Consider the following 61,175-nt stretch of genomic DNA (forward strand, 5'->3'; position numbering starts at 1 on the left):
AATCAAAAATCAAATAATACAACTTTTCAAATCCAATCTTTTTCTAAATAACATTTTAAACAAAGTCTTAAATTTTATAACAAAATTTCGACAGCATCTCCCCTAAAACTCGGACATTGCCACCCTTCTCGGGTCCCATCCAAACTATTTCTCAAATTCTTTCAAATCATTTCCAATAAATCAAAATCATTTCTAATATCCAAAAAATTTATAAAATTAAACCATTTCCATATCTCAAAGCATGTCATCAATTTATTTCTTATTAAATCTCAATGTCATAATCAAATCTCAACAATTCCACTTGATTACCAACAACATTCCAGTCCCAAATTTATCAAAATAATTCGGTTCTTAGCTGCACTTAAACTGACCGAATCCTAAACTAATCACAAATATCAATATATCACAAAAGTTCAACATAAATTCAGTTAAATTCAATCAATAATCAATCAAATGAACCTTCACTTATCTAATTCACATTCAATTGTTATAAAATTACTAAACCCTACCTCTGTATAGAAATCACAACAACGGAAACTCCAGAGAAACTTTCTGACCGAGTTATTAAAGAAGAAAACGTAAGAAATCATTTGTGCCTCCTAGAAATCCAATTGGCCGAACTCAAGGGAAAGGGGAGCTATATCACCGTCAACTTCTACTGAACAAAAGTAATATCAACATGAAGAGGAAGAAGATACGAACACTTTTATCTGATTATATTTTTTATTGGAGTTACGATTTTTAAGAAACCGAACGCCGAAGGTTTGTGGCTTCCATGGAGTTTCCCGTGCTCTCTCTCTTTTCCTTTCTTGGCTTCAGTCAAAATGAAGAGAATGATGAGATTAATGTGATTATATGTGTTATAGGGGCATCTGTCACATTAGGAGACACGTGTCATGTTCTTAAACTGCTAAGTCAGCGATTCAAATTATAAATATCTTAAACGGATAACTATGAAAACTGGATATATTAAAGCACAAGTAATAATATATATGAGTTACTAATATAAATGACGTTAATAACATAATAATAAAAGATATATGATAAAGTATTAGCAAAGCTAAGTTCACCGAAAAGTACCGATATTTACTCATATCGGTGGATATCTAGCTCGATAATAAAATATTAACTAAACTTTATTTTTAAATTAAAAATATCAATTACTCAAATTAAAAAATATATATAATTTTTATTATTTATAAATTACTAAAATTATAATTTTAATTTTGTAAAATATTTCATCATAACAAAAATATATATAAGAATATAAATTTGATTGAATTCAAACAGTTATAAAATTAATTTAATTACTTATAATAAAATAATTTCTAAAAATAAAAAACTCCAATTTATAAAATAAATTATAACTTATTTATATTTATATTTTCAAAAATGTGGGTCGTTACAAATGTAGCCTACATCTAATCTTCATCACAATAATGATGGAATTTCACTATCTCTTTTTCAAGATTACAAACACCAATACTTCCCTAGGATCTATCCAATCTTATCTGGGACAAATCCAGATTCTAAACTCAATCTGAATTTGACTAGGACTTAAAACCTAGCTTTTTAACTACAAAGTGCTAACCCAACTTGTAAGGGAATCCCCATATAATCATGTTACACAACAGAAAGATGTACAAAGAAAACTCTAAGACATCTATGGCTTTTTCTCTAATATTGCTCACTGCCTTTTACCTCTCATTGGCTTTTTCTTACAAACCTCACCATATTTGCCTTTTACCATGAGACTCAGATAGACAATACTAAGAAAAAGAAACTAAAAGAACATCATTAAAAGAGAAGAACTCAGACAGCTTTTGGGTAGCTATGAGAACTCTATGTTTTTTCATTTACTCTCCTTAGTCGTTTACCCTTAATATAGAAGGGTGAAGTTTCCAAGGTTGATATAAGTTCAACCCTCACATTATCTTTCTTTTCCAACATCAGAGTAGTAGCGGCTTCATCAGAGAGGATTGAGAGGACCGAGGCTGTTGCATGCAAGCTCACCTCTTCTCTCTCATCCTTTTTCTTCAAACTTCTTTAATCTTGACCCTTGAGCTTGACTTTAGCCCCAAGTTTTGATTCTGATCGTTGATGAGTATTTGACCCAAGATGACTTCACGTTTTCTATTTTTGCTTCTTTCTTGCTTGAGGCTTTGAAGCTTTCCTTTTCTCTGTAGCACAAAAAAGGAAATAAACTTTTGTTGTGCCTTTACCAAGATAGATTTACTTCTTGATCGAAGCCTTTCTTTTCCTTCCTTGGCAAAAATCTTTTATCCCTTCTTCAAAAATCTTCCTTCTGTAGCAAAAATCTTTTAGCTTTTCTTCATAGACCTTCCTTCTGTGCCTTCCATTTTTCTTCTTTCTTCTTTTTTGAATGAGTGATGTGACCGAAGCAAGAGAGAGGAAAGAGAAAAGAGGAAAAGCTTTCGGTGGAAGCTTTCAATGAAATTAAATCAAATTAAATTCCAAGTTCCAGAAGAGATGTAGTAACCAAAGCATGTTTTGTAAACCTTGGGTTCCTTTCTTTGATTTATCAATTTTGGTTCATGGACTTGTGATTTTGGGCCTCTTTGAATTTCTTCCTTTTAATTCATTAAGTTTGCTTCATGGACTTATAAATGGGCTTGTCTTTTTTCTTAGTTTCAAGGTTCAGCCATTTATTTTTGGATCAATTTGTTATGGTGCTGAATTTTGTTTTTCTGCACACTAACCAAATACATCAAATCAACAATTTAAAATATTTTTAATAATGTTTGTTCATCATATTAATTTTAATTTAGTTTTCCAAACTCAATAGAGATTATTTAGTAAAATTTTAGAAAAAAATATTGAAATATTAGAAGAAGCTTTCTCTAAAATTCGTTAAAAGTATTTCAAAGAGCTAGTGGAGCAAAATACTTTTGAATCAATTGAGGCTGAAAATTTTTGTATCTTATTACTTCCTATGTATATATTTAAATTTTATATAAGATTGGTTTATTTTTCATAAGAAAAAACTTAAAAATAAAAAGGAAGAAGGGACTGCTCATCTAGAAATAACTTTGAAGTATTGACTCTCTTTGCTATTATTTTGTTCTGAGCGTGTTTGAAATTATGGTTCTTTTACTTTTTTGTTTGGTGTATTAGAAGTGATAGTAGTATCTTTTTTATATTGTTTAAACACTTTATATGAGTGTCTCTTGCTACATATATAGTCTCATTAACTTATTATTTTATAATTTTTTAAGGTAAATATCAATTTGGTAACCGAAAGATTCAAGCGCTGATAAAAAGGTACCTAATAAATGTTATCGATAATATAGTCTTTGAACAATTTTTAAATTTGACAAAAGTGACCATTCGTCATTCGATTCCGTTTTCATTAACGGAAAACGTTGAGTTGGCTAACAAATTTGATAAAATCCCTAATTTACCCTTGGTTCTACTCTCTCTCTCTCTCTCTCTCTCTTTTGTATTCTTCTTCCTCCTTCTTCTTCTTCTTCACAAATGAAAATGGAGGATCATCATCATCAACCCTGCAGCATCACTATCAATAGGCCAAACTCATTAATTTTATGGAAGAAAGATTAAGACTTTAGTAGTTAAACGATAATCAAAATTTATGAATGAATAAAAATTCCCAAAAAAGGGAAGTGAGGAAGAAGAAAAATGAAAGCAGTGACAACGTAACTAAAAAGAAAAATAAAAACAACCACAATCAAATATAATCAAAACAAAACATATTAAAGCTAAGTAACAATAAAAAAATATGAAAAATAAAAACAGCGCCGCTGAAGACGAGAAGAAGAATACCACCATTACCACAACGAAGATGAGAAGAAGAAGAAGAAGAACACAAAAATCATATCCCAACATCAGAAAACATGTTGCGATGGAAACAAAGAGAACCCTTAAGAGAAGCAGGGAGTTACAACCCTTCCCTAGCGACGAAGAATTTTCCGAAGATTCCTCCGGCTTGATCCTTCACAGCGAATTGAGGTTCGCCATCACATGGTTTGATTTGTCGGTGAAGCCTCTGGAAAACTTCATGGAGAATTGTTTAACCGAGAGCGTGAATTTGAAAAATATAGCCGAATTTAGAGCCTCTGTCTTTTCATTTCTTTTCTGTAAAAAAAAATTCATTTTTTCTTATTGTTGATGGATAACAAGATGATGATGATGATGATGAGGTTATGTGGTGAGAAGTTAGAGTGATGACAGAATCGGGATAAGGTGAGAGGATGGTGGTGGTGAGAGTTAGGGGTGGAAGAGGATGAGATTAGGATTTGTGACTAAGGGTAAATTAGAAAATTTATCAAATTTGTTGGTCAACTCATCATTTTCTATCAATGAAAACAGAGTCAAATGGCGGATAATCACTTTTGTCAAATTTGAAAATCGTTCAAGAACCATTTTGTCGATAACATCTGTTAGGTACCATTTTATTAGTGCTTAAATCTTCAGGTACCGAATTAGTATTTACCTCTTTTTTTCCACTACTTTTTGTTTTGCACGTTGTTTTACCTGCTCTTTCTAAATTCCAAAAGCAGTTGGCATGGGATTTTTTTAAATAAATAAAATAAATATTTTAATTATGAATATACGTTAATTTAAGGGTATTTATGAATTTTCATTAAGTGATTTATCTCGTTTACAGTGTAAACGAGATAAGGCATGAACATGTGGTAACGTATCACGTTTACACAATAAACATGATACATGGGATTAAAAAATATTTACACAATAAATGAGATAGAATATGACTAAAATCAACCCCTTATAAAAGGATCAGAAAACCGTTGGTATTCCTCAGAAATCTCTCAATTCTTCTTTCTCTTCCGTTTTTCTTTGAAAAATTTATCAAAAATATCTAGTGGCAATGGTTTCTTTGTTGTGATGGTGTATCCCAACTGTCAGATAAAAAATAGTGATAGCAGGGTTATATTTGAGTGTGAGAGTCCTATGTTGTTTCGAACTTGAAGAGAAAATTCGTTGTCCGAGTTAAAGAGTATGATATTGACGCACGTCGGCGGTAGGGAAAGAAAAGAGACTGGTAGAGTTAGGTATAGGATGCTAGCACCAATAGGGAATGGTGCATTTCGATTTTGTCTATTCTGACTCAATGACGATGAGCATGTGTGCCTAATGCTTGACGTGCATGGTAGAATTATGGTTGAATAAGTGATGGAGCTTTCTATGGAGGTTCGTGATGTTGGTAGTGGTGGTGGTGCTAGCGGCTTGAACTTTGTATCGAATGACTCTCCGCTCACACCACGACCATTATACTATGCTAGTCCAGTGTAGAACATGGACGTTGAGGATGAGGAATTCAACGAAGAGTACGTTGCCGATAGCCACAAAAGTGGTTCCTCTGACGATGACGACGACGATGAGTTCATACCTGAGACTCCTGTTGGTGGATCAATTCAATACCTTTTCCCTGCTCCATGTCCAATTCTAAAGTTATCATATGTACCCAGCAACTACCATACATTGGATTTGGATACACTGCACGAGGAAACTCTGTATTCGAATATGGGAGCTGACAATTACAACACCGATGGTGGTGTGGAGTTTCGGGTTGGTCACAGATTCAGGAGCAAAGAGGCAGTGCAGCAAGACGTGAAGAATTACAACATTCGGAGAAGTGTCGAGTATCGGGTAGTCGAGTCGGATCGGTTAAAGTACCATGTATGTTGCCAATAATTTACAGATGGTTGTCCTTGTAGTCTCTGTGTCGCCTTCCGACCGAATCTGGGATATTGGTGAGTGTTATTGTATTTTAATTTATTATCTTTTTCGTCATTCTTATTTTGGTTAGATTTTAATTCGACTATATTTAAAAATGGTTAGGGAGGTGCGTAAATTCGGCAGACCATACACGTGTCTGGCCCCTACCATGTCATAGGATCACTGACAGCTGGGCAGCAACCTCATATGCAGAATCATCCTGCCACTCATACATTCCACTCCATCAGTGACCATTCCTGTTCTATAGAGTATAGTGAGATAGAGCTATCACTTCAAGCCGTCGTACAGGAAGGTTTGAATGACAAAACAAAAGACAATTGCGTAGATATATGGTGATTAGAAGGAGTCATACAACAAGGTGCCACAGTTGCTCCAAGCACTGCAGAGTTGTCTCCTTGGCACGGTATGTGATATCAGTGCAGTGCCATATTATGATGGCCACTTGATGGTGCGCGACTGCGGTTAGTTCGACAAGGCGTTCTGGTCATACCCTCCCTGCATTGCAATTTTCAAGCATTATAAGCCGTTTGTCTCCATAGATGGCATGCACTTGTATGGTAAATATGGTAGAGTGTTTCTAATTGCAGTTGCACAGGATAGTAACAGTAACATCCTCCCTATGGCCTTCGCCATTATTGAGTTTGAGAGTACGAAATTATGGTCATTCTTCCTTACCAATATAAGATGCCATGTGACACTGCAAGAAGGGCTACTGATTATATCTGATAGATTCCAAGAAATCAAGGCTACACTTAGAGCTGATGACAGCCTCTAGAAGCCTCCTAGGGAACACCATGCGTATTGTGTCAGGCATATGGTTGCGAACTTCATGTCTCGGTTCAAGTCAGCCGAGGATAAGCGGTATCTCATTAATACTGCATAGAGTCCTAGCAATGCTGGGTACGAGTGGTACATGGATCTTCTGATGACGTTATCGTGTGAGATGACTGACTGAGCCGGTAGATTTAATAAGAAAATATGGTTGTAACATTGTGATGGTGGACGTCGGTTTGGGGACATGACAACTAACATATTCGAGTGCATCAACGTGCTTTTTGAAAGGTACAAGATATCTACCAATTTCAGCTATTGTTAGATGTATGTACGAGAGATTGTAGTAGTTGTTCGTTCAGAAGGGTAGGGAGGCACATGCTCAAATGGTAGCGGGTAATCGGTATTTACAGTGGCTGCATGGCACAAGGAGTGATACGTCCATGCAAGTACAGCGGACCCCTACGATAGACCGCTACACCTCCCGAAGTCAGCCAACAGTGGCAACCATCTGATATGCACCTAATTGTTGGACTTGTCAGAAATCAGGTAACCACCGATCAACAGCATGATGTAACACCTAGTGTACTGTCGGAGGGTGGATGGATCCGTGGTACTCGGAGGCATGTGGCAAATTCTGTCCCAAAACCATGTCATCTTGATGCTAAATGACTCCTTCTTCTGGGCACCCTGCTGCGGACCCTGTGGGGGTCTGGCACCCAAGAGCTCCTCCACGTACTCTGACGATCGGATTTTCTGTCGGTAAAAAATTTCACAAATAAGTTCTCGTTGCAAGTATAGCTTCTAGACCGACAAGAAATCCTTTCGTACAAAAGTTTGGTTGTCACAAGTAACAAACCCCTAATAAAATTGATAACCGAAGTATTTAAACCTCGGGTCATCTCTCAAGAAATTGCAGGGAGGTGTATTTATTATTGGTTATGGAAGATTATCTTTTTGGGGTTTTTGAATAATGAACAGGAAAAGTAAATTGCATGCATTAAAGTAATAACTAATAAAGCTCTTAGCATGGTATGAAAACTGGAAATCTCATCCTAGTTATCCTTATCAATTGTGATGAGAATTGTTCATTACTCCCACTTAGTTAACCCTTACTAAATAAAAGAAAGTCAAGTGGACTAATTAATTTGATTCCTCAAGTCCTAGTCAACTCCTAAGGAAAGACTAGTTTTAGAGGGATCCAAATCAACAAGCAAATTCCAATTATCAATCAACAAAGAGTTTGATAACTCAAGTGTCACCAATTAATCAATTCAAGCTAAGAATGTAAAAAGCTAAATTAAAATCATAAATCTGAAATACCTCAAATTGCATTAAATAGAAATTCAAATCTAACATGAAGAGTTCATAAACCAAATTGTCAACATAAAGTAATTAACAAGAAAAATAAATAAACTGGAAAGCTAGAACAAATAAAAGTAGAAGAGAAATTAAATTAAAGGAATATTGAACATGGAATTGAGAATAGGTATTCCTAAAACTAAGAGAAATCCTAAATCCTAAAACTTAAGAGAGAGGAGAGAGCATTTCTCTCTAAGAACTACATCTAAAACCTAAAATTGTGAATTGATGAATGTTGTGTGAATGAATAGATCAATTCCTCCACTTTATAGCCTCTAATATCTATTTTCTGGGCCAAAAACTGGGTCAAAAATAGCCCAAAAATTGCTGGGGGCGAATTCAAATACGTACAGGTCGCTGAAATTTCTGCAGAACCATGTGTGCGCGTGGATTCACGCGTGCGCATCACTTATCTTCAGGGAAACTATGGCAAATTATATATCATTTCGAAACCCCGGATGTTAGCTTTCCAACGCAACTGGAATTGCCTCATTTGGACATCTATAGCTCAAGTTATGGTTGATTGAGTGCGAAGAGGTCAAGCTGGACAGCTTAGCAATTTCTTCAACTTCTTGTATTCCTTCCACTTTTGCATGCTTCCTTTCCATCCTCTAAGCCATTCCTGCCTTATAAATCCTGAAATCACTCAACACACATATCAAGGCATCGAATGGTATAAAGGAGAATTAATTTTTGGTAATTTAAAGGATTGGGAAGCAAGTTTTCAATTATAGAACAAAATTAGGAAGGAAAATGTAAAACCATGCAATTTATATGAATAAGTGAGTAAAGAGTTAATAAAAACCACTCAAATTAGCATAAGATAGTGGTTTATCATACTCCCATGTCAGTCGCTGGTACCAAGTCTGGAAATCATGCAGGCACCCACCCACTGGCTCTCCATATGTGCGTAACTCGAGGTGGTATGCAACGTTCTGCAGGGTGATGGTGCATTCACCCGATGGCAAGTAGAAAGTGTGGGTCTCTGGACGCCAGCGCTCCACGATTGGAGTGATCAGGGAGTTGTCAAACACAAAGTCCCTAAACTGCATCGTGTCGCCGAACTCAGCCTCCCTCAGGTGGATGATGGCGTCTGGGGGTGCAAGTGTGTGACTAACCCGCCTAGGTAGTAGCAGGCGAGGCCTCTGTTTAAAAGAAAAACTTTTGTAAAGATTCGATTCCAAACTAAGTTCTCTAGCATGTCCAAATCTATTGTAACAAATTTAAAATGCAACTCAAATAAACATCACAACATAATAAACAGAATACAAAACCAATACTTAAAAATCCTCTCCGAATTTAAAGAAAATATTAACTAATAAAAATATTTAATTAACTAATCAAATCAAAGTAATTAGTTATCTAACTTTTACTATGAGTAAATTATACACCTAACTCATGTTACTAACTTGTCAACTAACCTAAATTGTGTTACCTCAATATCATCCAATCTACTCATCTGTTAAAACACTAACTCTATAAAAGTTTTCGAAATAAAATTACATACACTTATTAATTTAAACAATAAAAATAACACTAACTTCAAAGTTGATAGCTCCTGCAATATGCCAACTAGCGTTGAGGCAGTTGATATCAGGGTCTCGTGCGTCCATGCGTGCATCCCTGTGTGCTATAACATTCGGGGAACTAATAAATATTAACATAACGGTGCAAGAAAGAGAGAATGAGAGAAATGTGGGGTCAGAGACGCTCTAAACAACTTCTATTTAGAGTTGCTTTCTAGAGATATCTTGTTTACACTGTAAATGAAATATGTAATAAAATTGTGAAAGAATAGAAAAATAAAAGAATTATGAAAAAGAAAAGATGAAATTTTATTGATTGTTGATTGAATGAATTGTAAATTATGAAGGTAAAACTAAGTATATATAGAGTATTGGCCTATGAAAGATAAAAGTAGATAAAGATAAGATAAAGATAAAGATAAAGATAACTATAAGATAAGATAAAGACTAAATTATAATTTAATTTGTGTATTCTGTTGGGCTGAATTTGTGGGCCGTGAGACGTCTTTATTGTTGTCATGGGCTAAGGTGGAAGAGTGGTTTAATACGCCCCCCGCAAGCTGGAGGATGAAAGATGTCAAGAACACTAAGCTTATTTCAGATTAAGATGGAAGGGTTGAGGAGACAAAGGCTTGGTGAAGATGTCAGCTAGTTGCCCAGAAGAGGGAATTGGGAGAAGTTTCATCACTCCAGCTTGAGCTTTTTGTCGAACCAAGTGACAATTAACCTCTAAATGTTTGGTCCGTTCATGAAAAACCGGGTTAGCAGCAATATGAAGAGCACTCTGATTATCACAATATAAAACTGGTGGGCGGATATGAGAGATGCGTAAAAATTGTAACACATTTAGTATCCATTGAAGTTCACAAGTTGTATTGGCAAGTGCACGATATTCTGCTTCCGTGGAAGAGCGGGCAACGGTGGTTTGTTTCTTGGTCTTCCAAGTGACTAAAGAACTGCCTAAGAAGAAACAATAACCTGTTAAAGATCGCCGAGTGTCAGGACATCCGGCCCAATCAAAGTCACTGAAGTCGAGAAGCTGAATTTCTGATTCCCTTGGAAAGAAAAGTCCTTTGCTGGGACTAGTTTTCAGATATCGTAACACATGCTTGGCAGCTTGAAGATGAGATTCAGTAGGAGATGCCATGAATTGACTTAATTGTTGAGTGGCATACATGATGTCCGGTCGAGTAGTGGTGAGATAGATAAGACGACCAACCAAACGACGATATACAAAAGGGTCGAATAGCAGGGGACTTTTATCTTGATATAGTCTTGTGGTACTATCCATTGGAACAGCGGCAGGTTTAGAACCTAATAAACCAGAATCCTCCAAAAGATCAAGACAATATTTTCTCTGAGATAAGCAAATTCCCTTCTCTGATTGAGCAACTTCAATACCCAAAAAATATTTTAATGGGCCCAAGTCTTTAATTCGGAAGTGTTGGTGCAAAATAGACTTAATGGCAGCAAGTTCAGAAATGGAATTACCAGTGAGAACAATGTCGTCAACATAGACTAAAAGGATAGAAATTTGATCACCAATGAATTTGACAAATAAACTATAATCAGATGAGGTCTGCTGATATCCATGAGATAGCAAAAGATGAGAAAGTTTGTCATACCACATACGACTAGATTGTCGTAAACTATACAGTGACTTTAGTAGCTTACAGCATTGATTCGGTTGAGGAGATATAAATCCGGGTGGCAGAGTCATATAAACATCCTCAGAAAGATCCCCATGTAAGAAAGCATTATTGACATCCAACTGATGTATAGGCCAATGCTTCATAGAGGCCACTGTCAAAACTAATCTGATAGTGGCAGGCTTGACAACAGGGGAGAAAGTTTCCAAAAAATCAACACCTTTAGTTTGAGTGAACCCTTTAGCCACAAGGCGTGCTTTATATTGATCAACTGAACCATCAGGATTACATTTGATGCGATAAACCCATTTACAGCCAACCGGCTTAACCCCTGCAGGGCAATCAACAAGACGCCAAGTTTTGTTCAGCTCAAGAGCATCCAACTCATCTTTCATAGCACTACGCCAATTAGAGTGTTGATTGGCGTCCTTAAAAGACTTTGGCTCAATGTCAGAATGTAGAGATAAAAGAAACTTTTTATGTGAAGATGAAAGAGAAGAAAAAGACATGACTGACTGAAGACAAAGGATACTTGCACTTTGAGAGAGATTGATTTGTAGATATGAGAGAGGAATTACACAAGTAATCAGAGAGATATGCTGGAGGTCGGTGAGGCCGGTCGGAATGATGAGGATGGGGTTGTCCAGGTGGTAAAGAAGGTGACGGGGGATAAGAAGGTGATGGTGGACTGGTGTCTAGTGTTGAAAGTGATTCGATGGTCATGGGTTCAACTTGGTTAGGAAATGATAGTGAAGAAGAAGGAGAGGTTGTTGGAGAAAATAAAGAACTAGGTGGAGTTGGGTTAATGGGTATAGGTGAGGGTTCAACTGGAAGACTAACTGAATCTTGTTTTTGAGAAGGTGTGTTTGGCAATGTTGGGCTGAGTGTCTCGAATTGGACATTTGTTGTGACTAAGGACAAGATTTTTTCATAAAAAATCACGTTTCTAGAAATCTCAATTCTTTTATCTTCTAAAACATAAACAATATACCCTTTAAAACCATATTGAAAGCCAATAAATACAGCCTTTTTGGCTCTTGGATCAAATTTTGATCTGTTTGCCATTTGGGTAGAAACAAAACATAAGCATCCAAAAACTTTAATGTCATGATAATTTGGTGGATGATTGAATAAAATCTCAAATGGTGTTTTAAAATTAATTGCGGATGATGGAACTCTATTAAGTAAATAAACAGCATGTCTAACAGTATAAGACCAAAAAGATGATGGTAAATTAGATTGAAACATAAGAGCACGAGCTATATTCAAAATATGTTGATGCTTGCGTTCTACCCTTCTATTTTGTTGAGGAGTTTCAACACAACTACGTTGATGAATAATGCCCTTTGAAGCATAAAAATCAGGTAAAATAAATTTTGGTCCATTATCGGAACGAATAGTTTTGACTTTGGAGTTGAATTGTGTTTCAATTAAAGTAATAAATTTTTTTATTTGATTTTGTACTTCTCCTTTTGATTTTAATAAAGTAACCCATGTAAAGCTGCTAAAATCATCAACAATAGTAAAAAAATATTTATGATTATGAATAGAATTTTGTTGAAACGGACCCCAAATATCAAAGTGTAATAAATCAAAACTTTCATTGGCTTTGTTAAAACTTTGAGAAAATGAAAGTTTCTTTTGTTTAGAAAGATAACAAATGTCACAAGCCTCGTTATGATGCATAGAGATAAAAGGAAATTGTTTATGTAAATGATTAAGTCTTTGCCCAGAAAGGTGTCCTAAACGAAAATGCCATATATTGGAAGGTGTAATGGGTGGAGATTGGATAGAATTTATGGAGTGTGTAGTGGATGAATTTTTACCGAAATTGGGTTCAAAAACATATAATCCCTCTCTCATTCTGGCCAAATCAATTGTCCCCAAATTGTTGCTCTGTAGAGTGCAAGAAGAAGATGAAAAAGTGAGTTCACATATGAGTGCTGAAGTAATTTTTGAAACAGAGATAATATTAAAGTTGAAATGAGGTAAATAAAGAACATCATGAAGAACCAATGATGGTAAAAATTAAATGATGCCTTTATAAGAAACAGTAGTTCGAGAACCATTTGGTAAATGAACAATAATAGGAGAAATTTGTGTGTAAGAAATAAACCAAGACAAATTTGATGCAATGTGATCTGTGACACCAGAATCAATGATTCAAGTATTCAAGAATGAATCTCGATTTGAAGAATTGTTAACAGTAGAAAAGGTATTGAAAAAACAAAGATAATGAGTAGTTGGACTTGGCAAAAGTTCAAGTTGGTTTGAAGGACGATCTTCTTCATTGAAAGGAAGTGCCATGAAAGAAAAGTGTTAGGCTGACGAAAGGTCCAAAAGAGGCTCCGGATGAAGTTGCTGGTGTGCCTTTTCTCCTTGATCCATGGATGTCAGCAGAGCTCAAGAGGAGCTCTGATACCATAATAAAATTATGAAAGAATAGGAAAATAAAAGAATTATGAAAAAGAAAAGATGAAATTTTATTGATTGTTGATTGAATGAATTGTAAATTATGAAGGTAAAACTAAGTATATATAGAGTATTGGCCTATGAAAAATAAAAGTAGATAAAGATAAGATAAAGATAAAGATAAAGATAACTATAAGATAAGATAAAGACTAAATTATAATTTAATTTGTGTATTCTGTTGGGCTGAATTTGTGGGCCGTGAGACGTCTTTATTGTTGTCATGGGTTAAGGTGGAAGAGTGATTTAATAATATGACTAGACTTATCTTGTTTATAGTATAAACGAGATAACTCACTTAATAGAAATTCGTAAATACTCTCAAATTAGTGTATATTGGTAATTAAATTATTTATTTTATTTATTTTAAAAAAATTCAGCTGTCATGTGGACCTTTTTTCTTTTTTTTTTTTTAAATATATATAAAATATACAAAAATATTCTTACATATTTTAAAATTGCACTTGACCTTGAAAGAACACAGTACCTAATTTCTGTCCATCTACATAGGTTTTTTGGTTATATTAGTTTAAATTTATAAGAATAAGTGTATCTAGAACTCACTAAAAAAATAATGAATAGGTCTGTTAAATTTAATATTGGATCTATAGTTTAATTAGAGAAATAATATACTATAAACAAAAATATGATGTAATAATATAAACATAGATAATATAATTAAAATTCTAAATTTTTTTTATTTTAATTTTAAAAATTTCTATTTTATCCTCTCTGATTTCTATCTAATTTTTTTTATCTCTTGATATAATATTGTATGAGAGTCCCAACCTGTTAATATTTGATTCTCTTAATCATTCACGTAAAAGCGTTTTTTTTATTAACTAAAAAATTACTATATATGTGAATCATGGATTAAAGCTCATGTAAGTCGTCGTTCAATTCATATTAAATTTGTGAAGTTCAGTCACGTAATTACTTAGGCCTATAATATTAATTCAAGCACAAATTATAAGGATAATTGGGACATTCTTGTCATATGATTATTTAACATTCATTGTAGCTAAATATCGAATCCGGTTTGGTGGCTGTTAATTTAGCATGGTGATAGCTATAATATAATTATTTAACTTTATTTTTTTTACGTTTTTATATTAATTAATATCCTTATAAATAACATAATATTGCCAAAATTATGAACAATATAACTTCATATATTTTATAACTCTTTAAATTAACCAATATAATAAAAATTAACAGAAAATTAGGATATCAATTAAATTTTTTTTTTAATATTCCTAAGATTATATGTTAAAGTTAATCATGATAGCATTGATTAAATTTGATTTTCATAACAAATAATAATAATAATATAAAATAAATATCTTTCTTTTGGATAAAATTATTAGAAATAATAAAAATAAATAAAAAATATATTTTTTTTAAAGAAGACTAATAAAATTAAATATTTACAAATAATATAATAGATAAAAGATAATTGTTTAAAAATAGATGATATAGAGTATTAATTCCTTTTTTATTCGTAATTGATTCCCAAACTTAAATTCTGATATGACAGACCTTTTTTGTTTTTAGTATCTAATTAGCATTTTATTTTTATAAAAAAATTAATTGGTAGTGACTTCAAATTTTATAGCACAATCTCTTACAAAAATAACGAATATTATTTTCATCCTACGATCGTCTACAGATTATACCATCTCGGACAAAAACGTTGCAACAATATGTCAATTTTTGAATAAAATATAAAGATCACACAGTCACATAATTCTAATTTCATTTTAATCGGAGATGGAATATATGACAATCCAACACTTACTATAGTTAAAGGCCTTTCTTTCATCTATGTAATTTTTGTCGTGTATTAAACGATATTAATTGACAAATAACTTTTCGAAAAATTAAAAATTCTATAAAAATAACCAACTATTGTATATATATTCTAAAAAATATTATCGAAATTATATTTTGATACGGTTTATCATAAAATTATTAAAGAATATATAAGATAATTTTATTCTTAAATTTTAATAATATTACGTCAAGTAATCTTATTTTATTATTGTAAATTAATAAAATTCTTTTAAAAATTTAAAAAATTCAATAGATCAAATTTTGTTTCATTTTTTTGGGTGCACCTTCTAAATGATTATCCAAATATTTCTACATTTATGTCAAATAAATAAGTCATTTGCTCAATATAAAAGTGAGTTTTCACTAATAATTAAAAAAGTGATTTTTTTTTAGACATTTTTATCTTATTTTTAAATAATTTATGGACTTTAGTTGTGTTTATATCTTTTGAGATTATTTTTGTTAGCGGTCTAAATTTTCGGATATCATTTTAATACTTTATCCTTTTAAATAATAATTCTTTGAATTTTTTTAATTTTCGTGGTATTTTCTGATTTAGCAGATCAAGGATTAATTCGCACGAATTGAAGCTCTATTTAAGGGTTTATCGCTGATCAATAAATTACTGTATGTACAAAGTGAAATTCAAATTTCTGACACTTCTTTAAACAGACTAGTGAACTAACTATTAGGTTAACTCAAGTTAGTTATAATTGTTTGAATACTAATGGTTGATTTCGAAGTAAAACTAAAGATTTATTCACTTCTAAAAAGTACTAGTAGTTGTGATGCGCGGATACTGATACAGACACAGGACACGATACGATATGAAACACGCGGACACACAAATTTAAAATTTTTATAAGATACGGGGACATAATATATATAAAATATATATTATTTTTTTAAATAAATTATAATGATATTTTAGTATTTTATTAATATTAAATATAAATTAATTTTTTATTTATTTTTAATATTTTCTTAATTATATAAAATATTTAAAATATTTTTTGTTTTCATAATTAACAATATATACTATTTATAAACTCATGTCAAGAATACATGTTAAGAATAAGGTTTGGCATGATAACATGTGATGATATTTAGGTTTGTCCAAAAAAAATTTTATTTTAATTAAAATACGGTTGAATATAAAAAACACACATATTTGACAAGTATTGATAAATAACGTATCCGAAATGTGTTCGACATACGGACACAATAAATAAGGAAAGTGTCCGTGCTAGTAGTCAAGTTTAGTAATATACTAAATTAAATGTTTCACTGAATAATTCCGGAAAGTTAAAAGTGTTTTTAATTTTATTTTAAAAATTTAATGCAACATATATTTTAATTTTCAAGGATTTAAGAGGTTGACTTATTTATTCATCCAATTAAAAGTTGTTAAATAATATAAGACAGTAAACAATTATTGCTATTTCTATTTTCATCGAAAATTATGCAATGATTGCTATTTCCATATTTATAAAAAATTGTTTAGTTTGATTTATCAAATATAAGTGAAACAATTTTTGTAAAAATATCTTTTAAAAATTAATTTTAATAAATTATTTTCAAAAAATAAGAATTTTACCGAATCAAATCTATATATTTACTAATTTCATGATTTTTTTTGTTTGATTTTATTAATAATAGCATTTAATATTTCAATTTAAAAAAATAATTTACATATATTATTTTCCTTCACAAATTTATTCTATCATTTTTATTATGATGAATAAGATCTATTTTATTCGAGTTCTAACTCATCTAAAATAAAAAGACGTGTGTTCCTTTGATATGTGACAATCATTTTTTAATGCAATCACACTATATTTATCACTAAATCAAATTTGAGTTCAATTAAGAAGTTAATTTTTTAAGTTACAATTTTTTTAAATTATTTTTATTCTAAATTTTCTAAAAAACTAAAAATTAAAAAATTATTTTACAATAAAAAATTAATTAATATTAACTAAAGTTAATTTTCATATATTTATTCATCAAATTTATATTGTGTTGACTTATTTATTTGTTCTAGAATATTCTACTAGACAAATATTTATGTAAATTATATTATAAGTTTGTTTGTGTGAGTTTTAAATTTTTTTTTTATTTTTTTAAAAGATCTTTTAAAAAAATAAAAGTTATTTTATATTTGGATATCTTATAAAAAGATCTTTTTATCTATTAAGTATGTTTAGATACAATAATGTAAAAGTATTTTTAATTTATTTATTATGCAAAAATATATTTTTTTAAACAATTTTTTTTTTTAAAAAAGGTATCAATTGTAACTCCTAAAAAAGAATTTTTTTATTTTTTAGTATTTTTATTTTTACTACTAAAAATTTATGAAACACGCGAAAAAATAAAAAAAAATATGAATTTTTTTAATTAATTTAACGAGACCCAATCAAGCACTATATATAACATGTTCTCCTTCTTACTTGAATCTCATATATGTATATGAAATATCGATAATTTTCTCATAGTTTTGATTCTCTTGTGCACTAAAAAAAATGGCCAAAGACAAGAGAATAAACGTTCTAATGGTCTCACTACCCTTTCAAGGTCACATTAATCCCTTCTTAAAATTAGCCAAACGTCTTATTTCAAAGGGTGTTCATGTTACCATTGCAACCACAGAAAATGCACGCCATCGTTTGCTTAAAATGCCAAATTCTCAGAGCTCAGAGATTAATCTTGAGTTCTTTTCTGATGGCCTTAGCTTTGATTTTGATCGTAGTGATCAAAATTCACTAATAAATTCTCTTTATACTAAAGGGTCTAAAAATTTGTCTACTCTCATCACCAACCTCACCAAAGTTGAAGAATTTTCTTGCATGATTGTTAACCCTTTTGTTCCTTGGGCTATAGATGTTGCCAATGAACATGGCATACCCTGTGCAATGCTTTGGATCCAAGCTTCTGCAGTGTTCTCTATTTATTACCGATATTTCAAGAACACTGATGATGATTTTCACAATTTGGAGGATCCAAATGAGAAGGTGCAATTACCTGGGCTTCCAACATTTAAGGTTAGAGATCTTCCAACTCTTATGCTTCCTTCAAGTCCTGATCATTTTAAAAGATTACTCATGCATTTGTACCAATCACTTGATAAAGTGAAATGGGTTTTTGGCACATCGTTTTATGAAGCTGAGGAAGAGATAGTGAAATCCATGGTTTCACTTACCCCTATTTACCCCATTGGACCACTAGTATCTCCATTTTTGTTAGGAGAGACAGAAACCAATGGCTTTAGTGTGGACTTGTGGAATGCTGAATATTCTTGCATAGAGTGGCTTGATAATAAACCAAATTCCTCAGTGATTTATGTGTCGTTTGGGAGTTTGATTGTGCTGTCCAATAAGAACATTGAAAACATAGCTACTGCTTTGAAGAACAGCAACAAAGCATTCTTGTGGGTGCTGAACCCTGGGGCAGATGGTGCTGATGAATTAGCTTTTGAAATTCTGAAAGAGACAAAAGGGAGAGGTTTGGTTGTGAAATGGTGCCCACAAGAGAGGGTTCTCATGCACCCTTCTGTGGCATGCTTTGTTAGTCATTGTGGGTGGAATTCAACGTTGGAGACACTCGTGGCCGGCGTGCCGGTCATCGCTTGTCCCGAATGGACTGATCAGCCAACAAATGCAGTGCTTATATCAAATGTGTTCAAGACTGGAGTGAATGCTAAGTCTGAGGAAGATGGAGTTATCAATGCACAAGAGCTTCAAAGGTGCATTTGGGAGGTCATGGACGGGCCAAATGCTCAAGAGATTAAAAACAGAGCAATGGAGATGAAGGATTTAGCAAGAAAAGCGTTACAAAATGGAGGTTCTTCTGACAAGCACATCAACCAATTCATCCATGATATCATCATTCACAACTTACACCCTTAAAATAGTATCAATGTTTGGCCTAAATAAATAATTATTGTTTCTTTAATCAATTGATTAAGATCTTTTTAAATGCAAAACTCTTTTTTCAGCGTGGAATAAAAAAAGAAATTGACATATAGGAGAGACCCATTACATTATGTGTAATGACACATTTCTAAGTCAAATTAATGAAATTTTTAGTAGAGATATATTATTGAAATTGTATCCAAAAGTTTATGTTCGTGACAAAAATAATCTTAAATGATATCAATGACAAATACTTTTCGAAAAATTTTGAAATCCGATAAAAATAAGTAACTATTGAATATATATTCTCAAAAAATGTTATCAAAATTATATTTTGATACGGTTTATTACAAAAATTATTAGAAAATAAGATATTTTTATTGTTAAAATTTGATAATATTACATCAAATAATCTTATTTTATTATTGTGAACTAATAAAATTATGTTAAAAATAAAAAATTCTATAGATCAAATTTTGTTTCCTTTTTTTTTTTTTTTGCACCTTCCAAATGATTATCAAAATATTTCTACATTCATATCAAATAGACAAGTTGATTGCTAAATATAAAAGTGAGTTTTTACTAATAATTAAAAAAAGTGATATTTTAAAAATTTTTTGTCATGTTTTTAAATAATTTATGGACTTTATTTGTCGTTTATAACTTTTGAGATTATTTTTGTTAGTGGTATAAATTTTTGGATATCATTTTAATATTTTATCTTTTTAAGTAATAATTTTTTTAATTTTTTTATTTTTACAATATTTTTTAGTCTGACAGGTTAATGATTAATTCATACGAATTGAAACTTTATTTAAGAGTTTATCGATGACCAATAAATTATTATATATGCAAAATAAAATTCGAACTTTCAATACTTCTTTAAATAAACTAGTGAACTAACTATTGAGTCAATTTAGTTATAATTGTTTAAATACTAATGGTTGATTTCCGAGTCAAACTAGAGATTTATTCACTTCTTCTAAAACGTATTAGTAGCCAAGTTTAGTAATATACTAAATTAAATGTTTCCCTGAATAATTCCGGAAAGTCAAAAGGATTTTGAATTTGATTTTGAAAATTTAATGCAACATATATTTCAATTTCAAGGATTTAAGAGGTTGACTTATTTATTCATCCAATTAAAAATGGTTGAATATATAACACAGTAAACAATTATTGCTATTTCTATTTTTATCGAAAACTATGTTTAGTTTGATTTATCAAATATAAATAAAACAATTTTTTTAAAAATATCTTTAAAAATTAATTTTAATAAATTATTTTTAAAAATAAAAATTTTACCGAATGAAATCTATTTTGTTTGATTTTATTAATAATAACATTTAATATTTCGATTTAAAAAATAATTTACATACATTTTTTCTCTTTACAATTTTATTCTATCATTTTTTATGATGAATAAGATCTATTTTATTTTTTATGATGAATACGATCTATTTTATTCGAATTCTAACTCATCTAGAGTAAAAAGATATGTGTTTCTTTAATATATGACAATCATTTTTTGATGCAACTAGTATATATTTTCGTACACTGTACGGGATAATTAATAAAAATATATAATTTTTTTATTAAAAGAAATTAAATAAAAGATATATATAATAATTATTACTATAAATATTTTACAAAGTTATAATTAAAATTAAAATGTAATTATTTTTAATGTTAAAAATATTAAAAATAATTAGTATTTGTCTTAACTGGTTTGGATTGATTGAGTAGTCATCTCACTCATTTACCTAAGTAAGTATTAGAGTTTCGAATTTCGCCTTGCGTATGTAACAACTCATTGGTTAGCGACAGACCCTTAATAAATTGAGCTTCAATTCGTGGAGGATTAGTTCTCGACCTGCCGAGTTGGAAAATACAGTGAAAGAAAATAGTATTTGTCTTGAAAGTAGAACAATTCTCATTGATGTAGCAATACTTATGGAGATTTGCCTTTGTTAAAATTTAATTGTGACGGTTTTATTTATTGGTATCATATTCATTCAGGAAGTCAACCAATATGATCAACGTTATTACCGGTTAAAATTTTATATTTTATGATATGATTTTCAAACTTCTAAACTTATAAACTTATGTCATTAAAAAAGCTATTAGATTGATTAATATTTTTTGGTAATATTACCAAAACACCGTAGTTGAGTATATTAAATTATGTAAAAAGAAACTATAATAACTTTTGTTATTTAATATACAGGGCAATTTACGCATCTAAATTGTTTGACCCCCAATATTACGCAAATACATTGTTTCCAAATTCAATACGCAAATGCATTGTTTCACTATTTTATGTAAACCGCTACTGCCAGTAGCGGTTTACAGGTGTGCATAAACCGCTACAACCAGCCGCGGTTTATGTGTGTGAGTGTGTGAGTGTAAACCGCTGCTGCCAGCAGCGGTTTACGTGCGTGTGTGTGTGAGTGTAAGCCACTACTGGCAGTAGCGGTTTACGTGTGTGTGTGTGTGAGTGTAAACTGCTACTGCCAGTAGCGGTTTACGTGTATGTGTGTGTGTGTGTAAACCGCTACTGCCAGTAGCGGTTTACGTGTGATGGGCTGAATGGGGCTGCCTATATAAACCATAGAGGGGCCAAATGTGGAGAGGTAGAGTGTTATTCACAAATGGAAGGGGAGGATAGTTTTGTGGCTCTGGTTCACTGCTCTGGAAAAATTCAAAAGAGCAAAAGGCATGGTGTAAAATTCACAGATAGAGAACCGCTTAGTGTTTTTATCCGGTCGTTGAATATGTTGGCGGAGATTAAGCAAAGCATATTACGAAAGCTCGGTACGTGTGGGACGAAGTGAGTAAAAAAATTATTTTACAAGATTCCCATTGACGTTGTCTCAACTGGTGTGAGATATGAGACCTTCGTGATCGGGTCGGATGAAGACTTGCAGATCTTGTTTCACTGCAGGCGTAGTTTTCCGGAGGTCAGGATAACTGAGCTGTTTGCGAAGTTGGAAGATGGTGTGGATAGCTCTGGAGCATCGGCACCTAATCCTCAGTCGACCCCAGCTGGTGGTGCATCAACATCGATGCCTGTGGTAGCAGTGGCCGTTCCGAATGCGGAGCCCGAACGTGCTGGGGCTGTTCATGCATATATTGGTCATGTTGTTCCTGATTTTGAATGCGATGCCGGACCGGATCGAGTTGAGAATGCACTATTTGACGATGATTTAGATGAGGAGCCTGTCGATATTGGTGGGGATAGTGATGATGATATTCCAAGAGGTGGACGTTCAGCCCATGGAGGTTTCGGTTCTGCAACACAAGAGTACCCTCCCCACCTCTCTTCCTTGAACTTGGAAGTCGTCGGCCAACAACAGAATGTAGATGCAACATTCGATGGGTAGGGCATGCATGATGGGACACCTATGACTGAATTTCAGATTAGCCAATCTTTCCAGAGTAAAGAGGAAGCCGTGTTGAGTGTAAAAGATTACAGTATTCGGCGTGGAGTTGAGTACAAGGTTATGGAGTCCGACAATCTGAAATACCAAGGGAGATGCAAAGAGTTTGGTAACGGGTGCACGTGGTTGATTCGGATAGTCATGCGGAAAAGGAAGAGCACATGGGAAGTTAGGAGGTACAATGGTCCGCACACGTGTATGGCCACATCGATATCAAGCGACCACAAGTAGCTTGATTATCATGTCATTTGTGCGACAATCTATCCGTTGGTTCGAGCTGATGCGTCGGTGTCGATCAAGGTGTTGCAAGAGGCAACGGAGGCGACTTATGGATTCCGGCATAGTTATCGGAAGGTGTGGTTGGCGAAGCAGAAGGCAGTAGCGCAAATATATGGCGATTGGGAGGAGTCATATGCTGATCTGCCTCGGTGGATCCTTGGGGTCTCATGCACGATGGAAGGTTCCGTTGCTCTACTAAAGACGTCCCCGGTTAGGGTGGGTGACCAAGTTGATGAAGATAGAGTCTACTTTCATCGGATGTTTTGGACATTCCCTCCGTGTATTGAGGCATTCCGCCACTGTAAGCCGCTCGTAAGCATCGATGGAACACACCTCTATGGCAAGTATGGCGGGACATTGTTGTTGGCGATCGCTCAGGATGGTAATAACTAGCCAAACTAACTGTCATCCAAAGAGCATACACATAAAGTCCATAACCGGAACATAAACAACATAACGAGAGATGAAAAACAACAACACATGGTGCTAATCATCGCGATCATCCCTAGCTGCATCATGAAAGTCACCAAGGAGATGCGATCCTGTCCCACATCGGGCGGGACGCCTGACTCGAGTCGGTCGGGCCGCCTGCTGTCCAATGTCATCACCTGGATGGTCTAGACCAATCGCGGACTGGGGGGTTCCCCCCATGGTGAACCACGTATCCAACGGGCTACCTGCAGGCATGTTCAAATCTACCACATACTCGCCCTAATAATCAGCTGGCTGGGAATGCATATCCGTCATGTGTGGCTGGTAAGCTGCGGTCTCCAAATGCACCTCGGGCATCTGCGGCTGGTAAGACTGGCCACCAAACTACACGTTGGACGTGCCAGCATCATCCCTAATCAAATCAGCAAAATCTGCATAAAATCGTGGACTCACCAGCTGATCATCTAAATCCATAGTCATCGTCGGCGTCTCAGGCTGTGCATACATGTGAGAGCTGGGCTCTGGCATCGGAGAGTAAGATCTGCTGGTGAATGTCCCCCCTCCAGCCTGACTCGCTGCGGTCCCACTAACTCCAACACCAAACTGTGTAGGATCCACTGTTCTCCCGCGTTTGGCACTAGACCTACGAACACGGTGATCGACCTCAGCTCTAGCCTCTCCGCCTGCATCATCCTCCTGCATCGCATCATGTAACCATCACCACTCTCTCCCGGTGTCCCTAGTGCCAACACGACGGCGTCTCTCCACACGACGGTTATCCGGCATATCAGGTAACTGTGATCTGCGTGGGACCTGGGAGGATCCTCTCTGAAACGCCTCTGGAGGTATCTGGGTGCCTCTGGGATCCGCGAATGCAGCCCCCGGACTAAGGAACTGCTGAGCCTCGCGGAACCACCAATCTAGGTAATTAGCAGATGGGCCAGGATCTGCCACTCGATCAATGGAAATGACTGCATCAAGTCGGTTCCCCCAGTGCAAATGCCAGACCTGATAGTAATGGGGGAACCACCTGTCCCCTCCCCTCCCGTCCTTAGCATACAGCCAGTCTACGTTCAAACCGTCCTCGGGGATATGCTGTACTCCACCCAGCTGTGGAACAACCCTGTCAACCTGATGCCACTCGATGACCGCAAAGTATATCAAACTGGTCACCGCTCGCCATAGGCGACTATGCTCCTCTGTAAGTATCTCTGGATGGACAACGGCAAGTACATCAAGTGCGGAGTAGGGCTCCCATACAATCTGAAACTTCAAAACTCATCATACATTACAACAACAAGTATATATCTAGTCACGACTAGATAGCAAACCAAAAATGAAACTCTAACTGCTATAAAACTTAGATCACGAGCGGTCAATCGATCCAATGCAAGCCGATACCTTATGACTCTCTGCTCCTTTCCATCGTTAGGAGGTAAGTAGGCAGACCACCTAAATTTAAGTCATATGAGACACAAACTACCATAAAAACGCCAAAGAAATTTGTTAACAGTAAAAAAACATAACGCATACCTGGATGCCAGCGGGAAAGAGAAAGTCTCAAATCCTTCCGGCCTCAAAGACGGAAACCGCCAGAATATCCAACTCTGTAGCAACTGGAGCGGGCCCGCAAGATTAGTCACATTTCTATTCGCTACCCGACACATGCATCGGTACAGCCATGCCAGAGCGGCCGACCCTCCAGCTATACCTCCCCATGTCATCAAGGTTTGCCACAAATGGCAACCACCGTATATGTACCCGGTTCGCACTCTTGTCCCCAAATAACTGAGTCGATAACAGCATCATGATGTAGGCCCGTGCGTAGATGCAGACAGTCTCCTCGCTCGCATCTGCTGGTAGCACCGTAAACCTATCGCAAAATCATGTAAAGTGTACTGTCATCTGCTTGACCTTATTCAGTGGAGGCCGCTCACCGAATAGGTCCTCAAACCACTTCCAAGCTGGTCGGCCACCCTCCATGTATGTCTCAAACTCACCAAGGCAACCACTCACAGCCTCCCCATCCACAGGCAGCCCTAGCTGAAATGCCACGTCCTGCAATGTCACTGTGCATTCTCTGAAAGGCAGGTGGAACGTATGCGTCTCAGGACGCCACCTCTCAACGAACGCACTAACCAGTGGCTCATCCAACCAGAACCATTCGCTGTTTAGCCTGGCCAAATGGTACAATCCAGCCCTCTCTAAATACGGGATGATCCTATCATGTAAGGGCATATTCTGTTGTCGTCTCACACTGTATATACACCTAGTGGGCTGCACAGAACAAGAAAGATATACAGAGTCCAATTAAATTCTCCTATCCTTAAAAAATTTGCCATAACTAACCGGATACAAATATATTAAACATCAACAAATTCTCCTAAATAAAAAATAAAAAAATTTCCTAGTCACGATAGAAAAAATAACAACATCCATACTTTAATAAATAACAGCCAGAAATGTTAAAATACTATAAAGCTTTAAAATTTAAAACTTCATATCATACAAATACCCTAACCAAACTAAAATAATTCACTAACGTCAGCTATCCCTTTCCCTAACCAGTGAACTAACATCCTAGCATGCAAAGCCTAATTTCAAACTAGAGGGAATATTCTATAAATTCTAATTCGTCTACCTAACCTACCATTTTCTGACTAACATATGCAAAGCCTAGAAAAAAAATAAATGTTAACTAACCTCGTCCCCAATAGAACCGGCAATATGCGCAACACCGTTCAGTCGGTACAGGGTCCTGCCTGCCATGATAACTGGCCAGAAGTCACCGCTGAGATACCTCGGACCCGCTCACAACTTGTTCTAACCTCTCTCTAGAATTTCCTCTCTCTAAAAAACTCCACAAACCATCTAAATGCATAATCCGCGGCTACAATCACGGTTTATATAGACAAAGCAGCACACGTAAACCGCTACTGGCAGTAGCGGTTTACACACACACACACATACACGTAAACCGCTACTGGCAGTAGCGGTTTACACTCACACACACACACACACACACACACACACGTAAACCGCTACTGCCAGTAGCAGTTTACACTCACACACACACGCACGTAAACCGCTGCTGGCAGCAGCGGTTTACACTCACACACTCACACACATAAACCGCGGCTGGTTGTAGCGGTTTATGCACACCTGTAAACCGCTACTGCCAGTAGCGGTTTACATAAAATAGTGAAACAACGCATTTGCGTATTGAATTTGGAAACAATGTATTTGCGTAATATTGGGGATCAAACAATTTACTAACGTAAATTGCCCTAATATATAATTTATTCTATTGAAAAATAAATTATTATTCCTATATTGGAATATATTTTTTTTCCATTTTTATATCATTTTATTTGACAATAATTGCCAATAAAAAATGAATGACTATACTATTTTATAATATGATGTACAAAATAATTTTTTATTTCAAAAATTAATTCTGGTTAGTGAAAAAAATTCAAAATATTTTCTTACACAAATTTAAATTTAAATTTGAATTCAGAATTTATTAACAACTCACCTTTTTTAAAATTTTAATAACAAAAACAAAATTAGTTAACGGCAAAATATTTAGCATTTAATAATTTTAATCATTTAAATTTTAATTACCAAAAATTGAGTTAGAAATTAATTATAACCTAATAATCGATAATACATACACATATATGATGACAAGTCATCTTAACCTAGTTTCACTAACCTTTTTCTTTTATTTTCAATTGAATTATGCACTTTCTTGAGCCATAAGCAAGCCAATTGGGTAGATTTTCATGCTTCCTTTGATTTAATCAACCATAGATGAATTAATGCAATTTCATGAGGATTTATGCTATAATTGCCACATATTATGAAAGAATGACAAACTCATGATTTTGAGCATAGCTTTGATGTGTTTGGTTGATTAATGATAGGTGAAGAAAGCTTGGAGAAAGGTTGAAGCAAGAAGGAATGGCTAGGAGGAAGAGAGGACAAAAAGTTTGAGCAAAAGTTTGCCTCAAACTTTAGCTCAAACTTTTGGAATAAGTGAAAACAAACCAGGGAGCAAAAAGCTTGACCAAAAGTTTGCCTCAAACTTTTGCACAAACTTTTGGGCAAAAAGCTTGAGCAAAAGTTTGCCTCAAACTTTTTGGCAAACTTTTGGGAGAAAAGCTTGAGCCAACGTTTGCCTCAAACTTTTTGGCAAACGTTGGCATCACAAATCAACACCCTGGAGAGCAAAAGTTTGCGCCAACGTTTGCCTCAAACTTTTTGGCAAACGTTGGCGCCATGAACAACACACCCTAGAGAGCAAAAGTTTGCGCCAACGTTTGCCTCAAACTTTTTGGCAAACGTTGGCGCCATGAGTGTGCAAGGGGGAGCCAACGTTTGAGCAAAAGTTTGACCCCAAACTTTGGCTCAAACGTTGGTAGCAGCAAGGATGGGGTGGCTGATATGAAAAGTTTGACTCAAGCTTACATGATTCCAAACCCGGTTCACTTCGGTTCTTCTCCAAACTCCAAGAGCATTCAACCAAGGCCTCTATCAACCCAATTCCATCAAGAGCAAAGGCCCAATTGAAGGCTTGAAGACCATTTGAAGAAAGTGTATAAATAGCATAGGATTTAAGTTTTTCGGGAGCTTTTCTTTTAGTTTTCGTGGAGAGTTTTCGGGGAGCTTTTCTTTTCGGTTTTGATTTGGTAGTTTGTAGAGAGCTCACTTTTACATTTTGGCATTGTTGTTTTAATTCAAGAGAATTTGGGGAGGAGAATTGATCTCTCTTCTTCCTTGTTCTTGCTTGAATACTCTTTACTTTTCTTGCTTCGGATCTTGGGTGGAGAATTGAAGAAATTCTGTTTCAATCTCACCTTGGGATCTTGTATAATTTTCTGCATCATTGAATTTCAGTTTCTGTTAATTGCTTCTTCTTCTACTTTCTCTGCAATTTACATTTCCTTTGCAATTGCTCTTGTTGGATCTAGGAAGGCATTGAGATCTAGACTTGGTTATCTAGTCTCTTGAGTCCTGAGATCTGGATTTCCATTTTCAATTTCTCTGTTTACTGCTTTTCAAGCTCTTTATATTTCTGTTTTAGATCCGATTCAACCCAAGGCATCTTCCATTCTTCTGTGTGTTGAATTTTACTCTTCCTTGTTTAATTTCTGCAAATCCAATTCCCAATTCCCTTTACAATTCAAGCCATTTACAATTCTTGCACTCTAAGATTCTGCAATTTACATTTCTTGCGTTCTAAGTTTCTGCTCTTTAATTTCTTGCTCTTTAAGATTCAGCACTTTAAATTTCAGTTCTCTTTAATTTCATGCGAATTACCCATTCCCTTTACTTTCCATGTAATTTAAATTCTGCAAATCACAAATCTCTCAACCAAATCTTGATTCGCTTGACTAAATCAACCACTAAGCTAAAATTGCTCAATCCTTCAATCCCTGTGGGATCGACCTCACTCCCGTGAGTTATTATTACTTGATGCGACCCGGTGCACTTGCCGGTGAGTTTTGTGTTGGATCGTTTTCCGCACATCAATATATATATATATATATATATATATATATATATATATATATATATATATATATATATATATATTAGTACACAAATAGTAATGTCTAATATATCATTTAATTTTTTTAACAGAGCTAATATATAATTTATTGAGGATTGATTTATTGTCTAATTTTTTTTAAAAACTTTATAGTATGTGAAAATAGTGATCTTATTTTTTATTATTATTTAAAAAATTATTTATAATTTTTTATTATGTAATTAACTTAATTAATAACCTTTATTATTGTTATTCTACAAACAAAATCATGTTTATATTATTTGTATATTTTTTAATACTAATAAATATATAGGTACTTGTACTATTATATTTATTGTCTTAGATAATTGGGTTAAGTTACTTATTTCGTAAGTTAAATAATATAAATTATATTTTATATATTAAATTCACCAATTTATTCATATTAAGAAGAGAAAAATTATGCAATAAATCGTATGTTATAAAAATTAGTTAAATTACATATAAATTATCTTTAGAAAAATAAAGAAATAATTTATCACATATAATAATCCTTGATATATGTAGTGTCATGTGTATATTAGGATGATATATTTTAATTATGTGAGTGATTATTATTATTCACTTTTTCAATAAGATAGTAAATAATATTTAAAATTAAAAAAAAGATAATTAGTATTTTTTTAGTTTGATTATAATAAAATTAAAAACAAACACGCTAAACAATATAGAGCATCAATGGTAAAATATAACCTAAAAAAGTTACTTAAATTAAAAAAAAACATGCATGTGATGAATTATAATAAATTTATATATGAGGAGTAAAAATAAAATAAAAAATTAAAAATAAAATAAAAAGAATAATTAAAAGAAGTAAAAGAAGGTAAAATAAATAATATGTAAAATAAAAAAAATGTATTGTAATAGAAGATTAATATAATCAATGAATATAACAGATAAAGGAGAAAAATTAAAATACGATTTCATTAAACAAATTTTAAGAAATTTTTTTTGAAGAAAAACTTATTAATCAACTTTTATAAAAATATTATAACAAATTTAAAACGTCTTTAAAAAATAATTCTATTAATCAAAATACATAAAAAAAATAATTGATATAAAACAAAATTATTAAAATATTTAGCAAAATTAAGATAGAAAAAATAAAAATAAAGAAACTACAAACATTACATCCAAAGCACAAAATAAAAAAGAAAAAGGGATAGAAAGGACATTCTAATTATATATAATTAAAATATATTATTAAATTATTAAATTAAAAAAATTGAATTAATGTCTAAAAATAATTACTAAAAATAATAAATTCTGACGACTAAAAATAATAAATTAAACTAAAGAAAATTTGAAAATATTATCTGAAAATATAAGAATCATAGAATATATAATATAGGAATATATATACATTAATAACAAAATAAAATCGTAGCATATAGAATTGGAATCCTTCAATATTTTTAAATGAATTAAATGAATTTATTTAAGAATAATAAATATTTATTCACTACAATGATTAATATCTGTTTTATTTACTGGACCGTACTAATAAAAGAGTAATTAAAAAATATATGTGACCAATTTAAATCATTTATTTAAGTATCTATTAATTAATATAAAGTATAAATTCGTTACCTTCTTAATAATTAATACTCATTTTTTTAAGCATCAATTAATTAATACTCGTTTTATTATATATAATAATAATAATAATAATAATAATAATAATAATAATAATAATAATAATAAATTAAATTAAATAAATTTATTTATTTCATCGCCTTATATATTATTTATTAAATCATTTAATATTTATGTAGTTTAATGAATCAAACAAAATTTTAAATAATTTAATATCTATTTTAATTAAATTAAATATTTGATTAGTTATGATTGATGTAATTTAATGAATCAAATAAAATATTAAATGATAAAATATTATTTATTTTAATAAAATAAAATTAAATATAATTGTATAATTTCTTAAAATATTAAAATTCTACCCCATTAATTGAAGCACGTTCTCACGCAATCTCTTTCTACAGTGCATCATTTCTTAACGGGTCGTTGAATTCCCATGACTCGTAACTTCCCTGTTCTTCCCAGTATAGCCAACGCGGACTTCATTGCTATCTCTTGTCCTCTCACTCAATCTCCCCTTTTTTTTTTGGCCATGAATCACTCTTTACCAACATCAACATTATTAATGATTAGTTCGGTTATTAAATTTTTTCATTAAAAAAATATATATTTATTTAATTACAAGATGGAATATATATTCATATTTAAAATATAATATAATAAAATAAATCTATTTAAAATACTTAAAAGTATAATTAAAATCATGAATATATAAATATAATAATAAAATTTGTACTCTAAACAAGTAAACATATTTTTTATCATACATAAATTATTTAAAAAATAAATATATTATTAAAATTAATAATACAAATTTAAAATAATAAAATCCAATTTTTTACTGTATTTGTTATAATATTTTTATTCTTTTAATTTATAATTTATTAGTATTTTATTATTTAATTAATGATTAAACAAATTATTTTTATAAAAAATTATATTTTGTATTATCTTATAGAAGAGACCAATATATTAGTTTAAAAAATAAAGTAAAAATGAAATTTTAAATAAAAAATATTTAATATTAAAATTTTTAAATATAAAAATAATTTGTATAAATATTTAAAAAATAAATATAAAATATATGCATAAAATAAATAAAACAGATAAAATGGAAGTATTCATGAGAAATAAATAATTATTTTTGTCTCCTTTATTTATTTTAAACATGTATTTTATATTTATATCCTGAATATCTATATAATTTGCTTTTGTATTTAAAAATTTTAGTATTAACTATTTTTTATTTAAAATATCATTTTTACATTAATTTTTAAATTGGTATATTGGTCTCTTCTTTAAGATTATACAAAAAATATTTCTCATGAAAATAATTTGTTTAATCATTAATTAAATAATAAAATATTAATAAATTAAAAATTAAAAGAATAAAAATACTATAAAAATTACTTGTAAGAAAGTTGAATTTTATCATTTTAAATTTGTGTTATTAATTTTAACAATTTATATTTTTTTAAATAATTTATGTATGATAAAAGATATGTTTACTTGTTTAGAGTACAAATTTTATTATTATATTTATATATTTCTGATTTTAATTATACTTTTAAGTACTCTTAATAAATTTATTATATTATATTATATTATATTTTACATATGAATATATATTCCATATATTATTTTTAATGAAAAAAATTTAATAACCAAACTAACCATTAATTATATTGGTAAGGAATGATCCATGGTAAAAAAAAAAGAGATTGAGTGAGAGGACATGAGATAGCAATGAAGTCAGTGCTGACTATACTGGAAGTCGGTGCTGACTATACTGGGAAGAACGAAGAAGTTACAAGCCATGGAAATTCAACGACTCGTTAAGGAATGATGCACTGTAGAAAGAGATTGCATGAGAACGTGCTTCAATTAATGGGGTAGAATTTTAATATTTTAAGAAATTATACAATTACCCATCTCAAATAATAAATTACAAAATAACCCAACTATAGTTAAGTAATGACCAATTAAAATGCGACACATCATGAAGGGTAACTTACATGTTATTTTAGAGAGGGTTGGGTAGAATTCACCATAAAATAAACATCGTTAAGTAATTAAGATTTTTTTGAAATAAATAGTAAAAAAAATAAATGTTATAAACTATATTCTTTCATAAGTAACCTTTGTAAGTTGTAGGTTATGTTTGGCATGGTTTATTTATATATCATTTAAATTGGCATTGTTTTCATAACGATCATTTATTCTTAATAATTGTTAGAGTTTTTGATGCCTTACAATAATTATTTATAAAGAAGAAACATATATATTCTGAAAAAGTTATTAAATAAATTTATTCTTTTTGCCTTATTTTTATATTAAAAAATTTTTATTCTGTCTTTTTTTAACTATTATCATGTTATTATAATTGTTAAATAATATTGGAAAAAAATATTTAAAAATAGAAATAACGATGACATTTCGAATAATTAATTCAATAGAATTAAACTTAAATGAATAAGATGATTTAATTAATTATACAGATAATAGTATATTTATAAATATTAATAATAAAAATAGTCTCACTAATGTAAATGACCAATACAATAATTAAATGAAAAAATAAATAATTACAGAATTGCATAATTTTCAAGATCCTATATGATTGAATTTAATGGACAAATTAAAAATATCTATACGATAATGTCCTGATATTTTAGCATACTGTAAATCATACTATAATTTTATATATCATATTATAACTTTAAGTCACCTCCTTAAACACATAAAGTAAACATGATAAAAGAGAATATTATAAAATAAAATTATAGTAATATTATTTAAAAATACCATAAAAAAGACACATATCTTTTGTTAATCAAAAGTCAGAAGGAAAAAAATATGTGCCTAATAATAAACAACTAAAATAGACAAAATTTTTTAAAAAATATAAAAAAATAAAATGTATAAGTAGTGATAAAAGAAATAAAAATTAAAAAAATTACAAAAATTGTACCCTAAACACAAGAGAGAGAAAGAAAGAAAGAAAAGAGAAGGAATGAATAAAAAACACATTATAATTTTGTATAAATAGATGACATTGAAAAAAATAAACTAATTAAATTAATTCATGTATTTCGTTATCATATTTATTATTTACTAAAATAATTTGATATTTAATCTAATAAAATCAAATCAAATAATTAATATAATTAACTAAATAAATTAATTGGTATAATTAATTGTGAAATTTGAATGTCTAATCAAATTAATTAATTGATATCATTAATTAGTTATAATTGATTTGCTTTATAGAATTAAAAGAAATAAATCGGAAACACTCTCAGAAGCATGCCACGTCAGCTCCATTATTAAGTGTAGAAATTTGATTTTTATATAATAGAATAGATCACACCATATTTACTACTATATCAAATTTGAGTTCAATTAAGAAGTTAATTTTTTAAGTTACAATTTTTTTTATTTTATTTTTATTTTAAATTCTAAATTTTAAATTTTAAAAAAATAAAAATTAAAAAATTATTTTACAATAAAAATAAATTAATATTAATTAAAGATAATTTTCATATATTTATTCATCAAATTTATATTGTGTTGACTTATTTATTTGTTCTAGAATATTCTACTAGACAAATATTTATGTAAATCACATTATGGGCTTGATTGTGTAAACTTTTAAGAAAGTTTTTTTTTGAGTTATTTTTTTAAAAGATTTTTTAAAAAAATAAAAATGATTTTATATTTAAATATCTCATAAAAAATTTATCTATTAATTATATTTGAATATAATAATATAAAAGTTTTTTATTTATTTATTATGTGAAAAATATATTTCTTTTAAAAAAAATTTTTCAAAAAGATGTAAATTATAATTTATTAAAAAAAATTTTAAATTTTTAATATTTTTATTTTTATTATTAAAAATTTGTTAAACATATTAAAAAATAAAAAAAATATAATTTTTTTTATAAATTTAACGATACCCAATCAAGTACTGTATATGAGACATTGTCCTTCTTATTACTTGAATCTCATAAATGCATATCAAATATCGATAATTTTCTCGTAGTTTTGATTCTCTTGTGCTCTAAAAAAATGGCCAAATACAAGGGAATAAACGTTCTAATGGTCTCACTACCCTTAAAATAGTAGGTGAATTTTAGTATGAATGTTTGACCTAAATAAATAATTATTGTTTCTTTAACCAATTGATTAAGAGCCTATTTGGGAAGTAGTAGAAGCTACTTTTTTTTTATTTTTGAATTATAAAAAGTCACCATTTATGTGTTTAGCACTATTTTAAAAAAAGCTTTTAACTTCCTGAAAAGTTAATTTGCAGCTTTTTGAAGAAGTAGAAATATATGACTTCTTGTTTCTCGAGAAGTCATTCTACCACTTACTTAAAAAAAAATTAATTTTAAAACAAAAAAAAATCTACTTTTCTTCTTGATTCTATGAAAAATACTGACTCTTCATCACTATTTTCATACAAGGTCTGCTAGAAGCACTAGGCTTTCCACCATCATTCTCACGCAATGTTCCAAGTCTCACCATTTTTACGTAATGAAACATCTGATGGAAGTATTGATCCTCCACCACATTTTCAGACAATATTACATCTGAACAACTTACTGCATATATTCCTTCTAAGTATTTTTTTTATCATTTTGTCACTATTTTTTATTATTAAATTTGTATTCAAGTGTGGTATGAAATTTCAGTTTTAATTTTATTTTTTCATATGTAATTTTATAGCTTATTATTATTTTCATAGTTAATTATAACAAGTTCTTGACCTCAATAAAGGAGAAGAGAGTTCTAATAGGAGTAAAAATAAAAAATAAAAATCAGCAATAAAATATACATTGACACACATTTTATATTTATTTTTTATTTTCACCTACCATATCATACACAATATTAGTGATTAGGTTATGTAAAATCAACATTCAATATTGGAAAATATTTGTTATTATGGTTATTTTAATATTCATTCTCTTTTATAAAAAAAAAATTATCTTTTGCGTTATTTATCCAAACGCTACAACTTTAAAATAAGTACTTTTATAACTAAAAAACCAAACACAAAATAACTTATTTATAAGCTCTTTTTAATAAAAGTCCTTATGTTTTAAGCTCCTTTTCCAAAAGAACTTATTTAAGTTATTTATCCAAACTGGCCTAAATCTTTTAAAATGCAAAATGCAGCATTGATATCGTGGAATAAAAAAAAGGGGCTCACACTAGTGTAAAGATTTACTTCATACAGATCTTATATAGATATTTTTTTGTGGTTAAAACTAATAACATGTGTCCTTTTTTCTTTTATTAGAGAGGGCTCCAATATAAATGCAAATTATAATATGGTACAACTATTTGCAGATTATTAAATATTAATTAATAACTCCGTTTGAAAATGGTTAAAGCAGTTAAAAATGGTTAAAATTTATTACACTTCTTTTTTCTTATACAACAACCATGGTTTTTTCGGTTCGAATTATTAACTTAAGTTTATTTTCTTTCTTCTTTTCTTAATGTAATATACTAATAGATTAAATAAATTATAATTATATATGACGGTAAAATAATACATATTTAACCATTTAAACAATAATAACACATTTTTTGATTTTTTCTTTACGTCTTTATTTACAACTTTTAAATGATAATTATAAAGAAATAATATTCGTATGATATATAAAAAATTGTTAAATATTTATTTATAAGTATATATTTAAAAAAATAATTATAACGTGTATTGTTAATTTGTTATAAACATTTTAACATTTTATTAGTTTGCTTTCTTTTCATTCTTACATGGAAATAATTAAACATGTTAAACAAAATTAAGATATTATTACATTTATGTTTAATTTTTATTAATTAACAGAAACTATTCTAACATGATATATAACTTAGTTAAAGTATATGAATTATATTATTTTTTCTCCATTAAAATTATATTGTCTTTACTGATGAAAGATAATTTTAATTTTACTTCAAATAATTTTTTAAATTTATATATCTAGCAATTAAATTCTTAATACAAGATTTCAAACAACTTAATAAAATTAGATAGCCCAATTTTTACAGTTTAATTTAAATAAAATTTTCAGCCATGAAATATATCTTTTATATGCAACAAAATCATATATCATTCGTTACGCGATGATGTCAAATATGATTCATTTGTTATTAGTAGTGACGAAGATTTCCATCTATTGTCGCCGTCAGTTTTTCGAGGTGAGAATTCCGGAACTATTGGCGAAGCTTGTTGATGTGGCATCTAGTTCTGGAGGTTCGAATAGGAATACCCACTTTAAAGGACATTCAGCCTGCTCTAATGCCATGCCTGTTGGATCCTCGTCAGCAGTGCCGGTAATTGCACTTGAGCCAGATTTAGTAGTTTCACCGTCTTTTGCAATTAATTTGAATCGCAATTGTGATGCAGCAGTTGGTGAGACTGGACCATTGGAGGAGGTTGCTTTCACGACGCCTAGTTCTCCTGTGATGGTTCCGGTTTTTGGAGAGGTTGGAGTACCTGATGGGATTGAGGATGCATTGCATGATAATGATGATGATGATGTGGAGCCCGCAACCAGTGGTGGAGCTTAGTTCAGACAAAGGGTGGCCATGGTCCCCCCAAACTTTTTATAAAAAATTTAGTAGTACTTTTTCAAAAGATAAAAAATAGTTCAATTGACTTAAATACGTTATTATGACTTAAAGTATCTAATAAGTTCAATAAACAACACTATCTCTATCTTTAGGTTCAAATATAAAAAATTAGATATCTTTTATTTATTTAATTTAATATTATTTTATATTTTACTATTTATTTAATTTAATTTTTTATATGATAAAAAATAATAGAATATTCAATAAGTATTAATATTATTGTATTTGTATAAATTGATAAAAAAAATTCAATAAATATTATAAATTTTAATATTTGTCCTTCTAACTTCTTCTTTATATATTTTACAGGATATATATTTAAATTTTTATATAAAATAATAATGAAAAATCAAAGAATTGATACATTTTTTAAGAGGAAGGCTAATATTTAAGAAGGAGAACATATAACTTATACAATATCAACACATGTAGATAGTTCTTCTACTTTAATGAATCACAAAAAAAGCGAGATATAACCTTCAAAAATTCAAAAAGTTATATCTGATGACTTTAACTTTAACTTTAACTTTTTAGAACGAGATCTTGAAAAAGGGCTTTAAATTTGGCAGTATCACCCAAACCAGAGAGATGAGGTTAGACGAGTTTATCTTAAATGAGGTCCATATAAAAAAATATTTTGACAATTATTTTCTATTTGGCCCCCCCAAAATTTTGTTTCAAGTTCCGCCACTGCCCGCAACGATAGCTGATGATAGCGACGATGAGATACCATGGATGACTCCAGCTGTGGGTGGGGGAGCATTTAGTTCAGGTATTAATCAGTACCCCCCGCACTTCTTTGCTCTGGACTTGGATGCCATGACACCTCAGGAGGATCTCAGTGTACCTGTTGGCTTTGGGGCAAGAGACACGCAAAATATAGGAGGTGTATCTGAATTTCAGGTCGGTCAGCAGTTTCAAGATAAAGAGGAAGTCGTGTTCAGCATGAAGACCTATAGCATTCGCCGTGGTGTTGAGTACAAGGTATTGGAATTGGATCATCGCAAGTACTATAGCAAGTGCAAGGAGTTTGGGGGCGGGTGCACATGGTTCATCCAGGTTAGCCTCCACCAGCGCAAAGGTAGTTGGGAGGTAAAACGGTACAATGGTCCTTATACTTGTCTAGCCACGATCTCTAGTGACCACAGAAAGTTTGATTATGAGCTCATTTTTATACACCTCAGTGCTCTGTAAATCAAATTAAGTGTTTTCGAATTATTCCTATAGTAACAAACACAATAAATTGAAGCAATGGATAAATCGAATTAAAATGATTCGATTTACGTTCATTTATAAATCGAATCTATTTGTTTCGATTTAGTAGTAAAATGTCAAATCGAACTCAGTTGATTCGATTTTCATTCAAGAACATTTTACACCTAATTTGAATCCAATAAATTCGATTTACTACGTGTTTTATTAAATCGAATTGTAGAAATGTGCTTTGAGACTTTGACGTTACATTTTTTGGTTTGGGACATTCAAATAATATTGAGTGCCATTTGGTTTATTAAAGTAATTTGTCCAATTTATTTAAAGCAAAATTATTAAAAAAATTAAGAATATTATTTTTGCATGCTGATTACTTGTTACAATTAAAATAAATTCAGCTAATATTAAATTAGTATTATTTTTGTCAATTATTCTTTTTAAGTTGTTCGAATAAATTTAATTAAAAATAATGTCTTAACTGTTATTTTAAAAAAATTATTCTTAATTTATATCTAAAATTATTTTATTTTATATATAGTATAAACAATGTGCTGTAATAATTTTTATTTAATACTATACTAGAAAGAACTTTAACATAAGTAATCTTTTAATTTCCAAAAATTCCGTTTTTACTATTCTGTAACCAAAATAATAGTCTCTAACGATACGGTTATAATTACAAAGTTTATTTTCTCTTTCTTACATTATTATAATATTATTACATCACTCAAGCCATGTGTTGTATAGTGTATGAACAAAAAAAGCATATCTTTAAATTTGTATGATTTGATGGTCTGTACACTATAATTTATTTTAATGAAAAGAGTAATAAGTGTCTTTTCAACACCTTTTCAAAGAACTCTTTTCAGCGAGCATATGATTATACCTACAATGAATCAAAATTGCCTTCATATCCAACAAAATCAGAATCTGAATATCAAATGATCTCTAACTTTATATTTTGACTTCATATTTGTGAATATGTAATATTTTGTTTAACAAAATTGATGAGCAGATAATTTATACGCTTTTTGGCATTGTTTTTACATAGTTTTTAGTACGGTTTATTTAGTTTTTAATATATTTTTATTAGTTTTTAAATGAAAATCACATTTCTAGACTTTACTATGATTTTTTGTGTTTTTATGTGATTTCAGGTAATTTCTAGCTGAAATTGAGGGACTTGAGCAAAAATCAGATTTAGAGGCTGAAGAAGGACTGCAGATGCTGTTGGATTCTGACCTCCCTGTACTCAAAGTGGATTTTCTGGAGCTACAAGAGTCCAAATGGCACGCTCTCAATTGGGTTGGAAAGTAGACATCCAGGGCTTTCCAGCAATATATAATAGTCTATACTTTGCCCGAGTTTATATGACACAAACTGGCGTTCAACGCCAGCTTTCTGCCCTATTTTGGCGTTAAACGCCAGAAAGAAGTTGCAAAGCAGAGTTAAACACCAGAAACAAGTTACAAAATGGCGTTCAACTCCAAGGAAGACCTCTACACGTGAAAGCTTCAATGCTCAGTCCAAGCACACACCAAGTGGGCCCGGAAGTGGATTTCTGCATCATTTACTCATTTCTGTAAACCCTAGTTACTAGTTTAGTATAAAAACTACTTTTAGTGATTTATTTCATCTATGGAACACATTATGTAACTTTTACGTTCTGAGACCTCCATGGGAGGCTGGCCACTCGGCCATGTCTACCCTATTTTCACTTATGTATTTTCAACGGTAGAGTTTCTACACACCATAGATTAAGGTGTGGAGCTCTGCTGTTCCTCATGAATTAATGCAAAGTACTATTATTTTTCTATTCAACCCAAGCCTATTTCTTCTCTAAGATATTCATTCGCACACAAGAACATGATGAATGTGATTATTATGTGACGCTCGTCACCATTCTCACTTATGAACGCGTGCCTGACAAACACTTCCGTTCTACATGCAAACAAGCTTGAATGCATATCTCTTAGCCTCCTGATCTACGATCAGAGTCTTCGTGGTATAGGATAGAATTATTGGCGGCCATTCTTGAGATCCGGAAAGTCTAAACCTTGTCTGTGGTATTTCGAGTAGGATCTGGGAAGGGATGGCTGTGACGAGCTTCAAACTCGCGAGTGCTGGGCGTAGTGACAGACGCAAAAGGATTACTGAATCCTATTCCAGTATGATCGAGAACCGACAGATGATTAGCCGTGCGGTGACAGCGCATTTGGACTATTTTCACTGAGAGGATGGGATGTAGCCATTGACAACGGTGATGCCCAACATACAGCTTGCCATGGAAAGGAGTATGAAGGATTGGATGAAAGTAGTAGGAAAGCGGAGATTCAGAAGGAACTAAGCATCTCTATTCGCTTATCTGAAATTCTCACCAATGAATTACATAAGTATCTCTATCTTTATTTTACGTTTTATTTATCTTTTAATTATTAAAACTCTATAACCATTTGAATCCGCCTGACTGAGATTTACAAGGTGACCATAGCTTGCTTCAAGCTGACAATCTCCGTGGGATCGACCCTTACTCACGTAAGGTTTATTACTTGGACGACCCAGTGCACTTGCTGGTTAGTTGTGCGAAGTTGTGACAAAGAATTAAGATTATGAACGTGCATATTAAGTTTTTAGCGCCGTTACTGTTCACACCCTGGGTCGAGCTATCCGATCCGGGATGTTCAGTAATAAAGCGACCGACCTCCTCAGGTCAGGCTATCCGACCTCTTCTCAAAGAGGTCGGTCAAATCGACAGGAAAGCCCAGTAAGGGGCCCAAATAGAGGAACACGACCCAAATCCAAAGGCAGTCCAAGCCTATAGAGATAAGGGCAGTTCCCTTGAAGATAAGCTGACCTCAACTCAAAGATAAGATAAGATAAGATAACTAACTTATCTTATCTAAAAAGGTCAGTCTACACCATTATAAATACACTGGAGCACCCAGGTATAACTCATACTCTGATGCTACTAAAAACCTGTTTAATACCCATGCTAACTTAAGCATCGGAGTCTCTTGTAGGTACTCTCCACCTTCCGGTGATCAAGGATCAGCAGTGCAGCCAGTCTAACAAGTCAGGCACGACAGCTCCGGCCGCCACCCATCAGCCAGACACGTCATCTCTGACCCGTACAGAAGATCTCATCCGAGATCGACCTATAGTTTCAGGTAACCCTCGGAACATTGGCGCCGTTTCCGGGGACCTTGGAAGTCATCCCATCACCATGGCGGACGATCATGACAACGACCACGATTTGGATCTAGAGGATAGAACACCGCACAAAAATGCGGACACTACGCTAAAAGATACTCTGGAATCCAACGGGGACAAAAACTCATCAAATCCGGGAGTGATAGAAGCGCTTCAAGATCGTTTAAAGCAACTTGAAAAAGAAACCCAGCACCAACGAGAAGTTGGGAAGGATCTACAAAGAGAGGTAAGGCGATGTCGAGAATTAGAAGATAAACTTCTAAAACCCGAAGCCGATCTCAAAGCAAAAGCTACTCGGACCACCCCTGAGGACAACTCACGCAAAGATCAAGATCCATTCACTAGGGAAATCTTGAAGAGCAAAATTCCTAAGGACTTCAAACTTCCGGATATGAATTTGTACGATGGCACTACAGATCCCAACCATCACCTCAGCAACTTCAGAAGTAGGATGTACCTCACCGACGCCTCAGATGCAGTTCGCTGCAAAACTTTTCCAACAACTCTCACAAAGACAGCAATCAGATGGTTCGACAACCTACCTCCGAAGTCCATCTCAAGCTTTGATGACCTAGCCAAAAAATTTCTGGCCAGATTCTCCATCCAAAAAGACAAGGCTAAGCACGCCCCCAGTCTACTAGGAATCAAGCAAGGAGATTGGAAAAGTCTTTGCAACTACATGAAAAGATTCAACAAAACATGCCTAGACATACAAAGCTTACCAACAGAGGCCGCCATCATGGGCCTCATCAATAACCTACGAGAGGAACCTTTTAGCCAATCCATATCAAAGAAGTACCCCACATCTCTGGACGAAGTGCAAGAACGAGCGGAGAAATACATTAACATGGAAGAAAATTCTCGACTAGGAGAAACCTCAAAATCCGGATTCACCTACTGGGATAAAGATAAAGAGTCCAAAAAGAAGGAAGATCGGCAAGGGAAAAAAATTAAAAAATATCATAATTACACCCCCCTTTGGGTGTCTCTTGTGGATGTGTACAAGGAAGTTTGCCACACAGAAAAAATACCCCCAGCTCGACCACTCAAAGACAAAAGAGGAGGAGAAAACCGAAACGAGTATTGTGAATACCATCGTGTCCGTGGACATTCCACCAATGAATGCTTCGATCTAAAAAATGTCATAGAAAAGTTATAAAGAGAAGGAAAACTAGATCGGTATTTAGGCCACCCGAGACGATGAGCAAAGAAAAAGGAGGAGGGACGAGCATAGTTGTCAGAATCGAACTGGTGATCGAACCGGTCAGGTCACTGGGTCACTGGGTCATTGGTTCAACCGGTGGCTTACTGGTTGAACCGATTAACCCGGTCCTATGTAAATAAAAAATAAAATATAGTCATAAATTTAAAATTAAAATTTAAAATACATATTTTCACTAATATTTTAAAAATATCTAGCTATTCTAAAACAATATGAAATAGGAACAATAAGTAATTTGTTAATTTTACTCTATCATAAATATTTTTATTTTTTATATTAAAATAACTATTATTTTCGAATTTTAATAATTTATTAATTAGTTTATATCTATTATACTATTATATACTACAAGTATTTATTGAAAAATAATATTAATAGATATTATATAATTATAAAAAAATAAGTGAGTTTATAATTATTGTTAAATAAAAATATAATTAATTTAAGAATGAATGAGTTTATAACTAAAATTAAAATAAATTAAATAGAAGTAAATTATTTGCTGAAAGATATATATATATATATTAATTTGCATATATATTGATAACAAGCTTAACAGCTTGGTGGTTGAGTATCATGCTTTTTCTGGATGAAGGGGGTTCAAACCCCAAATTCAACATGCCAATGAGTTATAGCTCAAATGGCATAGTCTCCCCATACTCATTTAAGAGGTTGCGGGTTCGAGTCTCCTATCTTTGGTAAAAAAAAAAAACCCCCAAATTCAACATTTTGAAAAAATTTTAAAACTCAAGCGGTTCGGTCGAACCGGTCTTACCGAGTTTGACCAGTTCACTCCGGGTTTGACTGGTTTGCACCGGTTCATTGCCTCATCTGGTCAGATCATCAGATCGGACCGGCTTAGGATCCGGTTCACTGTTTTTCGGTCGAACCGGTCGGTCCTGTCCGGTTTTGCTAACAATGGGGACGAGGAGGTCGGACGAACCGAGCGATCACCTCGTACGCCAGAAAGACATGTTCATATGATACACGGAGGATTTGCAGGAGGAGAAATCTCCAAATCATCCCGCAAAAGATATCTTAAAGAAGTATATCATGTCGAAGGAAAGGAGGAAGCGTCCGACATCCCTGCAATCACGTTCACCAAAGAAGACGCATCCGGTATCATCTCAGGACACGACGATCCCATGGTCATCACCATCATACTGGCAAACGTCAATCTCCACCGCACATTAATAGACCAAGGGAGCTCCGCTGACATCTTATTCAAAACTGCCTTCGACAAGCTCGGCTTAGAAGAAAAAGAGCTTAGAGCATACTCGAACAGCCTGTTCGGACTGGGAGATACCCCAGTACAACCACTTGGATACATCTCACTACACACAACGTTCGGAAAAGGAAACCAATCCAGAACTCTCAAAATAGACTACATCGTGGTCAACGTGAGTTCAGCCTATAATGCCTTAATAGGTCGAACAACATTGAATCAACTCGGCGTAATAGTCTCAACTCCACATCTATGCATGAAATTCCCAACTGCAGAAGGAATAGCTACAATAAAAGCAGATCAAAAGATGGCGCGCCACTGTTATAACAAAAGTCTAAATCTCAGAGGCGGAAGAGAAGAATTCCACACAATTGAGCTTGGTGGAGTTCAGAGACGAGAAGAACTCCGTCCACAACCCGAAGGTGAAGTAGAGAAAGTTCAGATCGGAGACACCTCGGACAAAACAACCAATATTGGCACGACTCTAAAAGAAGACATAAAAGAAACACTCGTACAGTTTTTACGAGATAACGTCGACCTCTTTGCGTGGAAGGCTGCAGACGTGCCAGGCATAGACCCCAAGTTAATGTGTCATAAGCTAGCCGTCTACCCTGGATCTCGGCCAGTACAACAGAGGCGTAGAAAGCTCGGACCCGAAAGATCCCAAGCTGTGGAAGAGCAGGTACAAGCTCTACCAGAGGCAGAATTCATAAGAGAAGTCAAGTACCCACTGTGGTTAGCTAATATCGTCTTGGTGAAAAAATCAAACGGGAAGTGGCGAATGTGCACCGACTATACAAATCTCAACAAAGCCTGCCCAAAAGACCCTTATCCACTCCCAAGCATCGACGCTCTGGTAGATGCCTCCTCCGGATATAAATACCTCTCGTTTATGGATGCATATTCCGAATACAATCAAATCTCCATGTATCCACCAGATCAAGAAAAGACCTCGTTTTTAACACTAAAAGCAAATTACTGCTACATTGTGATGCCTTTTGGTCTTAAGAACGCGGGAGCTACTTATCAAAGGCTAATGAATAAAGTCTTTTCAGATCATATCGGAAAAATCATGGAAGTCTACGTGGACGACATGTTGATAAAGACACAAAATGAAGAGACATTATTGTCCGACCTGGTCCAAGTGTTCGACACTATAAGGAAGCATGGTATGCGACTCAATCCTACAAAATGTGCCTTTGCAGTAGAAGCAAGAAAATTCTTAGGTTTTATGCTCACACAAAGAGGAATTGAGGCAAATCCGGATAAATGCCAGGCCATACTCAACATGAAGAGCCCAACTTGTGTCAAAGAGGTACAACAACTCAACGGGAGATTGGCAGCCTTATCCAGATTCCTAGCAGGATCAGCGATAAGATCTCTCCCCTTCTATGCTACTCTAAGGAAAGGAAAGAAGTTCGAATGGACAATGGAGTGCGAGCAAGCTTTCTAAGATTTCAAAAGATTTTTAGGACGGCCACCTATCCTATCTCGGCCACGAGAAGGAGAACCACTCATATTATACCTCACGGTAGGAAGTCGGGCAGTAGCCTCAACACTCGTTCGAGAAGAGAACAGTGGGCAACAACCCGTATACTTTATCAGTAAAGCATTACAAGGATCCGAGCTGAACTACCAAAAAATAGAAAAGTTTGCCTATGCTCTCATACTAACATCTCGACGACTTCGCCCGTACTTCCAAACTCACGCTATTAAGGTTCGGACCAACCGGCCCATAAAAGGGATATTGCAGAAAACAGATCTAGCAGACAGAATTTTACAATGGGCAGTCGAGTTATCCGAGTTCGACCTCCAATATGAAGCTCGAACAGCCATCAAATCATAGTACTTAGCCGACTTTATTGCAGAATTTATAGATACCCTGGAAACCCCCACAGAATGGAATCTCTACGTGGACAGTTCCTCGAATAAAACTGGAAGCGGCGCAGGTGTGATAATAGAAAGTAATCAAGGAACCCAAATTGAACTCTCTCTCGAATTCGGGTTCCCTGCCTCAAACAACCAGGCGGAATATGAGGCACTACTAGCTGGTTTAAAGCTGGCTAAAGAGGTCGGAGTTCAAAGATTCATTATCTTCAGCGACTCACAAGTGATCACTTCACAAATAACGGGGAGCTACCAAGCCAAGGACCCCAATATGAAAAAGTACCTGGGTAAAACCAGGGAACAGCTTGGACAATTTTGGAAATATGAGATCCGCCACATACCCCGCGAACAGAATGCCCGAACTGACGCACTCTCAAAACTAGCCAGCACCAAACCAGGAGGCAACAATAGAAGCCTCATCCAGGAAATACTACAGAACCCGTCAATCTCGGAAGAGGAAAAAATCCTAGCCATAACAGGTCTAGATCAAGGGTGGATGACTCCTATAATTAACTACCTCAAAACATCAACACTTCCCACAGATGAGAAGGAGGCAAAAAGGTTAAAACAGGAGGCACAATACTACACTATCATAAACAATACTCTATACAAAAGAAGAATTTCAATATCATTGCTAAAATGTATACCGACTTCCAACACGAAGGAAGTTCTAGAAGAAATACACAGTGGCATCTGTGGCAATCATCTCGAAGCACAAGCACTCACCAAAAAAGTACTTCGGGCAGGATTTTATTGGCCAACTCTACAAAAGGAGGCCACAGAGTTTGTAAAGACATGTCTACCATGTCAAAAACATGCCAACTTTCACATCGCCCCGCCAGAGGAGCTCATCAGCGTAACCTCACCTTGGCCATTCGCGAAATGGGGACTCGACCTTCTCGGACCCTTTCCCCAGGGATCGGGACAAGTTAAATTCCTCATAGTAGGGGTAGACTATTTCACAAAGTGGATCGAGGCAGAACCCCTAGCTAATGCCACTGCTCAAAGAAGTTGAAAATTTCTATATAGGAACATTGTCACAAGGTTCGGGGTTCCATACTCCATCACCACAGACAATGGCACCCAATTCACAGATGCATGCTTCAGAAAATTAGTAGCCGACTTGAACATAAAGCACCAGTTCATCTCCGTCGAACATCCCCAAGCCAATGGACAAGCCGAAGCTGCTAACAAAAGTCATATTGGTCGGGCTAAAATGGAGATTACAAGATGCAAAGGGAGCTTGGGCCGAAGAACTTCTACAAGTCCTATGGGCATATCGAACAACGCCACATTCCACCACAAAGGAATCACCCTTCCGATTAGCATACGAAACGGAGGCAATGATCCCGGTAGAGATCGAGGAAGGGTCTCCTAGAGTGGTCCATTACAATGAAGAAGCCAACTCCCAACTTCAAAGGGAAGAGCTCGACCTACTTCCTGAAATCCAAAAAAGAGCTCGGATCAGGGAAGAAGCACTAAAACGTCGAATGGCTTCCGTTCCGAGGGTTACCTGAAACTGGAGGTCGATCTCGGATGAGATTTCCTGTACTGGTCGGAGATAGCGTGTTCGGCCGGCTGGTGGCGGCTGGAGCTGTTGTGTCCGACTTGTTGGACTTGCTGTACTGCTGATCCTTGGCCACCGGTGGGTGGGGGGTACCTGCAAGAGACTCCGATGGTTAAGTTAGCATGGGTATTAGACAGGTTTTTTAGTAGAATCAGAGTATGAGTTATACCTGGGTGCTCCAGTGCATTTATAGTAGTGTGGGCTGACCTTTCTGATAAGATAAGTTAGTTATCTTATCTTATCTTATCCTGTTTTGGATCAAGTCAGCTTATCTTCAAGGGAACCACCTTTATCTCTGTAGGCTGGGATTGCCTTTGGATTTGGGTCGTGTTCCTCTATTTGGGCACTTTATTGGGCTTTTCTGTCGATTTGGCCGAGCTCTTTTAGAAGAGGTCGGGTAGTTTGACCTGAAGAGGTCGGTCGCTTTATCGCCAATCATCCCGGGTCGGGTAGCTCGACCCAGGGTATGAACAGTGCCCCTGCTTGAGTTCGGTCTTCTTTTTTGAGGTTGAGTCCTTTTGACTTCGATCTTTAGTGAAACCGAGTTCAAGCATTTTGTCGATTTCTTCCTTTTGTAGACTCTTTTTGAATGTAGAACGTTTTCCTCTAAAGGCGCGCGCTTTTATATCAGCACTTTTTTGGGAACGCAAGCGGTTTTAATATCCGCATTTAATTGGCATTTAATTGCCCCATTCTCCCTTGGCTTTTATTTTGAATTTCTCGATCAAAAGACGGTTTCTCTTCTTCGCTTCTTCTTCGTAACTTCTTTCTCACTTTCAACTTTTTCCTTTGATTTTTCTGAAGCCTCCGCCTGTAGCTTTCGCGTTTTAGCCCAGTGACGTTGCTTTGTGACTTTGCTTTTTCGTGGGGGAAGGGGTGATTCTGGATTTTGCCTTCTGCTTTTCTGCCTTTCTTTGCAGCTTTCTCATTTCCAGGTTTGGTTCTTCTTTCTTTTCTCCCTCTACGCCATTTTGTGTCTGTTTTGAGAAAGTTTTTATCTTAGTTGGGAAAAGTTTGGATCTTTCTACTCTGTGCCTGATCACTATGTGTTTCGTAATTTCTTCATCTTTTGCATGGTCTTTTTCGCTTTTTCTGTTGCTTGATGCCTTTAGGATTTTTGCATGTTGTGAAATGCTTTTGATTTTGAAGCTTTGGAATGATAGTTTTGTTTGATTCTGAAAAAAGGTTGCATTTTTGACGATTTTTGCCTGGTATGTTTGCTGTTGTTTCTTGCTGATAGACTGTAGGAAGATGATTTTCTATTTTGTTTGTGTTTTGTCTTTCTCCTGTGAGAAATGCTTGCTGTTTGAGGTCTTCTATTCTTGTTTGCGAGACGCCGGGACGTAAGTAGATTTTCCTTGATACCTCACTTTGTTACTGCCTCCAAAGGATGCCCCAGGAGTTTTTAGTTTGAGTCTTGGGGTTTCCTTTTCTGTGTATTCGCCCGCCGAGATGTTTTTGAGTAATCCATTCTTCTTTTCTTTTGTAGGGTTTAGTTGGCCTCATGTCTTCCCGAAATAACGTTGTAGAGATGCCTTCCCGGGTTCTTGAGGGTATAGCCAATTGGGTGGACTCGATGGTTCTTATGTGTGTCTCTCTGGTTGATTCTGAGTTTTGTGCACAGCTTAGACAGTTTCATAGTGTTTGTAGTAATTCCAGTGATGAGAAGAACTATGAGCTTGTCCCTCCCTCTTCTGATGAGAGAGTCTGCTTTTCTACTCGGGTTGTTGATGATCGCCCCTTCTTTTATGTTTATGATTTTTTCTTCGGTCCGCTGGGTATCACCCTTCCTTTTACTCAATGTGAAACCGACCTGTTATGGTCCTGTAATGTTGCCCCCTCTCAACTTCACCTCAATTCCTGGGGTTTCATAAAAATTTTCCAATTGTTGTGCAATGGTTTTGGTATTCCTGCTTCCCAATCTCTCTTTTTCTATCTGTTTGTCTTGACTAAGCCCGGTGTGGTAAAAAATAAGTCAGCTTGGGTCTCCTTCCGTTTCACCCAGGAAAAGAAGGTCTTTTCCATGTTTGACGAGTCGTTCTGTGATTTTAAAAACTACTTTTTCAAAGTCCGAGCTGTTGAAGGAGCTCGGCCCTTTTTTCTGGATGAAAATGACGAACCTGCTTTTCTCTTGGAATGGCAAAAAGATGTGAGGGTCTCCAGATATGCGTGGGAAATGTTGGATGAGGCTGAACGAGCCTTTGTGACTGTCTTGGAAGAACGCTGGGGTCATCCTCCCCATCTCGACACAAAGAAATTTCTAACCAATCCTTCTCTTCTTCAAACTGAACTGGGTATCTTGTGTTTATCTGTTTATGTTGCTTGTAGCTGTCTTAGCTTCTTTGAGGGCTTGTTTGCTTAGCTTCTTTGAACTGGTTTGTTGTCGATGCGTGGATCCGATTTAGCAATCCATGCCCGACTTCTTTGTCCTTTTAAGTAGTTGACCTATGTCAATCTTTTTCAATTATTTAAAGTAATCTTCTTTTTTGGACTTTGGTCAGGTCTCTTTTAGAGATTACTTTTATAACTGGTTTGTGGGAGACCGACTTCTTTATGTCGATTTCTTCTAAGTTACTTTGTAATCCTCTTTCTTGGACCTTTGTCAGGTCTCTTTCAGGGATTACTTTTATAACTTTCCGTTGTAGGAGACCGACTTCTTTATGTCAATCTCTTCTAAGTTACTTCGTAGTCCTCTTTCTTGGACCTTGGTCAGGTCTCTTTCAAGGATTACTTTTATAACCGGTTTGTGGGAGACCAACTTCTTTATGTCGATCTCTTCTAAGTTACTTTGTAATCCTCTTTCTTGGACCTTTGTCAGGTCTCTTTCAGGGATTACTTTTATAACTTTCCGTATTTAGGAGACCGACTTCGTTAGGTCGATCTCTCTCTCTAGGTTATTTTTGTAATCCTCTTTCTTGGACCTTTGTCAGGTCTCTTTCAGGGATTACTTTTATAACCTTTTTATTTTGGGCTGACTTTGTTAGGTCGAGCCCTTCTAAGTTAAAGTAATCCTCTTTAATAAGGTTGGCTAGACCTCTTTCCAGAGTTTACTTATAACTTGGGTTGACTTGGTCCGACTTCTGGACATCGGCCAGTCTTTAAGTTATTATTTTAGCTATCCGTAAGACCTCGTCAGGTTCTTTTTGGATTGCTTTCGATAACTTCTTACATTATTCTGTGTTCATCTTTGCCGATTTGTAGAAAGTGGTTGGCATCTTTAGATCGTCCTTTGGGTGAATCGAGCTTTCACCTTTATCGGATGGTTTATTTTTATCATGGTCGTGCAGTGAAATTGTTTTTCACTTTCTGCCGACCTGTCGCTTTATAATCGGACGATGAATTCTTCAGATTAATGCGTCTTAAATTCTTTGTAGAATATCTAAATAAACTTTATTCAAAGTGAAAGTGCAAATATATACATGTGGGAATTTTTTCATCCCTTTAAGTCGGATAGTGTCTGGGTCTCAACTTGGTGCCTCTTTAAAAAACCTTTTCAGGAAAAAGAGTGCATCCAATATTGAGATCTGTTACCTTCCTAACTGTAGTACCTTCTTAGGTTGCAAGCGTGCCATGATCTGGAAAGCTCTCATCCATCGAGTTCGGACAGTTTGTAGTAGCCCTTCCCAAGTACTTCTACGACTCGGTAGGGTCCTTTCCAGTTTGCTGCCAGCTTTCCTTCTCCTGGTCGAGTTGTTCCGATATCATTTCGGATTAGGATGAGATCATTTTCTGTGAAACTTCTTGGCACTACCCTTTGATTATATCTGGAAGCCATTCGGCGCTTTAGAGCTTCTTCCCTGATCCGAGCTCTTTCTTGGATTTCAAGTAGTAGGTCGAGCTCTTCCCTCTGAAGTTGGGAGTTTGCTCCCTCATTGTAATGAACTACTCTAGGCGATCCTTCCTCAATTTCTACTGGAATCATTGCCTCTATTCCGTATGCTAACCGGAAGGGGGATTCCTTCGTGGTGGAATGTGGCGTCGTTCGATATGCCCATAGGACCTGTGGAAGCTCTTCTGCCCAAGCTCCTTTTGCATCTTGTAATCTCCGTTTTAATCCGGCCAATATGACTTTGTTGGCAGCTTCGGCCTGTCCATTGGCTTGTGGATGTTCCACGGAGGTGTACTGATGCTTTATTTTTAACTCGGCTACTAGTTTTCTGAAGCCTGCATCTGTGAATTGAGTGCCATTGTCTGTGGTTATTGAATATGAAACCCCGAACCTTGTGATGATGTTTCTATATAGGAATTTCCGGCTTCTTTGAGCGGTGGCGTTGGCTAGGGGCTCTGCCTCGATCCACTTTGTAAAATAGTCTACCCCTACTATGAGAAATTTAACTTGTCCTGACCCCTGGGGGAAGGGGCCAAGAAGGTCGAGCCCCCACCTTGCAAACGGCCAAGGCGAAGTTACGCTGATGAGCTCTTCTGGCGGGGCGATGTGAAAGTTGGCATGTTTCTGACATGGTGGGCATGTCTTTACAAATTCTGTAGCTTCTTTCTGTAGAGTTGGCCAATAAAACCCCGCCCAGAGTATTTTTTTTGGCGAGAGCTCGTGCTCCGAGATGATTGCCACAAATGCCGCCGTGTACTTCTTCTAACACTTCCTTTGTGTGGGAGGTCGGTACGCATTTCAGTAATGGTACTGAGATCTCTCTTTTGTACATGATGTTGTTTATAATGGTGTAGTACTGTGCCTCCCTTTTTAGCCTTTTTGCCTCTTTTTCTTCTGTGGGGAGTGTTTCTGTTCTGAGGTAGTTGGTTATGGGAGTCATCCATCCTTGGTCCTGGCTTGTTATGGCTAGGACTTTTTCCTCTTCCGAGATTGACGGGTTCTGTAACGTTTCCTGGATGAGGCTTCTATTGTTGCCCCTTGGTTTGGTGTTGGCTAGTTTTGAGAGTGCGTCAGCTCGAGCATTTTGTTCTCGGGGTATGTGGTATATCTTATATTCCCCGATTTGTCCGAGCTGTTGCTTGGTCTTATCCAAATACCTTTTCATGGTGGGATCTTTGGCTTGGTAGCTCCCTGTTATTTGTGATGTGACAACTTGCGAATCGCTGTAGATGTTGAGTTTTCGAGCTCCAACCTCTTTAGCCAGCTTCAAACCAGCTAGCAGTGCTTCGTATTCTGCCTGGTTATTTGAAGCTGGGAACCCGAACTTGAGGGAGAGCTCAACTTGGGTTCCCTGACTGCTTTCTATTATCACTCCTGCGCCGCTTCCAGTTTTATTTGAAGAACCGTCCACATAGAGATTCCACTCTGTGAGGGTTTCCAGGGCATCTGTGAATTCTGCGATAAAGTCGGCCAGATATTGTGACTTAATGGCCATCCGAGCTTCATATTAGAGGTCAAACTCTGACAGCTCAAATGCCCATTGTAGAATTCTACCTGCCAAATCTGTTTTCTGCAATATTCCTTTCAAGGGTTGGTTAGTGCGAACTTTGATGGTGTGGGCCTGGAAGTAAGGGCTGAGTCATCTAGATGTTAGAATGAGAGTATATGCAAATTTTTCTATTTTCTGATAGTTCAGCTCGGATCCCTGTAGTGCTTTACTAATGAAGTAGACGGGTTGTTGTCCGTTTTCGTCTTCTCTGACTAGTGCTGACGCTACTGTCCGGCTTCCTACTGCGAGATATAATATGAGTGGTTCTCCTTTTCGTGGTCGAGAGAGGATAGGTGGCTGTCCTAAGAACTTTTTAAAGTCTTGGAAGGCTTGCTCACATTCTGTCGTCCACTCGAACTGCCTTCCCTTTCTTAAAGTAGCATAGAAGGGGAGAGATCTTATCGCAGCTCCTGCTAAGAATCGGGATAGGGCTGCCAATCTCCCGTTGAGTTACTGTACTTCTTTGACACAAGTTGGGCTCTTCATGTTGAGTATAGCCTGACATTTGTCTGGATTTGCTTCAATTCCTCTTTGTGTGAGCATAAAACCTAAGAATTTGTATGCTTCTACCGCAAAGGTGCATTTTGCTGGATTGAGTCGCATGTCATGCTTCCATATGCTGTCGAATACTTGGGCCAGGTTGGACAATAATGTCTCTTCACTTTGTGTTTTTATTAGCATGTCATCCACGTAGACTTCCATGATCTTTCTGATGTGATCCGAGAAGACTTTATTCATTAGCCTTTGATAAGTAGCTCCTGCGTTCTTGAGATCGAAAGGCATCACAATGTAGCAGTAGTTTGCTTTCGGTGTTAGGAACGAGGTATTTTCTTCATCTGGTGGGTACATGGGGATCTGGTTGTATCCCGAGTATGCGTCCATGAACGAGAGATATTTATATCCGGAGGAAGCGTCTACCAGAGCGTCGATATTTGGGAGTGGGTAAGGGTCTTTTGGACAAGCCTTGTTGAGATCGGTGTAGTCGGTGCACATTCGCCACTTCCCATTTGATTTTTTCACCAAGACAACGTTGGCTAGCCATAGTGGATATTTGACTTCTCTTATGAATCTTGCTTCCAGTAGTGCCTATACTTGTTCTTCCACAGCCTGGGATCGCTCTGGCCCAAATTTTCTTCGTCTCTGCTGTACCGGCCGAGATCCTGGATAGACCGCCAACTTATGACACATCAGCTTAGGGTCTATGCCTGGCATATCTGCGGCTTTCCATGCGAAGAGATCGACGTTATCTCGCAAGACTTGTATTAGTAATTTCTTTGAGTCTCCTTTTAGGATTGTGCCGATATTAGTTATTTTTTCCGAGGTGTCCCCGATCTGAATCTTTTCTATCTCACCCTCTGGCTGGGGACGAAGTTCTTCTCGTCATTGAACTCCGCCCAGCTCGATTTTGTGGAACTCTTCTCCTTTGCCTCTGAGGTTTAGGCTTTCTTTGTAACAGCGACGTGCCATCTTTTGATCAGCTTTTATCGTGGCTATCCCTTTTGGTGTTGGGAATTTCATACATAGGTGTGGGGTCGAGACTATTGCGCCGAGTTGGTTGAGTGTTGTCCGACCTATGAGAGCATTGTAGGCTGAACTTACATTGACCACGATGTAGTCTATTTTAAGGGCCCTGGATTGGTTCCCTTTTCCGAAGGTTGTATGTAATGGTATGTATCCTAGTGGTCGAACCGGGGTGTTTCCTAGTCCAAACAGACTGTTTGGATATGCTTGAAGTTCTTTTTCTTCTAAGCCGAGTTTATCGAAGGCTGTTTTGAATAAGATGTCGGCAAAACTCCCTTGGTCTATTAAGGTGCGGTGTAGGTTGGCGTTTGCTAATATGATGGTGATGACCATGGGATCGTCGTGTCCTGTGATGACGCCGGATGCGTCCTCTTTAGTGAATGTTATTGCCGAGATGTTGAGTGCTTCCTCCTCTCCTTCGACATGATATACTTCTTTGAGATATCTTTTGCGAGAGGATTTGGAGATCCCACCTGCTGTGAGTCCGCCATGTATCATGTGGACATGTCTTTCTGGTGTCCGAGGTGATCGTTATGTTCGTTCGGTATCTTCATCCCTTCGTCTCTTTCTTTGATCATCATCTCGGGTGGCCAGGAATCGATCTAACTTTCCTTCTCTCACCAATTTTTCTATGATATTTTTTAAGTCGAAACATTCGTTTGTGGAGTGTCCTCGGACTCGATGGTATTCGCAATATTCCTTCCGGCTTCCTCCTCCCTTTTTGCCTTTGAGTGGCCATGCTGGGGGGATTTTTTCTGTATGGCAGACTTCTTTGTATATCTCGACCAAGGATGCCCTGAGAGGAGTGTAATTATGGTACTTTTTGATTTTCTCCCCTTGTCGATCATCTTTCCTCTTGGATTCCTTGTCTCTATCTCGGTAAGAGGCCCCCGATTTTGAGGTCTCTCCTAACCGAGCGTTTTCTTCCATGTTGATGTATTTTTCTGCTCGTTCCTACACTTCATCCAAGGAGGTCGGGTACTTTTTTGATATAGATTGGCTAAAGGGTCCTTCTCGTAGGCCGTTGATGAGTCCCATGATGGCGGCCTCTGTGGGTAAACTTTGTATGTCCATGCATGTTTTGTTGAATCTCTCCATATAGTTGCAGAGGCTCTCCCGATCTCCTTGTTTGATCCCTAGTAAACTGGGGGCGTGCTTGGCTTTATCTTTCTGAATGGAGAATCTGGCTAGGAATTTTTTAGCTAGGTCATCAAAGCTTGAGATGGACTTTGGGGGGTAGGTTATCGAACCATTGAATGGCTGTCTTTGTGAGAGTTGTTGGGAAGGCTTTGCAGCGAACAACATCTGGGGCGTCAGTGAGGTACATTCTGCTTCTGAAGTTACTGAGGTGGTGGTTGGGATCCGTGGTGCCATCATACAGGGTCATATCCGGGAGTTTGAAGTCTTTTGGAATTTTGGTTTTCATGATTTCCCTGGTGAACGGGTCTTGCTCTTTGCGTGAATTTTCTTCGAGATTGGCCCGAGGGGCTTTTGATTTGAGATCGGCTTCTAATTGCTGTAGTTTTTCTTCCAACTCCTAACGTCGCTGCATCTTTCTTTGTAGATCCCTTCCGATTTCCCGTTGTTGTTGAGTTTCTTTTTCCATTTGTTTTAGGCGATCTAGGAGCGCTTCTATTGCCCCTGAATTTGGCGAGTCTTTGTCTTTGTTGATTTCCGGAGTGTCTTGTAGCGTGACATCCGCGTTCTTGTGCGGTGTTCTCTCTTTTAGACCTGAATCGTGGTCGTCGTTATGGTTGTCCGCCATGGTGATGGGATGACTTCCAGGGTCCCCGGCAACGGCGCCAATGTTCCGAGGGTTACCTGAAACTGGAGGTCGATCTCGGATGAGATTTCCTGTACTGCTCAGAGATAGCGTGTTCGGCCGGCTGGTGGCGGCCGGAGCTATTGTGTCTGACTTGTTGGACATGCTGTACTGCTGATCCTTGGCCACCGGAGGGTGGGGGGTACCTGCAAGAGACTCCGATGCTTAAGTTAGCATGGGTATTAGACAGGTTTTTTAGTAGAATCAGAGTATGAGTTATACCTGGGTGCTCCAGTGCATTTATAGTAGTGTGGGTTGACCTTTCTGATAAGATAAGTTAGTTATCTTATCTTATCTTATCCTGTTTTGGATGAAGTCAGCTTATCTTCAAGGGAACCGCCTTTATCTCTGTAGGCTGGGATTGCCTTTGGATTTGGGTCGTGTTCCTCTATTTGGGCCCTTTATTGGGCTTTCCTGTCGATTTGGCCGAGCTCTTTTAGAAGAGGTCGGGTAGTCTGACCTGAAGAGGTCGGTCGCTTTATCGCCAATCATCCCGGGTCGGGTAGCTCGACCCAGGGTATGAACAGCTTCCAAATATAATCAAAAGGTAGTGCCAAGAGATTTCGCTGAGAATGATCTCATCCTAATCCGAAATGATATTGGAACAACTCAACCCGGAGAAGGAAAGCTGGCAGCAAACTGGAAAGGACCCTACCGAGTCATAGAAGTACTTGGGAAGGGCTACTACAGACTATCCGAACTCGACGGGCGAGAACTTCCTAGGTCGTGGCACGCCTGCAACCTAAGAAAGTACTATAGCTAGAAAAGGTAAAAGATCTCATCATAGGATGCACTCTTTTTCCTGAAAAGGTTTTTTAATGAGGCACCAAGTTGAGATCCAGAAATTGTCCGACTCAAAAGGATAAAAACTCTATATGTACATATTTTCATTTTCTTTTAAATAAAATATATTAGACGTTCTACAAAGTTTTCAAGACGCATTAATCTGAAACATTCATCGTCCGATTATAAAGCGACAGATTGGCAGAAAGTGAAAAACAAATTCACTGCACGATCACGATAAAGACCAACAAAGATGAAAACCAAATTCATATAAAGGTCGACTAAACGAGGATTTAACCCACCTTCTACAAATCGGCAAAGATGAAAGCAGAATAATGCAAGAAGTTATCGAAAGTGATCCGGAGAAAGGACCTGACGAGGTCCTGATGGATTGCTAAATAATAACTTAAAAGACTGGCCGACGTTAAGAAGTCAGACCAAGTCAAACCAAGTTATAAGTAAACCCTGGAAAGAGGTCTGGCCAACCCTATAAAAGAGGATTACTTTAACTTAGAAGGGCTCGACGCGACGAAGTCGGCCCAAAACATAAAGTTATAGAAGTAATCCCTGAAAGAGACTTGAACAAAGTCCAAGAAAGAGGATTACAAAATAACTTGATCCGACATGACGAAGTCGGCCCAAAACATAAAGTTATAGAAGTAATCCTTGAAAGAGACTTGAACAAAGTCCAAGAAAGAGGATTACAAAATAACTTGATCCGACATGACGAAGTCGGCCCAAAACATAAAAGTTATAAACATAATCCCTGAAAGAGACCTGAACAAGGTCCAAGAAAGAGGATTACAAAAGTAACTTAGAAAGGCCCCACATGATGAAGTCGACCCACAAAAAGTGCGAAGGCTACAAAAAGTAATACTTGGCAGAGACCTCACAAAAGGTCCAAACAAAACAGGATTTTTGTTTGTTGCCTCAAAGGAATCAAAGCCACAAGCACAAAAGCAACTCAAAGAGATCGAGCAACAAGGCTCCAGCACTACCAAAAGCCTAGAAAAAGTGCCTAGACGAGATAAAGATCGACATGATACTAAAGGCGCAAAGTTGTGATAAAAACAAATTCAAAGGGGCTACCCAAATCAGCCCCAATAACTTGGAAGCTATTTTTTGTTTTTCAGCCTAAAGTTGCTAAACAAGCAACTAAACAAGTGTCAACAGTCAGCAAAATGAAATTTACAAAATAAAGAGTTTAAAAGCCCACAAGCTGGGCTATCTACACAATCAAGATAAAAAAGTTCAATTAAACATCAGAAGCCTTCCCGGTAGCATCAGCACGGGGTGAAGGAGGGCGAGTCTGAATGGGCACAGCATCCACGGTCCCATCATCCTGATTCAGGATTTGACAGTCCGGATCGGATACGGGATGACTGACCTCAACTGAAGGAACTGTAGAAGTTGACACTTTGGCAGCAGGCACAGGGGGAGGTTCGACATCATCATCATCATCTGGGTCGTCAGGGACAATCTTACCATCCCTCACAATATTGTCCAGGCTGAAGAGAGAAAGATCGACCTCGAGAGCCAGAATTCGAACCTGCTCCTTCAGGTTCTCATAAGCAGCATTCACGCTGCCGACAAGATGACCCTGGAGCTCGGAGTAATCAGCTCGGGCAGACTCCAACTCCTCCCTCAGACGCATTACCTCCTGATAGGATGTAACATAGCTATCTTTATGCCTCAATGCCGTGTCCTCGGCCAACCTCACAGAAGCCGCCAAGGCAAGGGAGCTAGCCTTCTTGCTCTCCAGCTCCTTCTCCAGTTTAGTCACTTTCACTTCAAGCTCCTCCTTCAAGCCCTTCATCCGATCAAACTCCTGTTTAGCCTCCTCCATGAAGGCTTTGGTGGCATGAAGAGGAAGATTTTGGGCAGTTCGGTACAAGGCAGCTCCCATGTGCGCCATCTTAACATTACTCCGAGTTATAAAGTCTAAATGGCGAAGGAGTGATACATCATCCATAGGGAGGGCACCGTAAGGACCGATCTGCTGAGCTACGAACTCGACCGCGTCAAAATCAGGGGCATCAAGGTTGAAAGGCTCAATTATTTTTTACTTTTTGTTAGGAGGAGCACCAGAAGTGGCAACAGAGGCTTGGGGAGGATCAACCAAACGAACCCGGGGAGTCGAGATTACCTTTCTCGCCCCAGGTGAGCTCGGAACGGCCGGCTTTGACTGGGCCTAGGATGATCCCTCCCCGGCCGCCTTGGCCGAGATGTTTTGGGCTGCGGTATCTTTCCTCGCCCTTTTGAAGGCCTTCATAGATTCATTATTCTTAATCATCTCTGCAAGCAAAACACAACAGTAAGGAATCAAGTCACAAATTGGAAAAAAGTTTGCAAACAATATAGGAGCAGACAATAGAGGAAAATCAAAAACATAACTACCCAGCTCAGTTTGGAGGAGAGAGGGATTGGTTAAAAATTTCTTTGTGTCGAGATGGGGAGGCTGACCCCAGTGTTCTTCCATGACAGTCACAAAAGCCTGCTCAGCCTCATCCAACATTTCCCATGTATATCTAGATACTCTCACATCCTTTTGCCATTCCAAGGAAAAGGCGGGCTCGTCATTTTCATCCAGAAAAAAGGGCCGAGCTCCTTCAACAGCTCGGACCTTGAAAAATTAATTTTTAAAATCACAGAAAGATTCATCAAACATGGAGAAGACATTCTTTCCCTGGAAAGCTCGGAAAGAAACCCAAGCGGCTTTCTTCTTTACTACCCCAGGCTTCGTCAAAACAAAGAGATAGAAGAAAAGAGATTGTGAAGTAAGAATACCAAATCCATGACACAACAATTGAAAAATTTTTATGAAACCCCAGGAATTGGGGTGAAGTTGGGAAGGAGCAACATTACATGACCATAACAGGTTGGTCTCAAAATCAGTGTAGAAAAGTAATACTCATTTGACTAAAAAAGAAGTCGTAGGCGTAGAAAAAAGGGCGCTTGATAAACCACTATTTTATGGTTTATCTTGTGCTCAATTGAGTGGTTTTTATCAACTCTTTACCCACTTATTCATACTATTTGCATGGTTTTACATTTGCCTTCCTAATTATGTGCTTTGATTGAAAACATGCTTCTTTGATCTTGTAATTGCTAAAATTAATCCTCTCTTATTACCATTAGATGCCTTGATATGTGTGTTAAGTGATTTCAGAGATTACAGGGCAGGAATGGCTCAGAGGATGGAAAGAAAGCATACAAAAGTGGAAGGAATACAAGAAGTTGAAGGAACTGCAAAGCTGTCAGCCTGACCTCTTCGCACTTAAATGGCTATAACTTGAGCTACAGAGGTCCAAACGACACGGTTCTAGTTGCGTTGGAAAGCTAATGTCTGGAGCTTTGATTTGATATATAATATGCCATAGTTTCCCTGATTCTAGGCGACGCGACCGCGTGCTCCATGCGGATGCATTGCAGTGACAAAAATCAGCGTGTTTGAATTCGCAACCAGCGAATTCTGGGCTGTTTCTGACCCAGTTCTCGACCTAGAAAACACATATTAAAGGCTATAAAGTAGAGGGATTTCATCCATTCAAAAAAAAAAGCTTTCACAATTCACAATTTTAAGAGTAGATGTAGTTTTTAGAGAGAGAGGTTCTCTCCTCTCTCTTAGGATTAGGATTTAGGATTTCTCTTAGTTTTAGGAGTGGCTCTCAATCCCAGGTTCTTTATTTTTATTTATTTTTCCAATTTAATTTATGAACTCTTCCATGTTACATATAATTTTCTTAATTAATGTTATTTGAGGTATTTCAGATTTAAGATTGCTTTGCTCTGTTTAAGATTGCTTTCAATTTAATTTAGATATTTTTTTTCTCCCTTTTGGCTTTGGTCAAGTGATTGGTAATACTTGAGTTATCAAACTCAGCAAGTGATTGAAATTAGCAGATCCTGCTTGAGCTAGGATTGCTCTAAGGCTAGTCTCTCCACAGGAGTTGACTAGGACTTGAGAATCAAGCCAATCAGTCCACTCAACCTTCCTTTGCTTAGTAAAGGCTGACCAAGTGGGATTAAAACCCAATTCTCTTCACACCTGATAAGGATAACTAGGATAGGACCTCCAATTTCTCATA

General features: G+C 35.2%; 2 protein-coding genes across 2 annotated transcripts; one reads left to right on the forward strand and one right to left on the reverse strand.

The window, feature by feature from the left end:
* Positions 1-17,834: 17,834 nt before the first annotated feature.
* LOC112720532 (UDP-glycosyltransferase 84B2-like) lies at positions 17,835-19,270 on the forward strand. The gene has a single exon (XM_025771495.3). It carries the CDS (start codon positions 17,875-17,877, stop codon positions 19,255-19,257), a length of 1,383 nt encoding a protein of 460 aa, XP_025627280.1. The 5' UTR covers positions 17,835-17,874; the 3' UTR covers positions 19,258-19,270.
* Positions 19,271-24,131: 4,861 nt separating this feature from the next.
* LOC112721129 (serine/threonine-protein phosphatase 7 long form homolog) lies at positions 24,132-26,183 on the reverse strand. Its single transcript, XM_025772200.1, has 5 exons — positions 26,118-26,183; positions 25,369-25,691; positions 25,126-25,287; positions 24,746-24,866; positions 24,132-24,677 (listed from the first exon to the last, which is right to left on the reverse strand). Exons 1-5 carry the CDS (start codon positions 26,181-26,183, stop codon positions 24,132-24,134), a joined length of 1,218 nt encoding a protein of 405 aa, XP_025627985.1.
* Positions 26,184-61,175: the final 34,992 nt, after the last annotated feature.

Source organism: Arachis hypogaea, chromosome 11 (assembly GCF_003086295.3).
Source record: "Arachis hypogaea cultivar Tifrunner chromosome 11, arahy.Tifrunner.gnm2.J5K5, whole genome shotgun sequence".
In the NCBI taxonomy this organism is placed as follows: Eukaryota; Viridiplantae; Streptophyta; class Magnoliopsida; order Fabales; family Fabaceae; genus Arachis; species Arachis hypogaea.

What these genes read in the sequence shown, in the direction of transcription:
- LOC112720532 (XM_025771495.3), top strand. Translation starts at nt 17,875, where the DNA reads ATGGCCAAAGACAAGAGAATAAACGTTCTAATGGTCTCACTACCCTTT.
- LOC112721129 (XM_025772200.1), bottom strand. Translation starts at nt 26,183, where the DNA reads ATGGCAGGCAGGACCCTGTACCGACTGAACGGTGTTGCGCATATTGCC. An exon ending in GGCCGACCAGCTTGGAAGTG is followed by an intron (nt 25,288 to 25,368) that starts GTTTGAGGACCT and finishes ATTTTGCGATAG; the next exon opens with GTTTACGGTGCTACCAGCAG. An exon ending in AACCTTGATGACATGGGGAG is followed by an intron (nt 24,867 to 25,125) that starts GTATAGCTGGAG and finishes ACTTAAATTTAG; the next exon opens with GTGGTCTGCCTACTTACCTC.